Below are 71809 nucleotides of genomic sequence, written 5' to 3' on the forward strand. Positions count from 1 at the left end.
ATTTTTGCCCGTCATCTGGCAATGGAGTTAGAAAGAATGTATCGTACGCTAGGAGGTCATCCGGGTCAAGCCCCACCATGAGCAGATGATCCAATGATTGAAAACAAAAGTGGGGAGTGGAGCATGTTCACAACTATTGATAGTTATGTCTTTTGTTTGATTTGGGTTTGTGTCGAGTTTAAAACCATTTTTATAATGTTTTTCAAATGTAATGTCTGTTCCATCTTTGTAAAATAAATTAAAGTGTTGACAATTGCTTTACGAACTACACAAGGTCTGATTCATGCGGGGGCATGATACGTAGGCAATCTCTATAAGATTCGACCACAATCATAAAAGAATAAAATAAAGAGTGAGTGACAATAAAAAGAGAGGCCAAGAAAAGCTGGGATGACACAAGCAGTCGAGCAAATGCATGATAGAAAAGGGTTATTTGTCTAGGAACATTGCATCTCAAAGTGCAATTATATATGTGTTAAAACTCTCAAAACTAACAAGTTTGCTCATTTCCAGAATTCAAGCAGTTAGTTTCTCTAAGAGTATACTGGCATATTATCATTATCACACGAGATCAAAAGGACCAATACCCGAAAGTATGTCTATCCCGGATGTCGACACAGGTATTGAGATAGAGGAGATAGACGTAGGTAAAATGAAAGAAGAGATGCTTAAACTCAAGCAGCAAATGGCTGAGATGTACCGAGCTTGGTCTATAGGGAAATCACCCCCATCTTACCCAGCTAACCCTGCTCCGTCACTAGCCCAAACTCAGGATAATCCTACCACTGAACTATCCCCAAATTTCCCCATCTACCAACACTACCGAGGCACCACCTCTCAAACACCGCAGTCTCCACCTCCTAAACCAGTTCCATACCTTCCTCCACCATTAACTCCTGTTTTCGTAGCACCTCCCCCGGCTACATTCCACAAATCTCCTAGTGAGCCTATATTCCAGGCCCAGGACAACCAATACTACCCCCCGGAGCCCACCTTCAAAGCCTCCGAAATCCATTCATCTACTCCTCGTTTTGACCTCCCAACCGAAATTGACAAGCCAGTCAAAACTACTGAACAAGAAGAGATGTTCAGGAAGGTCAAAAGCGTAGAACAATCGTTCCGAGACATGCGAGGGCTAGGAGGGCAGGTCATAGTGGCCTACAAGGATTTATGCTTGTTCCCAAATGTGCAATTGCCAGTTGGTTTCAAGATGCCCAAATTTGACCTATACAACGGGCACGGCAATCCAGTAGCCCACTTGAGGGGTTTCTGCAGCAAAATGTGAGGAGCCGGGGGAAGAGACGAATTATTGATGGCTTACTTCAGTCAAAGTTTGAGCGGATCAGCTTTGGAGTGGTATACACGCCAGGACCATGGGAGATGGTACACCTGGGATGACCTGGCACAGGCATTTACTTACCACTTCCAATACAATCTGGAAATTATCCCAGATCGACTATCTTTGACAAAATTTGAGAAAAAGCACAATGAAAGTTTTAGAGAATATGGTTTCCGGTGGAGGGAACAGGCAGCAAGGGTGGATCCTCCTATGAAAGAAAGTGAAATGGTAGACTACTTCCTACAAGCCCTGGAGCCAAACTTACTATGCCTATTTGGTTTCAGCGGTAGGAAAATCATTCAACGAAGTAGTGAAGATGGGAGGTATGGTGGAGGAAGGCCTCAAAACAAATAAAATCATGAGTTATTCGGCTATTAAGGCGACTACTCAAGCTATTCAAGGCGGAGTAGGAGGGATTGGAAAAAAGAAAAGGGAGGAAGCGGCGGTGGTTGATTCAGGAACTTGGTTGGGATCTGGAGGTTCACCTCATTACTACAATCAACATTGATCCCACCAATCAACTTACCACCACAATTCACCCCAACACTACTATCACCCGTCGGAACCTCATTTTTCCGTCAATTATGCACAAGCATACAATCAACCACCTGCCCACGCTCATTGGTGTGCCCCTGTCATACCAAGTACTTACCCACGAACCTACCCCGGACCAGGTTTCAGGCCTAGTCAAGCATTCAGGGGTGAAAGGGGACAGAAAAGAAAACCTTCACTCCACTGGGTGAATCCTACACTAGTCTGTTCCACAGGTTGAGACAGCTAGACATGCTAAGGCCAATACAATCCAAGCTGCCCAATCCTCCTCCAAAGAATTTGGACTACACCGTAAGCTATGAGTATTACAAGCTATGGCTGTCATGTCTGAAGTACATTCGGGAGTTTGCGGACCCCACATGAGCGGATATGTGTTGGCAAAGAAAATTCTTCGAGCTGGTTACTATTGGCTTACCATGGAGCGAGATTGTATCAGTTTTGTGCGCAAATTTCATCAATGCCAGATACACGGGGATTTGATTCACTCTCCACCATCTGAGTTACACACAATGTCGGCACCATGGCCCTTCGTCGCTTGGGGCATGGATGTCATTGGATCGATTGAGCCAGCAGCATCCAATGGGCACAGGTTTATTCTGGTAGCCATTGATTATTTCACCAAGTGGGTTGAGGCCAAAACATTCAAATCAGTGACCAAGAAAGCTGTGGTCGATTTTGCTCACTCAAATATCATATGTCGATTCGGAATCCCAAAGGTGATCATCACAGATAACGGTGCTAATCTTAACAGTAACTTAATGAGAGAAGTATGTCAACAGTTTAAGATTATACATCGCAATTCTACCCCATATCGGCACAAGGCGAATGGAGCAGTCGAGGCAGCCAACAAAAACATAAAGAAGATACTTCGGAATATGGTAGAAGGTTCAAGACAGTGGCACAAAAAATTACCATTTGCGTTGTTGGGATATCGCACTACTGTTCGCACTTCAGTAGGAGAAAATCCTTATTTGTTAGTATATGGCACTGAAGCGGTAATTCCTGCAGAAGTTGAAATTCCTTCCCTTCGGATTATCGCCGAAGCTAAGATTGATGAGGATGAATGGGTTAAAACCCATTTGGAACAGTTAAACTTGATTGATGAAAAACGATTGGCAGCAGTATGTCATGGCCAATTGTATCAAAGAAAAATAGCAAGGGCATACAACAAAAAGGTGCATCCCCGAAAGTTTGAAGTGGGTCAACATGTGCTGAAACGTATTCTTCCACATCAGGTTGAAGCAAAGGGAAAATTTGCCCCGAATTGGCAAGGACCATTCATTTTGACCAGAGTATTGTCCAATGGTGCATTATGTTTAACAGATATTGAAGGAAAATGCATAGACATGGCTATCAATTCTGATGCGGTAAAGAGATATTATGCATGATTTTTTGGTATAGTTATTAAATGTTTGTATTCGGCATTATTTCGAAGATTGGAATGACAAAGGCAATTTATTCTGCTATCCAAACACTGTACCCTTTGCTTCCCCTTTGAGCCACATTCGTTTCTTTCTTACCCTCTCTTGGAATCAATGAAAATCAAATAAAAAAATAGAAAATCACTATTATTGAAGTGAACTACGTTTGACCTGATTCCTCAAAGAGGATATGTAGGTGCCTCACGGCTCGGTCATAGGGTGCGTAATATGCATAATGTGCATAAAAGGAAACATCAAGAGAGCCCAATCAAGAAACTGGGGCAGGAATTGTATTGGTAATAAGAAAAAAGATTCCAAGAGTTGTAATTTTAAACCCATATCAAAATTGTTTAACTTTTGATACCTTTCCATTCCAACCACATACCAAAAGACCTTTCAACCAATCTTAGAAATAATGCCGAGTCCAGCAAATGAAGATGATTCATAACACTCTGGTCCAAACAAGAAGAAGTAATGAAAATGAGAGAGTCTTATAGGTGAAAACCCTCACGGGCACCATGAGACGACGAAAGCTGAGAGAAAGTAAAATGAGAGAGTCTTATTGGTGAAAATCTTTGCAGACACCATAAGGCGAAAAGGAATTAAGAAATGAACAAATAAGGAAGGTTTGTCGGTGAAAACTCTTTTAGATGCTGCAAGTCGAACAAGGTCTGTAAATTGGCAAAAGTAAAATTGGGTTGTGACAATTTTGGGAAAGCAAAATGAAACAATTGAAAAAGAGATTGGTGAAAAAGACTGGGTTGATTAATCCAAAATGCATACCTGATCATTGGTGCCAGTAACTCCAATCAGATAAGTTCCTTATTCCTTCTCCAACAGTCATCCAAATTTGGATTTTTCTTTTCATTCTATATTGTCGAAATCGTCATGTTTCGTCACTAATAATCTTACTCTTCTAAAGCTTTTGAGGTAAGTTTTTTTCCAAATAATTAAAAAGGAATGTCAATGCATGCTACCAAGATTCAAGATTGCATAATGCAAAATACGGCCATGAAAGGCGGGAAGTAATAGGATGAAAATAAGATATGGGTGTGAGAAAGTTGAATCAGAAAAGTGGTTCAGTAATGTCAGGAGAGACATATGATTACAATTGAAAGGGTTTGAAGTAAAAACAACAGTTGGGGATCCTACGGTTAAGGACCAATTACAAGGACAAAATAGTCTTTTCAACCACTCCAAGGCAGTAAAACAGGACAAAGAGAAACCCCACCCTCAGTAAGAACGCCACAACTAACCACCCGGCTTTAAACTAACAAAATTTTCGTTGATTTGAAACAGGGGCAAAAAAAAACATTTGTTTCAGGAAACACCCGGTGAGGGAAGTATTAGCAATCAGGCGTCCGCCTGGAGAATAAGGAAGAGCAGTTGAAGTATTAGAAATCAGGCGTCCACCTAGAGAACAAGGAAGAGCAGCTGAAGTATCAAAAGTCAGGCGTCCACCTGGAGAACAAGGAAGAGCAGTTGAAGTATTAGAAGTCAGGCATCCACCTGGAGAACAAGGAAGAGCAATGGAAGTATCAGAAGTCAGGCGTCCACCTGGAGAACAAGGAAGAGCAGTTGAAGTATCAGAAGTCAGGCGTCCACCTGGAGAACAAGGAAGAGCAGTTGAAGTATTAGCAATCAGGCGTCCACCTGGAGAACAAGGAAGATCAGTTGAAATATTAAAAGTCAGGCGTCCACCTGGAGAACAAGGAAGAGCAACATGAAATATTAGCAATCAGGCGTCCACCTGGAGAACAAGGAAGAGCAGTTGAAGTATCAGAAGTCAGGCGTCCACCTGGAGAACAAGGAAGAGCAGTTGAAGTGTTAGAAATCAGGCGTCCACCTAGAGAACAAGAAAGAACAGCTGAAGTACCAGAAGTCAGGCGTCCACCTGGAGAACAAGGAAGAGCAACTGAAGTATTAGCAATCAGGCGTCCACCTAGAGAACAAGGAAGAGCAGTTGAAGTATTAAAAGTCAGGCGTCCACCTGGAGAACAAGGAAGAGCAACGTGAAATATTAGCAATCAGGTGTCCACCTGGAGAATAAGGAAGAGCAATGGAAATATTAGCAGTTAGGCGTCCACCTGGAGAACAAGGAAAAGGAATGGAAGTATCATAAGTCAGGCGTCCACCTGGAGAACAAGGAAGAGCAATGGAAGTATTAGAAGTCAGGCGTCCACCTGGAGAACAAGGAAGAGCAGTTGAAGTATCAAAAGTCAGGCGTCCACCTGGAGAACAAGGAAGAGCAGTTGAAGTATTAGCAATCAGGCGTCCACCTGGAGAACAAGGAAGAGCAGTTGAAGTATTAGAAGTCAGGCGTCCACCTGGAGAACAAGGAAGAGCAACATGAAATATTAGCAATCAGGCGTCCATCTGGAGAACAAGGAAGAGCAGTTGAAGTGTTAAAAATCAGGCATCCACCTGGAGAACAAGGAAGAACAGCTGAAGTACCAGAAGTCAGGCGTCCACCTGGAGAACAAGGAAGAGCAACTGAAGTATTAGCAATCAGGCGTCCACCTGGAGAACAAGGAAGAGTAGTTGAAGTATTAGAAGTCAGGAGTCCACCTGGAGAACAAGGACTAGCAACGTGAAATATTAGCAATCAGGCGTCCACCTGGAGAACAAGGAAGAGCAATGGAAGTATTAGCAGTCAGGCGTCCGCCTGGAGAACAAGGAAGAGGAATGGAAGTATCTGAAGTCAGGCGTCCACCTGGAGAACAAGGAAGAGCAATGGAAGTATTAGAAGTCAGGCGTCCACCTGGAGAACAAGGAAGAGCAATGTAAGTATCATAAGTCAGGTGTCCACCTGGAGAACAAGGAAGAGCAGTTGAAGTATCAGAAGTCAGGCGTCCACCTGGAGAACAAGGAAGAGCAGTTGAAGTATTAGAAGTCAGGCGTCCACCTGGAGAACAAGGAAGAACAGTTGAAGTATCAGAAGCCAAGCGTCCACCTGGAGAACAAGGAAGAGCAGTTGAAGTATTAGAAGTCAGGCGTCCACCTGGAGAACAAGGAAGAGCAATGGAAGTATTATTAGTCAGGCGTCCACCTGGAGAACAAGGAAGAGCAATGGAAGTATTAGTAGTCAGGCATCCACCTGGAGAACAAGGAAGAGCAATGGAAGTATTAGTAGTCAGTCGTCCACCTGGAGAACAAGGAAGAGCAATGAAAGTATTATAAGTCAGGCGTCCACCTGGAGAACAAGGAAGAACATTTGAAGTAATCAAGGTCAGGAGCCCCCCTGAAAAACAGAATGGCAATTTATTTTGACATTGCGGGTTGAAGTCAAAAGCCCGCCCATATAAGAAAGGAGCACACTTAGAGTCAATAAAGCAGAAGAGTCCAACCAAATCCCCAGCGGAAAACAACAAGAGTCCCAAACAGAGAAAGGAAATATGAGACACAATGAAAGGGAATACGGAACAAGTCAGAAGCAAAAGGATGCCCAAGAGTCACCAAGACATCAAAGCAACAAGAAACGCAAGGGCATGATCTAGATAAGATTTTGTAATTCATATACCATAGTCTAGTTTAGCTTTTTGTTTTTCCTTTAAAGCAGGGTGTAATAAGGAGGTCAGCAAGCAGTAAAAGCAGCACGCAACAGCAGTAACATCACAGTCCCATGGTAGTCCCAGCTACCAAAACTTCCCGAACTACATTGACCTGATTCCTTTATAGCCAAGGATATGTAGGAAACCTTTGAAGCGGAGGTTCGGTCAAATCTTTCAAAAAATTCTTCCCACGGAGTATTCAAACAGGCAAAAATCGCTCGTATCCGCTCACTTTTATCTTTGCACGAAAACTCTTCGAGTTTCCGCACAAAGAGGGGCAGCTGTGAGCACGTGATTTTTGCCTCACAAGAACTACTCCAAAAGAAATCACAAATAATTGTTTTCTTTGTGTGCAATTGTTGAATTTTCGGGGCATTTCATCTGTGCATGTTCATTTTTATTCTAATTAAGGAAAATACAAAAAAATGGTAATGCAGATGCATAAGCATTTAGGAGTTAATATCGCATTTTTTTTTAGAATTATTTAATCATGGGTTTTATAAAATAAAAAAAATACAAACAAAATTATATACATTTAGGAGTTGATTATAATATTCGGCATAAATGGGAAATCACAAAATGTGCATAGGTGTTTCTTGTCATTGTGTTGATTTTATTATTAAATAATATGTCTGTAATTTTTTATTAATTTTTACAATTCATTTAGAATTTTTGTTTAATTTTTGAAAAAATGGAAAATAAGTCATAAAGGTGAAAAATCGGACCTGGACCGAAATCCAGGCCCAAACAAAAATTGACCCCCCCCCCACAACCCAATCCAAATACCCCAGGTCCGGTCCAACTCAGGAATAAACCAAACGGCGGCGTTTGGTCATCTTTCATCAAGGGCCGTTGGATTAAATCAATCCAACAGTTGAGATTCCATACCCTTACCCATAACTCCCTACCCGACCCATTGCCCGGGCCGACCCATTCCCCAACTAAACCAAAACGACATCGTTCCTTTAAGTGGATAGATCCTGGCCATCTATTCTGCCTGATCTAACGGCCTAGATCAATCCACCCCTCCCCTATATAAGCCTCAAATTCATACCCCGACCCCCTAACTAAGAACCCCCCCCTCTCTTGTTTATCATCGTCTTCAGACGATACCCCCAAAACCCTAGCCGCCCTAACTCCCCCTCGCCTGAAACCCAGAGGCAACGACGCCGCCGGTCACCACCGTAACACCCCTGAACCCCCTGACCATCCTCTATCCAAATCTGGTAACCACTAAGCTCGAATCTTCCTGGAGTTTCTCGAATCTTCATTTGAAGATTCGAGTCAAACTCAGATCCAAACCCAACCGTCTCTGATGGTTTCCAAATCAACACCATAGCTTCCCCTAACTACCCTCATAACGGATCTGTTGTTCGTTTGTCTCGAATCATTTCAGAGCTTCTCGAATCTTCATTTGAAGATTCGAGTCAAACATGAACTCACCCAGATCCGTCTCAAATTCACACGAAATGACCCCAGGCCTCCCTCACCCCTAAGTCGTCTTTTGTTCCCTTCAAATCTGCCCAGAATTGGTCAAACCCTAAAACGGAAAAAAAATTGAAACCCTAAAATGCCAAATCATGGAATTTGTCCGATTAATTGAGGGATTGAGGTCTAAGAGACTTTAATCGAGGTATTCTCAATTGAGAATACTTCGAATAAAGTCTGTTCAACCTCAAAAGGTCCGAATCCAAGTTGAGCCTGTGTCTGTGTAAGGTTGAAGATTCAGAGGTATTTTTTCTACTTCTTTTTGTATCCTACGTGTATATTGTTGCCTATTTCAGTAGTCTGTAAAATTTTCCTATTTGTTTATTTGATTCTGTCTCATACCCGTTCATTTGATCAAATAATGGCATTTGTTTCTGTTTGTTATGTTTGTTTACAATGTGTGTAATCGACTCGATTAAGTACGTCGATTAGTGGTTTTATAAATTGTTGTTTCTGTTAATGCTGATTGAAACAACCTGTTTATCTACTTATAGACTGTTTGTTGACAATAATTATAGATAGTCAGTTGATTAGTACTCGTCAATTAAATCATGCTTGTTTGTAAATCATTAAGTTCATCAAATGGATGTTGTGTATGTTGGTTTCTGGGCAGTAAGTTTCAGGGCATTGTCAATACACTGACAATGCCCCTGCATTCATGTTGATCTCAATTTCAATTTAAATTGTTCTGTTGAGTTCTGTGTATTGTTAATATGTTTGTATGCAAGTTCAGTGTTCAATCTGAATTTAGCCTTTGTCCATTAGCTATTAGACATTGGGTTTGTTGGATCAATTAGCTATTGCATTTCCCTGTTTGGCATAATCTGTGAGGATAGAATGTTTGTTTGATTTATTTTAGGAATTGGTTATTAGCTGTTAAACAGATTAGTTTAGGTAATTGTTAAAGATTGGGCAGTTTTTGGTCTGGGGCAGTAATTCTAAGGGATTTCAGGGGTGTTTGGGGAATAAAACAGTTAATACAACATTTTATTGATAGTGCTTTATCAATGAGGTATTAGTTAATCCTAATGGGGAACAAAAGGTAGTTGGGAGTGCTGAAAATAAGGAAAAAAGTATCTTTAGTGGCTGATTGATTAGAAAAGCAATTTTAGTGCTATTTGAGTGGATTTTTATTTCTGATTTTAAAAGGAAAAGGGGTCCGGACAGTAGGCTGCTAAAAGGGGGGCAGACTTGTATAAGAAGAGGGTTTAGGGACTGATTTCAGGGAGGACCCAGATAGGAAAAATAGAGAATAAGAATAAGAGAATAGACAGAAAGAAAAACTGGGAGTGAAAGGAAAAAATCTGGAAGAAAAAAAAAGGAGAGAGAAGAAGAATAACAAAAATCTGAGAAAAAGAGAGAGAGAACAGAAAGAAAGAAAGAAAAATTAGAAACAGTAAAAAACAGAATTCCACACTAGAAGTTAGTGTTAAGGTTGATTTTTTGAGTTTGAAGTTTTCAACTTGCCTTCTCCTAAGTCTTGAAAATCAGAAATACTGTTTTTCTTGAATCTGTCCGGATTTGTTTGATCCTATTGTTTGGTTTAAAATCTGAAATTTCTTAAAGAGTCCTGCTACGGTGCGTCTGGGTTTCACGGGTTCTGTTTGTTGCTCAAATCTGTTGAAACATTGGTATATTCTGCTGGTTTTCTTGCTGCTGCTACTGCTGAAATTTACCTCTTCTACCCTCATTTCCAGGTACATATCTGTAAACTCATGTCATGAAAAGCTTCAACATGGCAAGTAAATGAAGTTTGGAATTATAAGGATGTCTTCTACTCATTTAAATTTTATTAGTTTAAGTTTCAGTTTTGTTTTAGTTGGTTAATATAGTATTATACTTGACATGATAAACTGTTAACTAATTAACCTTCTGGAGTAGTAAATTCCACGATAATCTTATATGTTTTGAGGACTAGTGATGACATTTACTGTTTGAATTGTTGAGATAGGGAACATGGCAGAAAGTTGGCCATTAATTACATTTTGTGATACTGTTGGTTAAGCGTAGGATAGTATGGAAATACCAAGAAACTACATTACTAGCATATCTCGTCCAATATTTGATTTTGTTCAAAGCTAGATGATTGTTAGTTGTATTTTGATCATATATGGCGCAATAATGGTTATGTGTATAATCAATAGTTGAAAGGTGAATTGATATAATCCGTTACGATTACAATGTTGGAATATTGCGAACAGTTCATGATGTATGTTTGCGTTATATGTGATGTCGTCTTATTAAATCAATTGGTAGATTAGTTCTCTTTCTTAATAACAAATGGCCATAGTTATTTTGGGAGTGCGATCAACTCAATTTAAAAAAAAACAAAGTATAAAAATAATGTCAATAATTTTTACAAAATATAGAGTTAGTGTTTGCAAATATTCGCATAGGCCGAGAATAAGAATTGGTTTGATTATATCTATCCCAAACTCAATCTTCGTAAGCAAAATTAACCAAATAATTATAACTTTGGACTAAAAAAACAAGTAGATGAGAAGGAAGGGGGGATTTACAAATACGAATCGCCACATCTAAGTCAAAGATATACAAAAATAGAGTTCGCTTTAAATGTAAATTCTTCGAAAAATATTAGTTTGTTTATCCAACTAAATCTTTCCGAATTTTGCATGTAATTCGATTTTAGTATATTAATACCGTATTAACTAATAAAATGGTAAATGTAGTTGCACGTTATTTTTTCATATCATTAATTCTTTGAAATTTGAATAGTCTTTGAGATATATAATCCATACGCGAAAAAATATAACTCGCGGTCAACATCTAATAAATTTTGAAATTTTTTGTTTTTAAGAAATTTAGAGGCGTCCCAAATAGTGACTTCTCATGACTTTCACATAAAAATAGATGGACATAATAAACATTTGTAGAGAATTTATAAAGAATATTTTGTGTAATTAGGGATGTGTTCGCGTTACCTGATTATTCTTCTAAAGGCAATTCGGATTATGCGTTCGCGCAACTTCGAGCAAACTTTTAATAAAAGAGGTTCTTCGGAGGATGTTAAATTAAACCCGAGATGTGCAGTTCACTATTTAATCATACAAGAATGACGATGTTCTTAATTTTATTTTTTAAGCAATAATATTATCAATCTTATTGTGTACACGTATGCGTGACACGATTCTTCACGTTTATAAAAATATATAACACGAATATATGTACGCGTGATTCGTTTCAAGAAAATCTTTAATTATAAACAATCTAAACAAGAAGCGGTAACAAAATCATGCAATAAAAAATGTATTCAGCAAATTGAGATAATTAAGCCAAGTATAATAACGGTTAAGCGACCGTGCTAGAACCACGGAATTCGGGAATGCCTAACACCTTCTCCCGAATTAACAGAATTCCTTACTCGGATTTCTGGTTCGCAAAATGACAAATAGAGTCATATTCTCCTCGATTCGGGATTAAAACCGGTGACTTGGGACGCCATAAAATTCATAGGTGGCGACTCTGAAATAAGCAAACAAATCCCATTTCGACTGTCCCTTTTAATTGGAGAAAACTCCTTCGCACCCCTCGCGGGGGCGGAAAAAGAAGGTGTGACAAGATGAACTTGCACATAAAATTGATAATTTTGGTTTGGTTGTACGTAACTTAGATGCAGATTTGAGTGCAAAGGTTGATACGTGTAACGCCCAACAATTTAATGATGAGTTGTGTGAAGCTGAAAAAAATATTCTAGATCAAATTGAAGAGCTAAAATGAGAATACCAATCATTATACCATATTTTTCTTGAGGATGTCAATGTTGGGAAGAGTGTTCTAGAGTCATATGAGGGAGTATATAATGTTACATTTGAATACTCTAGTGCATGTAAATATGAAGATATATATAGTAATACAATTTCAAAGTTAGGGCGTGTTGGTCCTCATTCTAAACATTTTTCGACATTGTGTTTGGATGATGACACGGAAATTGAGTCATCTGAGCCTTTGGAGGAGTCAATGGAAGAGGAACAAGCTGCTTACTTTCATAGATTTGTCGTGCCAGAGAGAAAAAATTACATTCCTCATATAAAGGCCGATATAATAGGAACTTCATCATCAACATTGTCATTTACCTCCTCCCCCGGCGGAAGATCTCCAAGAGGTGCGTTGTTTGCTACTATTTTGTACCTGAAGTTGTGATGCACACAAATTAGTAACACAGAAGGAAAGAAGAAAAATACACAAAACTATTTAGATAGATAGCCAAAACTGTTAGCTCCCCGGCAACGATGCCAACAAGTGATCGGTGCCAACCCTGCACTACTACAAAGTAGCGAGAGTGGTCGAAGCAGCTTTTACCCGAGATGGTCAGGATCGATTTCCACAGGGAGCTAGAAATGGGAATTGGATTCCTATCTAAACTAGAGATGCGTAATTGCACTTCTAATTTTGGTCTTTTTATTACTCCATTATGCTAATAAGATGCTAAATTAAGCTAAGAGTAAGATACTTGAAAGGTTGTCTAAATAGTTAAGAAGGCACTAGGGACGTGACTTTCTCATAGGTGGATACTTGACGGGTTCTCGAGTCTAAGGCTAGGTTGTCATGTTGGAGATTACGATATAACCAATGCACTAAACTTCTCACTCTATACCTCTCGGTAGTTTGAGTGATTTTGCCTTAATTGACTTTCTCAAGACCAATTGGGTATGATAATTTGTGCAAGCAATTTAGGTTCAAGTCGGGTATTACTATCTCTAGGTTTAACCCTTTAATTGGGGCTATCAATCTCTTGAATACACCCCAATTCCTTGTTGGACTAATTTTCCTAGACTCAAGTTCTCTTTCTCAAAAAGAACCCAAGTCAAAAAGGCACAAATTAGTGTTTGCAACCACTAATTCAACATGAAAAATACAAATTAGTCCAAATATCAAACACCCATAGACATTCAAGCCTTAAAACTCAAGACCCATCAAATACCCACACTAGGGTCGAGCCACAACCCTAGCTAATGGGTCTAGCTACTCATGATAATAGAAGAAAACAAAGAAATAGATGAAGAAAAACCCATAATAGTTAATTACAAGCTAATATTTGAAGATTCAATGATAAAACTACTCTAAAATTACTCAAAATGGTTAAGAAACCCTGTTCACGAGCACAGCTCCAAGTCAGAATACAACTGATGACCTAAAAATTGAAAAAGAAATTATTTATACTAGGCTGAATTTTCTGGAACAAAATACCCCTGCGGGGGTAGTGCGGTTCGCACAAAATTGAGTGCGGCCACAGTGAGGCTTCTTAGCTTTAAACTCTAATCTCCGAACTTGGCCACCACGGGCCGCATGAAATGCACCGCGACCGTGGTAGCTTCTATTGCGGTCGGCACAAAAAGGATCGCAGACTGCATTGGTAATGAATCTCCAAACTCTAACTCTCTGAACTCCATCATTGCGGACAACACAATATCGAGTGTGGCCGTGGTGAGTCCATTGCGGTCTGCATAAAATGCTTTGCGGCCTCAATGCTTGAGTCTCCGAAATAGCACCTCTCTGAACCTCTTCACTGCAGACCGCACTAAATGGAGTGCGGCTGCAGTGGACCTGTTGCACTGTGCCTGGACTTGTTCTTGGTACTTGTGCATGTTTCACTCTTTTTTGAGATGGTTTTAATTAATTATCACCTTTTTGACCAAACCCTACAAACAAGTACAACATGTAAGCCTTTGAGACTATTTTGTACACATTTTAAATCAAAACTCAAGTAAGAAAGAGTGTAAAATGAACCATAATCCCTAGTTATCACTAATTCTTCCAAAATAGTGATTGAGTTAATGGGGAGTGAATTAAGCCAAATTTAAGCCTCTATGGTCACTAAAAACGAAAATAATAACTGTTTGATTGTTTATGGTGTCACATTCGGCTACCTTTGAGTGACATAAATTGACAGAAAATTTTTCAAGTGTTGTTGTGGATCTTCAATGTAAGACCCAAAGAACAATCCCTTGTTATGAACTAGATGTAGCATGTTGTTTGTGATTTGAAATGACTTTGCTTGTATCTGAGGGACTGCAATTGCGGTTGCCACATTTTCAGCAGTGGGGTGTGTCCAATCATACAAGGTTGCTTATGGCACAAGAAGTGCCACACCCTGATTGTTCGATTCATTCACATTGTTTCGATTGTTTTGATTGTCCAAAACTTCACCTATGTCTCATTCAATTTGTTCTCTTGGGTGTTGTTGTCATTTGTCCTTCCTGTTTGCATGAATTAATACCTTGAACTCTTTTTCAGGATCCAGTAATGCTTCAAACAATTCATCAATTCTTGAGGATTTTCTAGACATTCACTTGTAACACACAAGACTACAAACATTAAAGTTTCAATATAATCAATTTCAAGTCACGAAAGGTGACTAAACTACGAATTCTAACAATTCTTTTAGCCATAATTAATAACACTGTTAATTCTCTGGTAACGGCGCCAAAATTTGATCACACCCAACTATGTCTCCTAAGAGGTCTACCGATCATTGCAAATATAATCTGGTTTACAAGTCCGGAGTCGAATCCCACAGGGAATTAACCTACCAATCACAACTACTAGCTTCGCAAGAATTCAAGTAATCAACCTTCAAAAGTATTGAATAATGAGTTGATTGTTTACTGACTTAAAGCAAGATAATTAAAAAGTTATAATTTTATTACTAACAAAGCAAGTGTTGTAGACAAGATTAGAAAGATCTAGGATTACGATTTTCCCTCTCATCGGAATCCTCCCTGCCACGTCTCCTATAAATTCGCCTAGATATCCTTTACCGATCGTTAGCACTTTAGGTGTCGTAATTCTCTTCCGAGCAAGTACAATAATTTACTAGTCGTATTCTTCCGAAAAACGATAGCTGGTACTGCTTTACCGCTCACTAAGATCGCACCAAGATTTTGTTATTCCTAATTCCACCTTTAAACTCTCCGTATTGATTACTCAAATACGTTAAGAGTGGTGTTATTCAACAACTACTTAAATGCGTACCCTCTTTCGAGCAATACACACTAAATACGTACAGTTAATTAAGGGCCCTTCAACCAACAATAGTAATAATATAGTTGAATAAGTAGAGAAAAGTAAAGACAAATTTATATTAGACGCAGTGAAAAAATTATCTTTTAATAGTAGGTTCCATCAAACCCTAGGTGGGAATTTAGCTACTCATAATTGTTTGCACAAATTCAAGATTAGAATTTATAACAATGGAAAATAGGAAGAAAGAGGAAAAAACATGAAGTTGAATCCTCTCCTTGCTCCAAGTGTGTTCTTGTCTCTCCAAAGTCTTCTCCCCCTTCAAAAAGTGGCTAACTCTCATATTTATATGGTTTAGGGTTGAGTTGGGCCGGATTTTTCTTCTCCTAATTTGGATTGGAAAAGTTGAATTTTTCTGCTCTGGTCCTCGTCTGGCGAAGTGACCCTCGCTTTGATGTCTGGGAATTTCCTGATTTCTTCTGCTCCGGTCCCGGTCTGGCAAAGTGAACCTAATTTCGATGTCCGTGACTTTTCTCTTCAACTCTTTTTTCACTAATTTTTCTCCTATTTGATCCTTTTCCGCGCAAGTTTGTTCCTACACATAAAAAACACGTAATGAACATATTTTCACTTCAAAAGTGATGCGAACTCCCGCAACTCACACACAAAATAATACAAACACATTCAAAACATGCACTTTTTACCCTTCGTCAGTACATCCAAAGAAGAAAGTTACATGTGATCATTACTCAATCATCTAATAATCACAACGCTACATCTAATATTTCTAAATATTTCATTCTATACAACAACAACAACAACCCAGTGTAATCCCACAAGTGGGGTCTGGGGAGGGTAATATGTACGCAGACCTTACCTCTACCCCGAGGGGCAGAGAGGCTGTTTTCAGGAGACCCTCGGCTCAAAGAGGCAACAAGAGACACTATATTAGTACTATCAATAGACTCATAATAAAACAACATAAAATACCGTAAAATCTATAACATAACATAAATTCCATAAAAAATAAAGTAACAGCAATATAAGAGATATAGGAAATACGAGAAAGATGTAAGGTATTAATACACAGAAGATAAAGCCCATCATCAGTAGTTGATCAATAGCATTCTAAGACTAATTCCTAACTGGCTAGTCTCACTCTAGTGCGCTGTAAAAAAGACATCACAATTTTCCCTAACCTACAACCTTAATGCTCGATCTCCACCATTCTCTGTTTAGGGCCATGTCCTCAGTAACCCTAAGTCACGCCATATCCTGCCTGATCACCTCTCCCCCAATACTTCTTAGGTCTCCCTCTACCTCTCCTCGTACCCACCACCGCCAGTCGTTCACACCTTCTCACCGGTGCATCAGTGTTCCTCCTCTGAATGTGCCCGAACCATCTGAGTCTTGCTTCCCGCATCTTGTCCTCCATGGGGGCCACACCCACCTTCTCTCGAATATCTTCATTTCTAATCTTATCCTTCCTTGTATGCCCGCACATCCACCTCAACATCCTCATCTCTGCAACTTTCATCCTCTGGATGTGTGAGATCTTCACCGGCCAACACTCGGTCCCATACAACATAGCAGGCCTAACCACTGCCCTATAAAATTTACCTTTCAGTAACAGTGGCACTTTCTTGTCACACAGGACTCCCGTCGCTAACCTCCATTTCATCCACCCCACCCCTATACGGTGTGTGACATCCTCGTCGATCTCCCCGGACCCCTGAATAAACGACCCCAGGTACTTGAAACTACCCCTCTTAGGGATGACTTGAGAATCAAGCCTCACTTCCACTCCCGCTTCCGTCGGCTCTGCCCCAAATTTGCACTCAAGGTATTCCGTCTTCGTCCTGCTCAACCTGAAACCTTTGGACTCAAGGGTATGTCTCCAAACCTCTAACCTCTCGCTGACGCCGCGTCGTGTCTCGTCGATTAGGACTATGTCATCAGCAAATAGCATGCACCATGGCACCTCCCCCTGAATATGATGCGTTATAGCATCCATCACCAGAGCAAATAGGAAAGGGCTGAATGCAGACCCTTGGTGCAACCCCGTAATAACCGGAAAATAATCTGAATCGCCTCCTGCTGTCCTAACCCGAGTCTTAGCTCCATCATACATGCCCTTAATCACCCTAATGTAGGCAACCGGGACCCCTTTAGCCTCTAAGCATCTCCATAAGACCTCCCTAAGAACCCTGTCGTACGCTTTCTCTAGATCGATAAACACCATGTGGAGATCCTTCTTCTTATCCCTGTATTGTTCCACCATCCTCCTAATAAGGTGGATAGCTTCTGTGGTAGATCGCCCCGGCATGAACCCGAACTAGTTGTCTGAAATAGACACCGTCCTTCGCACTCTCATTTCTACCACTCTCTCCCAGACTTTCATGGTATGACTTAGTAATTTAATACCCCTATAGTTGTTACAGATCTGGATATCGCCTTTGTTCTTATACAACGGGACCATTGTACTCCACCTCCACTCTTCGGGCATCCTATTAGTCTTGGATATAACATTAAGCAACTTAGTAAGCCATTCCAAGCCTGCTCTACCCACACACCTCCAAAGCTCAACCGGAATTTCATCTGGTCCGGTAGCTCTGCCCCTTCTCATCTTACGCATTGCCTCCATGACCTCATCGACCTCAATGTCCCGACAATCACTTAGTATATGGGGGCTTTCGGCGTTCCTCAATTCATCTAGTACAATATCCTGATCCCCTTCCTCATTTAGAAGTTTATGAAAGTAGGTCTTCCATCTCCTCTTTATCTGGTCATCCCCCAACAAAACTTTGTCGTCCTCATCTTTTATGCACCTCACTTGGTCCAAATCCCGAGCCGTCCTCTCTCTCACCTTAGCGAGTCGGAGTAACTTCTTCTCCCCGCCTTTGTTCCCGAGTTCCTCATACAAATGAGCAAAAGTTGCCGTCTTTGCCTCCGTCACTGCCATCTTTGCCTCCTTCCTAGCTACCTTATATCTCACAATGTTCGCTCTCTTCTCCTCCTCTCCAGTGCTCCCCACTAACCGCAGGTAAGCCACCTTCTTCGCTTCCACTTTACCTTGTACAATTGCATTCCACCACCAGTCTCCTTTGTGGCCATCGGTGCGGCCTGAAGATACCCCTAACACCTCTCTCGCCGCCTTCCTTATATAGTCCACCGTTGTCGACCACATAGTGTTTGTGTCCCCACTACTTCTCCAAGCTCCCATTGCCGACAACCTTCCTTCCAACTCCTGGGCTTTAACCTTAGTCAAGGCGCCCCACCTAATCCTCGGGCAGCCTTGTACTGACCTCTGTTTACTTCTTATCATAATACTAACGTCCATCACCAAGAGCCTATGTTGCGTTGCAAGGGTCTCACCTGGGATAACTTTGCAATCCTCACACAACCTTCTGTCGCATCTCCTGAGGAGGAGATAGTCAATTTGAGTCTTCGCCACCGAACTTTGGTAAGTAACCAAATGCTCCTCTCGCTTCGGAAAACTCGAGTTTGCAATCACTAGATCGAATGTCTTGGCAAAATCCAGCAGTGAGATGCCCCCTCCGTTCCGTTCCCCGAAACCAAAGCCACCATGCACCTCAGTATAACCACCTGCAGACGACCCAATATGGCCATTGAAATCCCCTCCTATGAATAACCTCTCGGAAGGTGGAATACTACGAACAATGTCATCCAACCCTTCCCAAAAACGCCTTTTAATCTCCTCATCACAACCTAGTTGCGGTGCGTACGCGCTAACGACGTTTAAAGTACACTCACCCACCACCAATTTAATAGTCATTAGTCTATCATTCACACGTCTGACCTCTACCACCGACTCCCTAAGATGGCTATCTACTAGGATACCAACTCCATTCTTACCCCTCACGACTCCAGAGTACCACAACTTATACCCATCTGCGTTTCTCGCTCTCGATCCGACCCACCTAGTCTCCTGGACACAAGCTATATTAATCTTCCTCTTCTGAAGGATCTTCGCCAACTCTATAGACTTACTCGTTAGCGATCCTATGTTCCATGACCCGATTCTCAATCTATAGGCTCCCTTGCCCCCTCTACCTCCCCTGCCTCCCGACCCACCCCTGACCCCGGGCCCACTCTTTGCCCCACACTCTGCCCCACCTGAGGACATGCCTTTAATCTATCATCCCAGACTGCCGCCACTACACCTACGACAGATCTACAAAAGACTCGCTAGTGCACAACGGACAACGAATCAAACTAGAAGGAAACAAGTGACTACTTGTACACCTATTGAATGATTTAACTATTGTGAACTAAAGTAACATCAATTTAGCTAACACCAAAAGGAAAACAGTAGAACGGGAGGTACCAATTCCCGAGAACCAAACCTGTGTTGATTTGCAGCCCTCGATATACTTGCAAGCTCTCGCACCGCTTCCCACCGCCCTTTGTTGACGCTCGTCCAGGTTGCTCTCCTTTGCTAGTGCTCGTGCGCCCAACTTGTCTCCAACCACTTTGAGAATTTCCCTGAAAACACAGAAAATACCACGACCCAAAGACCAAAAAGGGCTATCACCGCTACCACTGGTGTAGCACTGAAAGTAACTAGCAGCCGAAATTAACTGAAGAAAAATCATACAAAGTACAGAAACAAAAAAGAGCTTCAAATGAAAAACAAAATGGCTATTTGCTGTAAGAGACAGTACAAGGCAACATTTCAGTAAATATATCAAGTCGGAATACAAGTACAACCATGTAAACAAAAGGAATGGGGATCTAAACTTAACTAAGCCCTTACAAGGATTAAAACCGCTATGCAATGACAGGAAATGAGAAAATTCTCACCTTAATTTCAAATTAAACAAATTGTCAACCTTCTAAACCTCCCAGCAATTTCAAGGGAAATCCGGTGACCGGAATTCAATACTAATAATTTTTAAAATGAAATTCTTGTAATCTAAACAAACAATTCAACTATAATTAACAGCAGAATTCACCAGTTAAATTCTTTAACAAAGAGAAGTCAGAAAAACAATGAAAGAACTTAGTAATTTTTTAAAAGAAATCCAAAACTAAAATTGATTTTCGTTTAAACCCTAGTTAAAACCACGAACTTGGAGAAAAGTAATTATAGTAAGTGTTTAGTTAATTCACGAAAAAGAATGAAGGAGAAAATAATAAATGAAAGAAAAGGAAAACGACTAAAACCAAAATAAGAAAGATTAAGAGAAGACGCAAACCAATTTCAGACGGAAATTCAGTTCATTTTAATAGTAGTATTTTTATTGTTAACTATTGATTACTTTCATCTGCAGTTGACGTGGCATAGTTCTCAACCAACCGCCTGAGTACTGGAAATCATTACGGTGAATTTGACTACTCATAGCTACTTTAGCTAGGTCAACTTTGAAATTTGTACTACCACATTTCTTTGGCACGTCTAGTGATATTTTTCTCTGTTGATAACGATTTCAATTGGCACATGAATCTCAATGTGGAAAAAGTCTTGATGATCGGTTAGAAGATCCAATCAGTGGGTAAAGCTAAAATAAATGAAGATTATTGAGGAAGGATGCAAAAGGTATCTCAAAAGCTATGAGATTTTTAATTCCCCTTCATTTTTTTTTCCAAACAGTACTTTCTCCGTTTCGTATTATATGAGTTGGTTTGGCTCGGAGTTAAAAAAAAAAAGACTTTTGAAATTTATGATCTTAAAAGCTTAAGGGGTAAAAAGTTTGTGGGGCCATGACATTTGTGTGAGTATAAAAATTTCTCATTAAGAGTAAATGAATAAAATAAAAGAGTTTAAAGTTGAATTATTTTCAAATTTAGAAATGTGTCATTTATTTTGGAACAGACTAAAAAAGAAAGTATTTCATTTAATATGAAACGGAGGGAATAGTTGATAATCATAGAGAATTGCACTTGTAAGAATTATTGGTTGAATATGACAACTGCACAAGTAGAGGCAGATCCAGTATTTAGATTTTATCAGTTTAGTTTTTAAGATTTTTAGCATTGAACCCATTGTATTTTTAAAGTTATGGGTTCAGACATAATATTTGTTGTAATTTTAATAAATTTTTACATAAATTTATGCTACGCGTTAAAAGTATTGGGTTCAGATGAACCAGACGGTCAGAGCAGCCCCTTTGCACAAGTGCAAGGACAAAAATTGAACTTAAGCTAGCAAATGAGATCTGGCCTACAACAATTTAAAATAAATTTTCTTGTAAAGACCAAGTCTTGGTGCAATATTGAACCCTACCAAAATTCAAATATTTGTTCAACAAGTTCTTTTCTCAATTTATTATACACCTACAGATGGGAGTACTCTTATTCATATTCTTTGACCTGCTCCAAGAAGACAACTGAGATATATAGTAATTAGTATTCTCCAAGTGAATTTCAATTCCAGAATTGACATATTACCTGTCAGGAGAAGAATATGCCTGCATAAAGCCTGATCTTTTACAAGTACAAAGTTCAAGACTTTAATCCAATTCTAACTCTCTAGAGCCAGAGAAAAAAAATTAAAATGAGTCTTAAATTTTTATTTCTGTTATTGCTTCTCCCTTTGCTTATGGTTTTAGATCAATCCATAGCAGCTTCATCTCTTGCAAAGCGTGGCTGTGAAGAGAGTTGTGGCAAACTTACCATTCCTTTTCCATTTGGATTAAGTGCCAGTTGTTCCCTTAATTCTTGGTACTTAATCAAGTGTGATCGAAGTTATAATCCTCCTAAACCTTTCTTGAATTCATTTCTGCAAGTTGAACTCCAAAGTGAAGTGATATCTGTGTCACTGGAAAACCAAACTATTACTACCTTAATTTCAATAATAAATTTTTGCAACGGTTCGAGTCAAGGCAGTAGAATCATCACAACGGGGACAGATTTGTCTGGAAGTCCTTTTTATTATTCGAAAGACAGGAACAAGTTGATGCTTGTTGGTTGTGGTAATGGTCTTGTGACACAGAAACAAAATGTGCTTTCGGGATGTACATCTATCTGTAGCGAAGGTGCAACGTTGACAGGATGCTATGGCATCAACTGTTGCCAATCTCTTGTACCTTTTGATCTTAGCTTGTACACCGCAAACTTCACTAACTCGGGGATTCAAGAAGGACCTTACCCGAAATGTTCTGCTGCTTTCTTGGTAGACCAAACTTGGGTTCCTGATGAAGTTGCACAGCCTTTTACTTTTCTTGGTTATGCTCCTGTTGTTTGGCTCTGGACTGTCCAAGCCAAAGAGCTAGAAGCCGGGTTGCTTTGCAACAAATCTGGTGTTTCTGTTAAGTTGGAAAATGGTACTTCTGTGGCAAATTTGCAGTGTCACTGTGGACCTCGAACACAAGGGAATCCATACTTCTCTAGTGGATGCCAAGGTATGATTGGCTTAACACAATCATTTGATATTTTTGTGGAGTTATGAGGTCTCTGTTGCATTGAACAATATCCTGCATATGCACATCAGATGAACCAGATTTCTAGGAAAAAAGACTGACTATACGATTAGGAGACTCGAGTGAACACAAGTTCAGAGCAAACAACAGAAGGCATTTTAACATAGCTTGAGTTGTTCTTATTTCAAATTTATGTCTGGCCACTGGCAAGACACTGTAGGGTCAAGTTGAGGTAAACTATATTGATATGTTCTAAGCAGTAGCATGTGAATTTCAATGTGATTTGATAAAGTTAGTACAAAAATTAGGTTGACAGTAGGAGTTTTTTGTTATGGAGTTTGAAAACTAAGAATTGAAATTGGAAAAAGCTCATTCACATAACCTCTTCAAAATAGAGGAGAGTAAAAAATCAATAGGCCAGGGCACTAATATTTGGTGTATTTCCCTGATACATACCATTCTAATATTGTTTTGTATGCCAATCAGCCATTCAAGGATGCACCAACTGCACAGAGGTGGTATACTACTCAAAGAAGCCAGCTTCCACTATCATTCTCCTCAGTAAGTCACTTTCTGTTGTACTTCCTAGCCATTTGAAAACTCAACACTGTCCAAACTACATCCAGAAAATGGTAGACATCCTAATTTCGATACTTTACTGGTTGCAAATCAAGAAGAAAGAAAGCTCAGTCTATAGGAAACACCCCGAAATTCCCTTCAAAAAAGAGTAAATTGCTTAATTCTAGCTTATTGGCTAATTCTCCTCGCTCCTATCTCCACAGGTGTATTCTTAAGTATTGGAGTGCTGCTTATACTGTTTGTGAGCTATTTATTATACAAAACATTCAAGAAGAGAAGGAACAAACGACAGAAACAAATGTTTTTTAAGCGAAATGGTGGCCTCTTACTACAACAGCAGCTATCATCCAATGAAGGAATTATTGACAAAGCAAAACTTTTCACAGCTAAAGAGCTGGAGAAGGCAACAGACCACTTCAATGAAAATCGCATACTTGGTCGTGGAGGTCAAGGCACGGTATACAAAGGCATGCTACCCGATGGGAATATTGTAGCAGTGAAAAAGTCAAAGTTGGTTGATGAAAACCAGTTGGATCAGTTTATCAACGAGGTGGTTATACTTTCACAAATCAATCACAGGAATGTGGTGAAGCTACTCGGCTGTTGTTTGGAAACAGAAGTTCCACTACTTGTATATGAGTTTATAATTAATGGCACGCTTTACAGCTTCATACACAATGAGAATAATGAGCTTCCCTTTCCCTGGAGCACGCGTTTGAGAATCGCCACAGAGGTTGCTGGAGCATTAGCTTATCTACATTCTGCAACTTCTGTTCCAATATATCATAGGGACATTAAATCTAGCAATATACTTTTAGATGAGAAATATCGCGCCAAGGTGTCAGATTTTGGAACTTCAAGGTCTATAGCAATTGATCAAACACACCTAACAACCAGAGTCCAAGGGACATTTGGTTATTTAGATCCTGAGTATTTCCAATCCAGCCAATTTACAGAAAAGAGCGATGTATATAGCTTTGGAGTTGTTCTTGCTGAACTATTAACAGGAAAGAAAGCAATTTCAACTACAACGAACGAAGGCAGAAGTTTAGCAACAAATTTCCTTTTGGCAATGAATGAAAATTGCCTCGATACAATTCTCCATACAGAAGTTACACAAGAAGGTAGAAAGGAGGATATAATGGCAGCTGCTAATATAGCATATCGTTGCTTGAACTTGAACGGTAGGAAGAGGCCAACTATGAAGGAAGTAAGCATAGCATTGGAAGCCATAAGATCACAAGTGCCTTCTGCAGCAGTAACAAATATTCAGGGTAATACAGAAGAAAGAAGTGTGATATCAGAAGTTTACACATGGACTAGCACAAATACTACCACCTTATCATCAGATGTTCATCCATTGTTGGTTGAAACTAGTTGATTATTAGAGCTTGTCACCAAGTATAGTTTTTGTAACCAGGGAGCAAAGATATTATTTTATTTTTCAGATTTTGTCTACTTTTATCATAGTGTTGCTGAAGATAGTCTGACTATACATACATGAAGGATATATGTAGGTCTAAGTGAATATTTATTTTTCACCTAATACATTTACTCATTCTTGATAAACATTGTCTAAAAGCCTAAGTTGTTAGAATTTTGACACTTCGTAACATCTTTAACATTGTCTCAACCAATTACAACTTTTTTCTAACTATCGAAGCGATTAGACTCAAACTCAGGACACTATATATGATATCATAGAATTTTTTATACAAACATACACTTAATGCTCGAATGAAGTATTGGTTACTTTTTTATAACATTTCAATAGCCGTTAATTCACGTAAGCAGATCCCGTTTCACATAATGAAAATGGAACTGCAGAAGATCACTTTTCCTTTTAACGGATGCGCACTTGTTACACAAATAGCTGACTATATTTACTGTTTACTTTTTCTAGCCGGTATACATGGATTATACATAGTTATACACATATTTTGCACGAGTTATATAATTTATATGGGAGGCTATATAGGTTAATTCTTGAGAAATTTTCATAAAGCACTATCTTTTAGTAGTAATTAGTCATTTATAGATACCATTTGCTATATTACGGATTATAGATACCTATTTGGGAAGAAATTCAAAAATAGCCAGATTTACAACTGGTCGTTCAAAAATATCTCAGTTTCAAAAGTAATCGAATTTTAGCCACTTTTCAGGTAAAGATAAATCTAAGCGAAAACATTGTTCAAAACCCAGAAAATACGTCAGCATATTATACTGGAGTTCCAGCATAAGTATGCTTGAACTCCAACATATTATACTGCAGTTCCAGGATAAGTATGCTGGAACTCCAGAATAATATGATGGAGTTCCAACATAAGTACAGTAGAACTCCAGCATAATATACTGGAGTTCCAACAAATATAATTGTCCAGTATAATATACTGGAGTTTGGAGCACCGGTGCTCCAGTCTCCAGTATATTATACTGGAGTCAGCAAAGTATACCGGTCCAGCATAATATGCTGGAGTTCATACACAGGTGCACCGAACTCCAGTATATTATGCTGGACCGGTTTCTGTTGCAGCGAAATAGTGGCTATTTTTCATTGACTTCTTAAACGCTGGCTATTTTTGAATGACCAGTCCGAAAACTGGCTATACCGTGCTATTTTTACATCTATTTGTGGTTATAAGATGTATTTGATATATTTAAGCTATTGTATTCATGAATACAGTAACAAAAATAGGCTTCGACTGTACTCATGGAGTGAAACATGGGATTACAGCTGGACAGATTATTGTATTCGACTGTATTTACGGCGTGAAATAGGGGATTACACTGTTTTTAAAACGGAAAGTGAATCAATTAACATAATAGACTCCTAATATAACTCAACAAACTCAATTATAACACACAAATTTTATATTTTCAATTATAAAAAAGATTCTCAACCGAAAAATACCCCAAAAATATAGCAATCTTCAGATAAATTATATAATACATCTGAATACATAAATTATATTAATTAAAAAAATATATAAATACATATAGCGAGACAGTGAATATAATGAAATATATATAATACAACGGGATACATTGAAATACAATGGAAAAAAAGACAGTGAATACAATGAAATATATGGAATACAACAAGATACATTGAATTACAATGGAAAAAAGGAGACAATGAATATAATGAAATACATGAAAATACATTGAAATATATTAACAGAAAATCAATTAAATACCGAGCAACGTACATTGATCTTCCTCAATTTGAATGAGTACTCAGGAAAAAGATGGGATCTTGGACTTGGTATACCGTCTTTACTTTCTGCAGAAAAAGGATAATCTTGAACTGAGGACAGGAAATCAGGAAATCTCCTCTCTTTGACATTCAATTGAAAGCTAAAATCTCTAAATTCTCTAAGAGGAGGAACCCCGAAAACATCATGAGTTTTCTGTTTCTTGAATGTAATAAACCAATTTCCCTATCAATTTCTTCGTCGATCTCTTTCTTGTTTATTTTCCATTTCACGGTCATCTTCTTTCTCTTCTTCATGCACATCGAATTGTATGTGACAATTTATACTCCCAAAACCCTTAAATCATATTAATAGCAACTTCAGAAAAGTATCATACGCACTAAACAATTCGAAATCAGCATCTCTGAAGTGGGCTTTGCACAAATCCGGTGGAAGAAAGAGGAGATCGGAAATTTTAATGGGATGAGGGAAGAGAATGAGATGTATCAAAGTAGAGAGAGAAAGAAAATAGTGTAACTGCTTAGCGTATTTAGTGGCTTAGGGATAGGAGGTAACCAAAATTAAATATTTTGCTATAAACTTTAAAAGGTATCTATAGAATATAATTTTTTTAAATGGTATTTATTTAAAATAACGAAGGTGTTAACCTTTACTATAGGAGGTAAAAATTCCTTAATTCTTCATCTCCGTTTCCCACTTCTTTTAAGGAAAAAAAGAGAGAAATTCAAAAATAGCCAGATTTACAACTGGTCGTTCAAAAATAGCCCAGTTTCAAAAGTAATCGAAATTTAGTCATTTTTCATGTAAAATCTAAGCGCTGTTCAAAACCCGGAAAATACGCCAGTATATTATACTGGATTTCCAGCATAAGTATGCTTGAACTCCAACATATTATACTGGAGTTCCGGGATAAGTATGCTGGAACTCCAGAATAATATGATGGAGTTCCAGCATAAGTACAGTAGAACTCCAGCATAATATATTGGAGTTCCAGCAAATATAATTGTCCAGTATAATATACTAGAGTTTGGAGCACCGGTGCTCCTGTCTCCAGTATATTATACTGGAGTCAGCAAAGTATACCGGTCCAGCATAATATGTTGGAGTTCATACACAGGTGCACCGAACTCCAGTATATTATGCTGGACCGGTTTCTGTTGCAGCAAAATAGTGACTATTTTTTATTGACTTCATAAATGCTGACTATTTTTGAATGACCAATCCAAAAACTGGCTATACCGTGCTATTTTTACAACAAAAAAAAAACAAGGAAGAGAAAGAAAAGAGATTATTTGGTGGACTGGGCCGAGCATTCATTGATGGGTAAGTGGCTGACAAGGGCCAAAATAAGTTGGATACGTAAAGCCCAACCAGCAGAAAAATACTAGGGCACACTACTCCCCTACCCTCTCTGATCTCTCTCACTCCGTGAAGCTAAATTCTGTTCTTCTCCGGAAATCTCAAGCTTTGGATCATCGAACTTCAGAAACAGGTATGTAAAAGTAGAACTTTTGAAAATCGGTAAAGGAACATATTCATTCACACTGCCTCTCTCTTTTACTTCCTGCTGTGATTTTTTTTAATTGTCTTTTAAGTTTAAATTCTTGAATTTTTGCCAGGATTCAAAAAATATAAGCTTCTAATTCTATAAAGTTCGAATTTTTAGTTCATTCTGTGAACCCCATTTACCAAATAGTTAAGAGAAAAAGGTGGGTATATAGTGTGTCTATGCAGTTTATGTGTTGTATTTAGCACAATAAGAATAGTCAAACCCCAGCAAGTTAATGATGATTACTCTTGAATTAGAGACAACTATGGTTTTTGAAATTGCATTACTATGTGCTGTTTTGGACTAATTGCAAATCAAGATGGATCAAAAATGAATTTTTTTTAATTAAGATTCTTGGAATTTTAGTGCTCAAGTTCTTGTTTTTAGTAATTGCTATGTTATGCAGTTGGAAGAGGAGGAAAAAAGAAGGGAAAAACTAAAAAGATGTTGGAGCATGAGGTTTCAAATCCTACACACAACAAGAAAACTGGTCTGCCCCGTAAACGTTTTTATAGAGCTCGTGCTCATAGTAATCCGTTAAGTGACTCGCATTTTCCAATTCCTATTTCCCCCGCTGAGGTTGATTATTCCCTACATTACCCTGAAATGGTTAAAGTAGATGGTTCTAAAAAGATCCAGTTTGCTGATGTTGGTTGTGGATTTGGAGGTCTTTTAATCGCCCTTGCACCCCTTTTCCCTGATACCCTTATGGTTGGGATGGAGCTGCGGGACAAGGTGACAGAGTATGTGAAGGAGCGAATTTTGGGGTTGAGGACAACCAATCCTGGTCAATACCAGAATGTTTCGGTGGTACGGACTAATTCAATGAAGTACATTCCAAATTACTTTGGGAAAGGACAGCTGAAAAAGATGTTTTTCTTGTTTCCGGATCCCCATTTCAAAGAGAAGAATCATCGTCGACGTGTTATTAGTCCATTCTTGCTTGACGAGTATGCTTATGTGCTTGCAGTAGGTGGAATTATATACACAATAACAGATGTTGAGGAGCTTGGTGAGTGGATGAAATCGTGTTTGGAAGAACATCCACTGTTTGAGGCACTAACAACTGAAGAACTTGAAACTGATCAGGTTGTAAAGCTCCTCAGTACTGCAACAGAAGAAGGACAAAAGGTAGCACGAAACGATGGGCAAACATTCCGAGCTGTTTATAGGCGGATTGCAACTCACTGAATTATCATGGTGAAGTTCTAGGAATTTTTGTAACTTTATTTACTGCTTTGAGTCTTCATACATGCTTGATGGTAAGAGATAAAATATTCTCTGTCTTCCGCTGTTGAGCCAATACAAATGTGGTCTGCGCACTACTTATAGATACTTCTTGTGACGGATTATGGAGATTAATCACCATTTGGCCTTTTCATCCTTCAATTTTGGTTGTCCCATTCTTGAGAATGCAGGTAGTTTTTATTTATTTAAGTACCTTATCATTTCTGAAGGCTGCTCTGCTCATCTACTCTTGTAAGCCTCTAGCTAATCGCTTAAAATGGACTTTTTGTTGCTGGATATGCTTAGCGGATAGCTGCAGAAGAATGTTTTGCTGTTAGTGCATTGTCATCAAGAATGTTGATAGGATAAGATAATATTTGAGTTAGCAGAGGAGGCTGTACTAATATTTGATAAAATATTAGCTGTACTAGAACAGGTACCACCTCTATTTAGATTCAAATGCTTATATTCTGCTTATATCATGCTCTTTGCTTATTCATGGTATATCCAGATTCCAGTGGGCAGTGACAAGTATCATTCTCGTTTGAACTTGACTTGCTACTTGTTCAACACATGATGAACCTTTTTATCAATCTGAGTGAGGCAAAATACATAAGTTACCCCCGAACTATGACCCAAATCCCTGTTACACATATATCATATACATATTTATTTGTTTTTTCTTTCAATATGCGTGTTGCTTTTTAATTATCACCGTTTGCTTGCTCTCAAGGTTGATGGGGCATAAAGCTTCTGGCAAGTCTTTTGCTATAAAAACTCTGTTTTGCACAACGAAGCAAGAATGATATGTTACAGCATGACCTAGTACTAATAAAGCAGAATTAGGACAATCCAAGAATGCCTCAATTCAGTTTGCACCACTCTAGAAGATATGAATACGAAGCTTTTCTCGAGTTTTCTTCTGCTCTTAAATAATTACTGACTAATAACTGATGTTTACATATAATAATCTGCTATTAACTGTAAATAATGTTTATTTATAGTGATTGTGCCACGCTCTTTAATAAGTAGGGGCAGTTTGGTCCAAAAGGTAAAAAGATACAGTGCTTTATTTTGGTAAAAAATGAACTGCACAGCCTCATTTTTCTCATTACATCAACAAGCTCTGCAGCTTTAACTTTAGTAGCAATTCACAACTCTGATACACACAGCTTCCGGCTGGTCCACCACTAGCCTAAGTGATAATTAAATTAATTTTGAGAGAGCTCTCGACTGCGCTTAGCTGCAGCTACAACTGCATTCATCAAGATACCACGAAATCCAGCCTTCTCCAACTCGTGAATTCCAGCTATGGTTGTCCCCCCAGGTGATGCAACATCATCCTTAAGTTGACCAGGATGCTTGGCCATACCCTTGACCATTGATGCTGCTCCTAGTACCTGCAGCAGAGAATCAGTGGGTCAGTCAACCAGCAGCACGTTCGAGGGCATGCGTGTAACTCTCTCTCTTGAAGAAGAAAAGGAATCCTCTAAACACATTAGATAAATGTGCAACTCATTTAAATTATAGTTCTAGTAAATCTTTCACAGAGAACAAGAGAAGTTCAATGTAGAGAAGTTGAAAAGCTGCCTTTCCCCTGTCATAATAACAAAGGAGAGAGCACTCAAAAGATGATCCCCAACTTATTCTACTTATTGTGGGTTAGAACACTGCTTAACTGTAGTTTTACTACTACTACTACTATGTCAGTTAAATAAGCTACAAAATAAACAACTGTTAACAGTTTTTGAGGCATTGAAAGGACTAATTGATGCAAGTAGAAAGATGAAAACAAATTAGTACATCTCTTAAGAAAAAGATTGTACTTGTACATCTAAAAAAGTTGCAAGGTAAGTAAGATAATATAATATACTTTAGCCTTAAAAATGCATATAACCGTAAGCAAACCACTGTCTTCGCGAACAACCACCTCACCCCTATAGAACAAATGAACCTTGACATCTAAATGGAACTCAGGCTGAATCAGGGAGAGAAAAAGCACAATTTCGCTGCTTCTCGCTATTCCAAAGAACACAACCATACTAACATATTGAACGACAGCGTATGAACAAATTGGTGAGTAACTGTTAACTTACAGTTTGAGAAGCTAGTCCAAGTGCAAGCTCCCTAGGTAAACCAGCAGCCACCCCTCCATCAGCCAACGCCTCTATTGCTAGAAAAATATAGGCTGGTCCACTACCACTGACATTTCAAGGAGAAAGAATAGACTCTGTTAACAATGGTACTGGATTCCCAACTTTGCATGAACTCTGCTTGTATAGGCAAAAGCAGTTCGGAAGAACTAAGATCCCCAAGCGGGCTCAACAAACAGCTAGTCACAAGAGCAGACATTGGCATCAAATTAAGTGATAATAAATCTGGTTTTAGAAACATTAAAGAAAGAACATGCCTTAAGCCTGTAACTGCATCAAACAGCTTCTCATCAGCTCTCCACACCTTACCAATTGCTCCAAATAACTGGGAAATAAGTTCTCCATCTTCTGTTGTTGCCTTTTCCCCCAAAGTAAAGACTATATAAAGACACTTAAATTAGAAGGATACATAGATAGCAATAACTGAGAACAACTCACACATAGTTATATTAGAATCAACCAAAAAATTAGAATTACTAGTGTCTCAGTAACCTACACTAGAGAAAATATTTCAAGGTAAAAGATCAACCAAGAGAATATATTCACGTCACAAACATGCAAAGTTCATGTGTGCTACAGACGATAGAATTACTTCAATACATATGGGACAGAATTTGACAAAAGTCTGATTATGGATATTGTAAGAAAGTATTACTTCTGAATTCTATTTCCTAACATCTCAATTTTTTATTTAATTATCAAAGGCTCCAAACAAAATTCTCAACAACAAACCATGTTACATAAATCCTTTGGTGTAGAACGGAATATGTATGATATGGGGTGTGCACTTAGTGTGGATTCTTCAAAAACTGCATGCACCTTTACAGGAAACTAATTCACCCCTATAGGGTTCTTATCCATAGCCAAATCAATGTAGCATAGACAACAAACATTTGGTAGATCCATGTCCAAAGTTAATGCTTAGATACAACTAGAGATTCAAGTATAGGGAGAGGACTTGTCTCGGGAATATTTTATTTGAAGGAACAATCAAGGATAACCGTAACATGATTCAAATATCAGTATCTATTTCTCATTTACCAGTGGCGGCTTCACCAACAGCAGAGGGAGTGTTTGGCATCACCCTAATAAATCGTCCTTGACCTGCCCATTCCTTGAGAAAAGGATTAAAATAGGAGATGCTTCAGCGAAATGGGTAAAAAAATAGAAAATTGAATCAACAAAGTGAATCATTAACTGAGAAGATATGCATGCTTTCGTGCATCTAGTTGTCATTCTACTCTTTACTCAGAGCAAATATACAGGTAGCATCTGTAGACACTAAAAGGCATGGCTAGCTTAGGCATTTGAGCTAATTGTCAGTAAATTGAGTCGTTGGTTTCACCTTCATTTCTAGAAAATATGATTAAGCAAATAAAAGTTTTCTACTGGGCCAATTTTAAATTTCCCACCATCAGAAGGTCTGTACCTTTGGAACCACAAGAAGAATGTCATTGATTTGAAGAAAGCAGGGATGTTAGGTTGTAAGGAAGCAATAAGCCCAATAGAAGAAAATCATAAGCTTAAAGAAAAGAGAAATGATCCATCTTTCAACTATGTACACTTTAGGTGATTGTTAATCATCACCTACATATATTGCAAAACAACAGAAGCTTGACACTGGGCGTCTAGTGTCAAGTTGCTCTTTACTGGTGTTGTATGTAAGCAGAATATTACTTCAGCGACAGGTAACTTGTAAAGAAAGAGGAAGTAAGTGACTAAACAGAAGGAACACCCCCATACATATATCATGCACACAATAACATAAAAGAAATCACACAGAAAAAATCCTGAATGCTCATGATACAGGACTGAGGGAACAGAATTAAATTTTCACACTAATTTTAATTATTCTCTAGTTAATCCAGAAGCCTTGTTCTATAGTTATTTTCCTGTGTTACATGACCCTTAATATGCCTTGATCTAGCCATGTCAAATGTATGTACATTGGGTATGGGCACTTGGATGCTTCAAGATATGCTAAAAATTAGCAAAAACCACATGTACCCTGTTATATTGTACCATATTGTTTATGAAAATGGAATGTGGTCTCCTTATATGATTTTCGGCAATCCTCACATCATGCACTATCTTTTAGGGTTGAGTTAGGCCCAACGTTCATATTCTTCACATGGTACCCGAGTCAGGTCATTCCTATTCTTGGTTTACACAATGTTGAATCCCCATGTTATGTTATTCACGCTCAAGTTAACCAGGCCAAGGTGGGGGCTGTTTGATTTTCCCACAGCGGTTGAGGAAGTGTGTTGTTGTTCCTTATATGGTTTTGGACAATCCTCGTCTAATGAGCTAGACCCAAGCATTTTCGTCACATACCCATATTAGATATTTACTCATCAGTATTTTAAGAACTATTATTTATTTTATTTTCAATAGTTTCTTGGTTGTGACGGATTAATAGTCCTATTAAGTTTAGTTTAGAGTTTTCCATTATTTAAACTTTCCTACTTGTTATTTGATGATGAAATTGTGTGATTCTCAGCAAAGTTTCGTGATTTTCATAATTTAAGAAAACTGTACTTGCCACTTCCATGGTGTTAGATTAAACTACCAATAAATTGTAGAACAAATTTGGTAATCAAGTCACAAAGTCCTTATAATGTCAAAGCCAGCTCCCGAAACTATAGCATCTAAAATAAAAAGCTTGTTTCAACGATTTAGCTTGTTAAGGAATTTTATGTGAAGCTCCAACACCATTTGCAGACAAACCTGCAAATCCTTTAACTTAACACCTGCAGCAACCGACACCAGAAGCTGCTTCTCTGAAAGAATTGGCCTCAACTGTGACACCACATTTTTAACTGCATTCAAAAAAGTGAGTAGAACAGCAAAATCACCACCAATTTTCAATATATCCAATAAAAGTGAAAATGCAATCAATCTGGAAACTGCAGCTTCTTTAGCACCTAAAATATTCCACAGGAGCAAGCAAAATAAAATAAAATATGTCAATCACTCAATTTAACTGTTCCTGAGTTCCTCAATATCGAAATAGTAAGGTTGGCAATATGAATCCTCTATATACTTATATTCCGGTCTTTTTTTATAAGTACTATTCTTTTTTGGTTTTTCAGAAGTGCAAAAGAGAACGAATAGTACTTATCTGAAAAAACCAAGGACTCTCTAAAACTAGAGATTCTCTAAATCTCACACTTATTCCTTAGGCATAACCTAATGTAACTGTGACAACAACTAAACTTTAACACCAACTAGTTGATATTGCCTTTGCTTCCATTGTGTTTAATTTTTTCTTAATCCGCAACGACTCCGAGATATTGTAGTTGCACCTAAGGATTGGTGCATTTTGAGTTTAAGTAGTCAAATCATCTCAAGTGATCTTTTCCTATCTTATCCTCTATGTAGAATCAAATGTTGCATTACTGATGCATAGTTGTATACCATGAATCATAACGTTGTATTAGTTATGCAGAAATTACATTAGTAACACAGAGTAGTATGCTGAAAGCGAAAAGTTGTACTTCCTCTGTTTCAATTCAGATGATGTAGTTTGACTTGGCACAAAGTTTAAGGAAAAAAAAAGACTTTTGAAACATGTGCTGTTAAAAGCTTAAGGAGCAAAATCTTAGTGGGGCCATAATATTTGTGTGACTATAAGAGCTTCTCATTAAGGGTAAAGTGGGTAGAATAAAAAGTCTAAAGTGAAATTATTTTTAAATATAGAAATGTGTCATTCCTTTTCGAACGGGCTAATAAGGAATATGTGTCATTAGGGTTGTTCATTCGGATCGGATATCCGAAATCCGAACCAATCCATTCAATTTCGGATTTTGGATTTTGGATTGGATCGGATTTCGGATTGTGTTTTTTAAAATTTCGGATTTTGCATCGAATTCGGATTGGTATATTTTATTCCGATCCGATCCGAAATCCGAAATTATTAGGGAATGTATAAATAGTACACTTTAATTTCGGATAGTCAATACTTCCTTTACTGACACCATAGCAATTACCTTTACAATTGCTAGATTTAGCAATATTGGCACCATAGTACTCTCATAATTGCATAAACATGAATTTTTCTTAATGTATTGCTTCTTTTACAAAGAAAATATACATATTAGTTTAACTTTGACGCATACTAATCCGATCCGAAATCCGATCCGATCCAAACTTTAAAATCCGATCCAATCCGATATAATTCGGATCGAATTCCGATTGCATTTTCTAGAATCCAAAATCCGAAATTCGAATCCGAAATGTGCTAAATCCGATCCGTGCACAGCCCTATGTGTCATCTAAATTGAAACAGAGGGAGTATTAGTTATGCGGAATGTTATTGCTATGATCATTTTTTTCCTTATGCATCCAACCAAATGATCCCTCTTTACAATAGGTTGTTTTACAACTTTATCTTACGGTTGCTTAGTTCTAACATTTCATTGAGGAAATATTATCTTTCACTTATTTTCCCTGTTTCCTCAAAATGGAAACTTTGCGACTATCGAAACAGGAAACAAAATTATGATGGAAAAATGGACCTCAAATTCTCCCCAATTGTTGAAAGGAAAAACATAAGATTTTTTTTTAAAGGAGACAAAGAGGGAGAAAGGAAAAGAGATGCACCATACCTACTTGAGGCTTCACAGAGAATATAATCACATCACTGTCTTCAACCACCTGCTCGGACAAAAACAAGAAACATGCAAAATAAGAATCTTCAAAGAACCATTAAAAAGTTATAAGACAGATAAAGTGAGAAAACTAGAATCAGTTACTAGATCTCAGATTTGTCCTATTTCTAGAAACAACAAAAGAAGAAACAAAAGATATTTTTTTTTAGAGAAAACCGAAAATGCAGGCTGCAAATGTTCTAAAATAAGATCTTCAGAAAAACAAAAAACAAAAACAAAAAGATCATGTAAGCGAATAGAGAAAGAAGATAGTGTACATTTTTGCTATTCCTACGATGAGATGACCTTGAGGTGATACTGACATAGCAATTGCTAAGTATTTGTGAACTCAGGTTTTAAATGATGAGTCTCTTTGCTTGAACAAGATTTTTGAGGTCAATCTGAATCCAAGAACTTTGCTTCGCACTATTGTCAGGGGCAGAGCAAGGTTGTTCCAAGCGGTGTCAAGCGACACCCCTTTGCCGGAAAATTATACTGTGTAGATAGGTCAAATTTCTTTTTTATACTGATATAATATACATTTTGACACCCCTTGACACAAGTTGGGGCTTCAGCTCAGTGGTTAAGGGCAAAAATCCCCAAAGGTCGTAGGTTCTATTCCTGTTTGCAACATGACTTAATTTTTCTACTTCATTTGTTTCTTTTGAAGAGTGTTTGTGCTCACCAGTTGCCTTTCCCAATGATTATTCCACCAATGACGATGAAATATGAGATTATACATTGCTGGAGGAAAACTATCTTTGGAAGAATGTTAAACTTGAACATATAAGTATAAAGGGAACCAATAGAATGACAAAAACACACAATTAGTCACAGAAAAGTAACACAAATATAGGTAATTTATCTGTCAAAACTTGACGACAAACAAGTTATTGACACAAAGATATGAGACCACAAAAGCAGCAACTCTTTTTTGTCCAAGACTCTTTTTAAGCTTAATAAAAATATCATCTTAACCACCCGCAAGACAAAGCACCGTCTAACTAAATTGATTAAGTGCGGAGTCAGATGAATGATGAATTTTTGATTGGTTGCGTGGTGCTTTATATAAAAGAAGATGTATTTAGTATATTCTTAATGATACTATTGTAAAATCATTTCAAGAAATGAAACCTTGTCGAGTACAATTGTGACAATGTAATCGCGTTGTGTTTTCATTAGTAAAACTGCGTTTCATTTATTTTTTCATTTCTTTACTTCTTTATATTTTGACACCCCTTAGTTAAAATCCTAGTTCCGCCACTGATTATAGTTATTATTTTATCTGGAAAAGGGTCTTCTTGCTGATGTATTCAAGGTCACTTGTCTTGCATCAATACAAGCAATAAGTAAGTCAGTCGCAGCAATAATTATATCTTTTACCTATATTCTAACTTTTCAAAATCAATAACTTTGATTGTTGCTATTAATAGCCTGTAAGGAGAGCGTGAAAACATCAAAAATTTGAAGCATTTATATTACCAATTTTGTTGTCTGAACATATGATCAAATGAATTCGGGAAGGAAAAAACAAATGATCGACAAGATTGTCCTGTTACTTTCGCATTTTTTTTTATCAGCAAAGAAATTACCTGAGTATTATTGTCAAAAACAGTAACTCCAAAAGACTCAAAAGCAGTACGACGAGTAGATCCTGTGTGGGCAGTTCGAATACGAGAAGCGGGCAATATCCCAGATTTAACCACGCCTCTAGCTATGCTTTCAGCCATTTTTCCAGCTCCTATGAACCCCACCTTGTATGAATCGCTTGGAATCGGAGGACAAATATTCTCCATCGCAAAACAATGATATTACGTATATTCTGAAAGCGATTAAAAAGAGGAAACCAAGAGTCAGAACTTCTCAGAAGCATTTCATCGAACATCTTGAATGCAAAACAGATTTCCCAAATCCACAGCAATGCAATGTAGAAACATAAGATGGTCCAAACTAAAACCCAGAATTAGAAACAAGAAAGATAAGAGAAAAAGATTCAGATATCAGGAGAAAAAGCGAAGGTAACGAACCTGAAGTCAGTGAAGAAGGCAAGGCAAGGCAAGGAGTAGCCGATATTGTGGTTTATAATGAACACTCTTTCTCCTATTTGAACTAAACTACTTTGCTATAAGTGACTGTTTAGTCCTTATACCCTGCACATATTTGCAGTTCCAAGTCTAATACTCGATTATTCACTGCTATTTTAGATACACATGTTCTCCCTCTTTTTCCATCCATGTGGTACTAGCATCCATTATTTCTTGCTTTCAGATATACATATATTTTTTGTTATATTACAGCCTTAGGTAAGCTTACATAAAATAGACGTGATTTATCAACTGACGGCCGTAAAATTTAGAATTGTAATCTTTTCCATCAGAAGTAATGGGATGAATTTTGCAATGCACTGCTGAATTTTTTGTACGCTCCATTTTGCGTTAAAAATCAATTACGCTTAAAGCGTTTCAAACTAATATTTGTCATTAAATTATTTTGGTCATACATAAAGTTGTTAACATTTAATCTTTTTACATCAGTTTTTTAATTCGTTTATATCCTCGAAAGAGTGAAGAAGTACTTTAAACCCCCCAAAAAAGGGACAATTAAGCCTTGAGGTTTCAACTTAGCATTTTACACTAGAATGTATCTATTTATGACAGAATGAGCTTTCATCATCCTTAGCATGGGCCAACAATATAGAATCTCAGGCAGCTCCTTTTAGTTTTGTGTCTGAATAGTCATGCTGACATGATATACATTTAATTCACAAAGTCTGCTAATTCCAATCTTCCCTTCAGTCTTTGAACAACAGTCCGCAAATTTTTATGAGGAGCAAGACATTATTGGACTGTAGATACAATAGATGATGCGCATAATGCCTTTGTAACAAGGTGTTGAGTTTTTAAATAAAAATAAAACAAATCTGGTTTCTGAGACATTGAATTTGTCCTTATTTTTTGCTATAAACAGCCTGTAGTCATTTGAATAAAAGGGGAAGTAGGAATAATTTTGGACACTCAGTTTTCCACAGCCATATCTGGAGTGCAGGATAAGAAAGAAGTAACAGGGAACAATCAGTATGTAGAGAGAGCAACGGAATCTTTTCTCCACCAGTATAAAAAGCTAGATACTCATCTGGTTTCTTCAAGTAATTAAGAGTTCATATAGAAAGAATACTTGCAACGCTTTGCACTCTAATTTGGAAAAGAAAAACCAACAGCACAAGACATTATGTGCAATAAAAAATTATTCACAAGGCCTAAGTGGTGGCACGGCCTTAATAAACATGACCATCACAGAGATTGAACGAAAGGTTCCCTGTCATTACAAAAGAAGATTGAATGAAAGGTACCCCGTCCATATCTGACCCTGAAAATCCTCCAACTCTCTTGGGACTCTAGTTCACTACCTTCATCCCCATTTGAGCACCTTTTCTTTGTCACAGCTTTCCAACTCAACTCTAGATTTATAGAAGTTGCAACTTCCAAACCGATAGTGCTAAGCATGCTTCCAGATATGGATCCTATCCCATCAACTAAAGATCTTCCTCCACATGTTTTGCAGGATGCCTTATCTACTGAATCAACATCCATGTTGACTCAAAGCTCACAGGGCAAGTACACAAGCGACTCTGCTTGATGAAGCTGTTGGAAAAATTGAATGATTATGAAGAATAAAAAGTTTAGCTTGGGCGTGTCAAGGACAATGTCCTTAAGGGTATTTCGCCCACACCGTGATAAATATTATTAGGCGTATCCCCAGGATTCAACAAGCTCTTCTAGTATAATTAGGAACAGAAACAATAAAGACTTATGAGAAGAAAACCCAGTACAAAAGAAAAGGAAAGAAAACAAATGGCCTATCTTTCAGATAACGTCCAAGCCATAATGGCTTTTTCAAAATGGAATGACTGCTACAAACAAATGTTTTCATTAGAAAATTAAAACGTTTTGAAACATAAATACAATTAAGACTAAATTGTCAGTTTGCTTTTGACTGAGCAACGTCCAAAATGAAAAGCCATTAAGGCTTTAATAAACAAAACGTAAAACCATTTAAGGCTACAAAATGTCTTCAAATCGCATATATACATAAATATATAGGTATTCAAAATCAAATTTATTATTTCAAAATTGTATTGTACAATCTGTTACAAACAATAAGAGTAATTTGTATAATAAAGAGCAATTAATATTATATCAAGGAGGGAACATAGACATTAATTTGAATATTTCTTTTTGAGATATTAAAAATATTATTTTTTCTATCAGAAGCTACTCTGCTTAGCATCATCAAGTTATCTGACACATCTGTGACTGCAATATTTTCATGTGTACACTATAACACAAACCCATAGCATCGCTCTACACCAGCTTTACCACTCAAAATCAAAATTACATCTCATGACAACACCATAAATGGACGATGCTACAAAAGAGCACATCAAGATCATTTCCGAAGGAAATGGCCAAACTATTTGGGGAAAAATACTAAACAAAGCTGCTTGTAGTACTAAGCACGAGCTATGCCAATCAAATCACTTTGAGCTGTTAGGATATTGCTATGAATCTTTTAGCATAATATGATCGTGATTATAAAATGAAAGAATAAATTTCTCTCTTTTGTTCTCTGAAGGATGCTCATGCTTCGAGAAGCTTCAACCAGTGTCTCAAGCTTTGGCTACTCTAAAATAGAAGCAATATTCTGAAGAGAAAATTCCATTTTTGAGGATATAAGATCCAAAATATCATAAATATCTTCATTCTGTGGATGTCTTTTGTCTCCAGCTACAAATGCAGAGACTTGATCCTTGACCTTAATCCAAGACCAGCCAGGCTCCTTCATGACGCCTTTCAATCTCATCAATTTCCTCAGTTCTGCTACTTCACCCCACTTTCCTTTTGATGCATAAATGTTTGACAGAGTAGTGTGAGTCACAGCACAATTTGGAGCAAGTTTAAGAATTTGCTCAGCCGCACGCCTTCCACATTCAACATCACCATGTAGCCTACAGCCTCTAAGCAAGGTTGACCAAACAACATCATCCTTTTCAAATGGCATATTCTTGATCATGTTCTCAGCATCAATTATTCGTCCAGCGCGACAGAGAAGATCAATCATACAACCATAATGTTCCTTTGACAAACTTATTTTGTACTCCTCTTTCATCAATTTGAAATAGTGAAAACCTAGATCAACAAGGCCAGCATGACTACAAGCGCTTAGAACACCAATGAAGGTCACAGAATCTGGTCTTAGACCAGCAAAAAGAACTTGTTCAAATAAACTTATAGCATCTCGGCTGTATCCATGTTCAGCATACCCATTAATCATGGCTGTCCAAGATACAACGTCAATATCTTGTGATGAATTTAATATCTTTGAGGCTTCTGCTATACTTCCACATTTTGAATACATGTTGATCAAAGCACTCAGTACTAAAGGTGTATGATCTAATCCAATGATAAGAACATGAGCATGAAGTTGCTTACCCTGGTCAAGGATTGCCATACTACCACATGCACTAAGTACACTAGCAAGAGCAAATTCTGTTGGCTTTGGTCCTTCCTTTCTCATCCATGATAACAGCTTGAAAGCTTCCTCACCGCAACCACCCTGAGCATATCCAGCAATAATAGTGCTCCAAGAAACAATGTCCTTTCTACTCATTTCATGAAATATAAGTGACGCCGAACCCAACTGTCCACATTTGGAATACATTGTGACAATTGAATTCGACACAGACAGAGAATCAAGAAAACCTACACGCACAACATTTGCATGCAGTTGTACGCCCCAGTCTAGTCTTGCAAGATTTGCACAAGCAGCAACAACTGCTGCAAATGTATACGCATTAGGAGTCACACTCGATTCTTTCATTCTCAAGAATGCTTGTATGCCATACTGGTCTTGACCTATTTGAACATATGTAGTGATTACTGTAGTCCACGAGACAACATCTCGCAACTTCATTCTTTCAAACAAGCACATACCGTAATTTAGTTTCCCACATTTATTGTACATTGTAGCAAGACTATTAGCCACATAAGAGCTAATATCCAGGCCTTTCTTCACTATCCTAGTATGCATTTCCATCCCGTAATTCAGACACCCAATATCAGCACACGCTTTTAACACAATAGCATAAGCATACGAATCGCACTCTACGCCGTCCCTCCACATTTCAGAAAAGTACACCAACCCTTCCTCATTGTAACCTGCACGTACAAGCCCAGTTATAACAGCAGTCCAAGAAACTACATTCCTAAGAGGCATTTCATTGAAAACTCTGCAACCCTCCAACACTTTACCAGCTTTCATGTACATGTCAACAAGTGAACTGCCCACAAAAACAGAACTAACAAAATCAGCTTTAATCGAATACCCATGTAATAACTCACCACACCTCAAATGCATACTAAGCCCGCATGCCTTCACGGTGAGGCTAAGAGCAAAAGGGTCCATTTTGAGAATAGGATCCCGCCGCATTTCTGAGAATAATGACAACGCCTGTAATGAACTAGAGTCATTGACATAGCCAGAAATCATGTTGGTCCATGAGACCTCATCCCTTTGAGTCATTTTGTCAAACATCTGGCGTGCATTTTCCAACTGACCATTCTTTACCAACTCCTTCAATTGGGAGTTGATTTCGAGCATATTTTGCAGGGGAAAATGTTGGGATTCCTGCATTAAATGATAGTTTCTTTTCGCCACATCCAAAAAGTATCCCCATTCAGCATAGGTAAATTTTGGTGTTGCATAAAGTCTTCTGTGACAAAACCTGAGCGATATCATTCCAGTTCAGTACTAGCTATGTACCTCTACATGCATCACCCAACTTTGGGACGAGGAACAAGTTTCAAGTTTAGAGGCCACTATTCCAGTTACCCTTCTACCCAACTTAAGGTCTAATGGCAGCAGCTTTGATACTGTCAACATCGCGGGATGAAATTGAGGCGGGTTTACTAAAGGTAAATTTACGAGGTCTGTGTATTACGACATTCAGCTCAGTCATTAGTTTATCTAAATTCATCTCAAGGTTGGAGTATGTACTCTATTATCCTTCAGACCGGCATAATCTAGACTAGAGTTCATCGGAATATTAGTTTTTCCGTCATTGGACAAATGAGGACCGGTTGTACCATATTTGAAGTTTGAAAAAATAGTAATTAATTACTCTAAACCCTCTTATAATGTGATTGATAGTAGATCCAGGTATGTACAAATTGAACCGGAAAACCCTCAAGTTGAAAAGCCAAATCAAACCAATTAAAAAGTCAATTGAGGTTTGGTTTGATTTGATTTGGTATTGGGTAAAAAAATTTGAACCAAACCGACATATAAATATATAATTTTTATATATAATTTTAAGACTTTATATAGAATTTTCTTTAAAAATTATCTAAAAATATGTGGGATGTAGAAATATTAGTAGTTGTGACATTCTAACTAATGCTTTGGGGAAACAACTGCACAGTGAAATGTTATGCAAGTTAGGGATGATCAATGTATTTCATCACCCAACTTGAGGGGAGTGTAGAAATATTAGTAGTTGTGACAGTTGTACTTAATGGATATAGAGTAGTACTTAGTTGCACAATTAGTTAGCTAAGGACTATATTAGAAGATAGTTAAGTTAGTTAGTTAGTGAGTTGTATAAATAGGCGTGTACATATACATTGTAATTAAGATTGAAGAAATACAATTGAGATTTTCTCTCCTTCGCTCTTTAGTCGACTCAAGCTCTCACTCTCTAACCCAACTCCATTTCTCTTTTAAGATGGTATCATAGCAAATCGATCGGTGGAATTTTGAGCTGAAAAATGAGCAATTGAGAACAATCGATGAGCAGAGAATGATTTTCGGGGCATAGCAAACCCTAATTTCTGCCATTGTTGTATTGTTCAAAGCTTCTTCTTTCTTCACAGTCTTTTTGTATTGTTTTCCCTTTTTTTGACCTAAAAGTTAGTTCAATTTCTGGAATCTTAAGCTCCTTATAGCTACAATTTCAAATCGCTTCAAACATTTCTAGTAATTTTGCACAATGTCGATTGACGATGAAGATCCAGCACATACAACTGGAGATCTGGTCGAACGATTCACCAATATTCACCCAAGGAATCCTCTGTATCTACATCCATCTGATACTCCAGGTTGTATCCTAATCCCTCAACAGTTAACTGGTACAGAAAATTACACTGCATGGAGTAATTCTATGAAAGTTGCATTGTTAACAAAAAATAAACTAGGGTTTATTAATGGTAGTTGTCGAAAGGAACATTATAAAGAAGACCTAGTACATGAATGTGATAGGTGCAATGTTTTTGTCCTGTCATGGATCACAAATTCAGTATCATGGGAACTAGGAAATGGATTGATGTATTCATCTAATGCTCATAAAGTTGGGGTGGACTTGAAAGAGCATTTTGATAAAAGAAATCTTACATGAATCTATCAGTTACATGGGAAAATCTACACAATGACATAAGGGACTTCTACTATATCTAAATACTTCTCTAAGTTGTGTAATGTTTGGGGTGAATACCTTTCATTAGTTCCACTACCTGGGAGTGTCAGGGCTTATGTAGATCATATAGAACAACAGAAACTAATGCAATTTTTGATGGGTTTAAATGAGACTTATGCACAATAACGCAGCCAAATTTTGATGATAGTTCAGAGTGCATCACTGAACCAAGCCTACAATATGCTCATGCAAGATGAAAGCCAACGAATGCAGTCAAGTATGATAACACAATATGCTCAACCATTATAAAATCTGAATTTAAATGATCCTACAGCTCTTGCTGCTATGCAGAACAATAGGTTTAAGAAACCAAATGGATTATACTGTGATTATTGCAATATCAAACACAAAAGGGAGAATTACTACAAATTGGTTGGGCATCCACATGTAACGACCCGGCCGGTCATTTTGAGAGTTAGAGCCCCGATCCCCTATTAACTGTTTTCCCCGTATCTATTTCTGCTATTGTGACTTTTGTTTTTTTGGAAGTGTTTGGGACACTTAGTCCTAAAATGGAGGTTTAAAACTTAGAATTTGGACCAAAGTCGAAACTTTGTGAAGATGAATCTAGAATGGAGTTCCGTCGATTTCATTAGCTCCGTTGGGTGATTTTGGGCTTAGGGGCGTATCTGCATCGTGTTCTTGAGGTCCGTAGCTCATTTAGGCTTGAAATGGCAAAAGTAAAATTTTTGAAATTTTGAGCTAGCAGTGGAATTTTTGATATCGGGTGTCGGAATCTGGTTCTAGAAGTTCGAGTAGGTCCGTAGGGTTGAATATGAATTGTGTATAAAATTTGAGGTTAATCAGACGTAGTTTAATATGTTTCGGCATCGGTTGTAGAATTTTAAAGTTTCAAGTTTTTTAAGTTTGAATTGGAGGGTGATTTGTGATTTTAGCATTGTTTGATGTAATTTGAGGGCTCAACTAAGTTCGATGGTATTTTAGGACTTGTTGGTATGGTTGGATGAGGTCCCCGGGGCCTCGTGTGTGTTTCGGATGCTCAAAGGGTTAAAAATTGGACTTAGGCCATTGCTGAAGATTTTCTGGTGCTAGTGTAATCACACCTGCGGAGAGGTTACCGCAGGTGCGAGCCTATAGAAGCGGGACTTGGAGCGCAGAAGCGGAATTGGGCAGCCCATGCTGGGATCGCAGGTGCGAGGTTATTTCCGCATTTGCGATGCTCGCAGATGCGAAGAAGGAACCGCAGAAGCGGCCTAGGACCGCAGAAGCGGGAGACTTTCCGCAGGTGCTCACACGCAGGTGCGGCCTCCTTATCCCAGATACGACTGTGAGGACTTAAGTGATTTTTCGCACCTGTGATGGATTTTTCACAGGTGCGGTACTGCAGGTGCGGTGAATAGACCGCAGGTGAGGTTTAACTGGCAGAAAAGGGGGCCAAATCGAGGGTTTATGTCATTCTTCACCATTTGACTTTGAGAGCTCAAATTTAGGCGATACTTTGGAAGATTTTTGGAGGAAGCTTGTAGGTAACGATTCCTTACTCATTTTGGCTATCTTTCATTAATCGATTGTTGTTTTCTTCATTTGATCAAAAATTTTGAGTGAGAAAGTTGGAAAAATGGGGGAAAAGTTCCCCAATCGAATATCTGAGTTTTGAGTGGGATTTAGACATCGGATTTGAATACTTTTGGTATGAGTGAACTCGTAAGTGAATGGGTGTTCATAATTTGTGACTTTTACCCGATTTCGAGACGTGGGCCCGAGGAGGCTTTTTGGGCATTTTTCTAATTTCTTGCCTTAGCTTTGATTTCGTTAACCAAATTAGTTTTTTGTAACTATATTTATGTTATGTAATTGGTTTTGGCTAGATTTGGGCCATCTAGAGCCGGATATTCGTGGAAAGAGCATTATTACAGATTCATTAAGCTTGGTTTGAGGTAAGCGGCTTGCCTAATTTTGTGTGGGGGAACTCCCCTCAGGATTTAGTACTGTTTGATATATGAGCGTCGTGTACGTACACAGGCTATTTGTTTTAAAACTCTATTTTTCACTAAGTCATAACCTGTTTTCTCCTTGTTTGAATACATTAGCATATGTACTATTCTGTTTAGATTAGAAAAGCATGCCTACGTATTTTTAACTGCCTATTTGAACTTTGTGCAGCATGTTTAGCGAAATTACCTGGTTTTCTTGATTTGAACTTAATCCAAACTGTATATTTTCTTGTTGTGACTATTATTTATATTGGTTGAGTTACATGTTTACTTTGGGACTACAGAACGATATTCTGGGAGATCCCCCAGCACTGCATATTTACTTTGGAACTATGGAACGGTATTCCGAAAGACTCCCTGTACATTTACGTTTGGGACTACGGGACGGTATCCTGAGAGATCCCCTATTGCTATTACTGTGTTCTGAGTTGTTGGCTTTCATTGAATTCTATTCCTGTTAGATTTTCGTATTTATTTTGTTGTAATATTTTTTTCTGTCTTATTCCATTATATTTATACCAGTAGGGTTCTGACCTGATCTCGTCACTACTCGACCGAGGTTAGGCTTGACACTTACTGGGTACTGTTATTGTGTACTCATGCCCTTCCCTGTACATGTTTTTCGTGTGCAGATCCAGGTACCGCTTATCAGCCGCATTGCTAGTGAGGCGAGCCAGCTTTAGAGGCTTCAAGGTATATCTGCCGTGTCCGCAGACCATGGAGTCCCTATCTATTCCTCCCCATGTCAAACACTTATTGTATTTTCTTCTTTTATTAAACTCTGGAGTATGGGAGTACTGTTTCTTTCTTTAGCTTGTGACTTATGACATTCCAGGTTTTGGAAGAGTTTATGTACTTTTCGAAAGTGATTATTTTATATTCCGAATGGCATCTCATTTCCTTATTTAAATTTACCTGTTAGTTGATAGCTTTTCATGTTTTCGTTCCTTTTCCACAAATGTTAGGCCTACCTAGTAGTAGAGACTAGGTGTCGTCACGAGAGTTCACGGAGGAAGAACTTGCATTGTGACAAGTTGGTATTAGAGCTCTAGGTTTATAGGAGTCGTAAGTCACAAGCCGGTTTATTAGAGTGTCGCGGATCGATATAGAGACATCTGTACTTATCTTCGGGAGGTTGTGAAACTATTGTAAGCACGTGATTTTTGCCCAATATGAGAATTACTCCCAAAAAAATTCAAAAATAAAATAATTTTCCTTGGTATGCAATTTTTGTGATATTTTTGTAACTATTTGTATGTTTGTCTGTGCATGTTTATTTGTTAAATAATTAAATTACAAAAATATGTCGCATTTTGCATGTAGGATTTAATTATACAATTGTTAGTAATTAAATTTGTTTTACAAATAAATTAAAAATTACAAAAATAGGCATCGTTTGCATTTTTAGCATTTAATGTCCAAATATACAATTTTATGTTTAATTATTACTTAATTGTGCGTTAATTGTTATTGGGAGTTAATTTGTGCTTTTATAACTTAATTTAGTTCTTAATAATAAGTTAAGTATTTTTATAATTTAGTTTTAGAGAAATAAAGAAGAAAAGAGAGCGAAAATATAAAGAAAGTCGGAATTGAGCCTCTTCTTCGATTTCAAGCCACAGGCCCAAAAAATGGCTCAATCTTCCCAAACGACCCAGTCCATTTCGAACTGGGTCGACCCAGTCCATAACCCAACATCCTATTATCTTACATTTTACAAAACAAAACAAAAAAAAGAAAAGAAAAGAAGAAAAACCCTAAAAACTAAAAACCCATCCGCCCCCCCATTCCTCATCTTCTTCTTCTCCAAAAACACCCCTAGCTCCCCTCCCATGGCAGCCATGGCTGTTGCCATTCCACCCGTCCCTCACACCTCCAACACACTCGCACACGCACAACTCCTTCAGCTTCTTTCTTCAATAAAAAACGCAGCCAACCCTCCGTCGAACCCCGTCGCGCTGCTGCATCGTCTACTTCTTCATAGTTGCTGCTGCATCGTCTGCTTCTTCTACTGTTGCTGCCCGCTGCTGCATTGTCTGATTCTTCTACTACTGCTGCCCGTCGAGCAGCTGATTCGAAACCACCTCGTCGCCGCTGGACAGAAAACCAACGAGCAACATGAGGTGGAGAAGAAGAAGCAACAGTCTTGGAGATGTTGTTGTCCGCCACTGCTGTGTTTTGCTGCTGCCCACTACTGCGTTTTGCTGCTGCCCACTGCTTCTCCGTCATGCTACTGCTTTCTTTTGCTACGACCAGCTATGGACGAGCTTCATCGAGCTCGAACTCGAGCTCCCATGGCTGTCGCTGCGTCTTCATCTCCATTCGCGCTGCTGCTACTATGTCGCGCTGCTGCCTGCTCCGACGTGTTGCTGCTGTTCCATCGTGTTGAGCTGCTGCTCCTGGAACTGCTACTGTAGCTTCTGCGTCGTCTTCAAACGACGCCAAACGACCATCTTCTTCGATCGTCGTTTCGATCCGGTTAGTGGGTTTAAGATTTGGGTTTAACATTCTTGTTTTGTTCATCGTTGAATTAATTTTTTTAGTTTGTTCATGTGTTTTGTTGGTTTAATTTTCAGATTCAAATGAAAATTTAATTAATTGTTTTTCATTTTGTTTCATGTTAATTTTATTTATTTTTGTAAAAAGGAATTGTTAGTTTAGTTTTAATATAGAAAGGTATTAGTTTAAATCGTTCAAATCCGTTGTTTGTTGTTAATATAGATTTAGTTCGTGTTCATCTTGTTTGAAGTTCGTTTTTAATTTAGTAATTTAATGTGAAGTTATGTTTTGGTTTTAATTTTTGGATCATGCATCTTTGTTATAAGTTTTGTTGGATTTAATTTAAGAAAGATTAGTTGATTATTTGAAGATTAGTGATTTGAATATGTTTATTTGTTTTGTTTAAGTTTAATTCGAAGTTTGAACAAAGTTTGTTTGTTATTGTTATTGAATATTTTCATTCATGTTCATACTTTGTTTGGTTGATCTTGAATCCGAAATTTGTATAGTTTGATTTCTTGTTTATCATTTATGATTATTTCTTGAATTTGTCTCGTAATCTTGTTTAAGTTTAATATAGGAATTGTTGGTTGTAATGTTGTTAGAGTTGATTTTAAGTTCAATATTATTGAATTTAGAAATTTGAATATACTTGTTTGTTGTTGTTGTTGTTGTTGTTGAATCTGAAAATAGGTTTGTTTGTTGCTAAAAATATTGTTCAATCAAATTTTAGTTGTTCTTTGTTGTTCAATCATGTTCATGTGATTTGTTGTTGAAATGTTGAAGAAATCATGTTCATGAGATTTGTTGTTTGAATTTATGTAGAAATTGGTCATATTGACTATATTTTGGTTGAGTTTGATTAATTGATTTGTTATAGCTGATGGGGTAATTTGGTAAATCGCAGTACGTTCGGGGGTAAAATAGTAATTGCAATAAGGTCGGAGGGGTAGTTTAGGAATTGTACATTTTGTAATTTTTTATATGAAACATGGGGGACAAAATGTAATGGGGTGGGTTGTGATATAATTGTTTAATATAAAGGGGGGACAAGACAAAATTTAGTGGGGAGGAATCTTATATTTGTTTAGTGAAGCATGGGGACAATATATAATGGGGTGGTGATGATATATTTATTTAATGTAATGGGGATGAGTGGGAAGATAATGGATTTGATAGGGGAAAGGGATTGATTTTAGTTAATTAAAGGGGTTGGGAATGTGTTATAAATAGGTAGAAGTCTTGAATCAGATTTTGGGGGGAGAAAAAAAAACGGACAGAGAATAAGAGGAAAAAAAAGAGCTGAATATTTAAGAGAGAAAAATTCCGAAAAATATTCAAACTTTCAAATAAAAAAAACTAAAAAATCTTCTGCTTTCTTTCATTGTTTGAAATTAGCATTAATTGTTGTTGTGTCATCAAAGCTTGAAGCTTTGTTTTGGGATTAATACTCCACCGGTTTGCAAACTCTGTTCCTGGGTTGTTACTGTTGCTGGATTGTTGTTGCTGTGTTGTACTGTTATTACTGCTGCTGATTCTCATCTTCATTTTCTTTTGCTTCCAATATCAGGTACACAACTGAAAAGCTGGTTATTGTAATCCGAATATGAAGCATGAATACGAAAAATGAAGAGTTGAAATTCTGAATTAGCTTTAATTATATTCTGATTTTTATTTGTATGTACAAATTATTTAGTTTGCAAAAAATCAGAATCATGTAGCTATTTAATACACATAGTGGAACATTCGACGATAGCTTAACAGTTGAACTATCTGCATATATTGCCTAAATAAATAAATGGTGTAGTAACTTCGTCGAGTCAAAAATCAAACGAATAGGCCATCTAGTAGGAACTTGGTAGAAATATTGTTTATAGTAAATATTATTGGTTAATTTCAGCATATAAATAAATTAAGATTTTTTTTATTTTATTTTGTAGAGACAGATTTAATAGAAAATAATGTAGGCATTTTAGGATTGTCTTTTAAAAAATAAATGAGATGAGCCTCACTTAATAAAATATATAGATTGCGGGGCCCTCAATAAATGTACATTTAATTGCTTAGAATTCGGGAGGAGTCGTTTAGCAAATTTCTCGGCCCTACCCAAAATAATGATACGCTAGTCGCTTTAGGCGCGTATTTAATAATATTATCTTCTTAAACTCGGGTGCGTATTTCATACGACCCAAATCCAAATCCCAAAACATTGAATAAAATGTGTTCCGGATTGTGGGTGCATTTCATGTGACGTAATCCAAAGACATGTTTTAAACAATGTTCACATTTTTGTAAAAATAAAAATAAATAATGATAAAAGCGGTAAAAAGATAAAACTTGCACATAAGTTCATATTTGTATAAAAATCAGATAATCAAGCCGAATATAACAGTTGAGCGACCGTGCTAGAACCACGGAACTCGGGAATGCCTAACACCTTCTCCCGGGTTAACAAAATTCCTTATCCGGATTTCTGGTGCGCAGACTGTTAAACAGAGTCATTCTTTTCCTCGATTCGGGATTAAAATTGGTGACTTGGGACACCCTAAATCTCCCAAGTGGCGACTCTGAAATAAATAAACAAATCCCGTTTCGATAGTCCTTTAATTGGAAAAAACTCCCTTGTACCCTCGCGGGGGCGGAAAAAGGAGGTGTGACAGCTCTGGCGACTCTGTTGGGGAGAAAATGGACCCAGAACCGCTGGTTCAGGGTTAGAATTCGAGCTTAGATAAATTGTTATATTTGGTTTTATCTGATTTTTACATATTTGAGCCTAATGTGCTAAATGCTGCTTTTACCGTTTTGATATTATTTGAATTGTACATATGAACTGTGCTGAAACCTTTCTCTTCTTACCTCTGGGGAGAAGCTCGCTGGACAAGACTCCCTATTCTGTTAGTGTCAATGCCTGAAATAAGAAAGAGGTCAGACAAGTTACAAAGCCGGACGATCTCGCGGGTCCCCGGTACGTAGCCACTCCTCAGCTCGAGTTGTCCGCTCGGGTACACAGTCTAGAACGTATACCCAGGTTATAAACCTAGTATAACAAAACCTCTGTTGGGAAATTAAACCCAGAACCACTGGTTCAGGGTTCAAGAATTCGAGCTTAGAATAATTGTTATATTTGGCTTTATTATCTGATATATATTGCATGTTCTGACATAACATACTAAATGTTGTCTTTTACCGCTTTGATATTATCTGAACTGTATATAAACTGTGCCGAAACCCTTCTCTTCTTACCTCCGGGGAGAAGCTCGCTGGTCGAGGCTCCCTATTCTGTTAGTGTCAATACCTGAAATAAGAAAGAGGACGGATAAGTTACGAATTGGGTCAATACCTGACAGAATTGGGTCAATCACGTTTATTAGAAGTCGACAATAGAGTGGTTGTACCAGCAAAAAGTTATATACGTTTTATTGTAACATCTGCTGATGTACCTCATAGTTGGGCTGTACCTTCCTTAGGTGTCAAATGTGATGCTGTACCTGGTCGTTTAAATCAGACCTCTATTTCGGTACAACGAGAAGGAGTTTACTATGGTCAGTGCAGTGAGATTTGTGGAACTAATCATGCCTTTATGCCTATCGTCGTAGAAGCTGTTCCTAGGAAAGATTATGGGTCTCGGGTATCCAATCAATTAATCCCACAAACCGGGGAAGCTTAAGCGGAAATGAAAGAGGAGGGTGAGGGAAGCCACTAAATTGAGGGCTTCGCTCGCTCGCTCTAACGCTCGTTTAGTAGACAGCGAGTGGAGTGCATAAGCCCCTTTAGAGATAGGGGTGAGTACTACACGAGCTCGTAAGTAAAGTACGGAACGAGCCTTGTCTACGAAGCAGAGCGACCTCATCTTGCTTGCTTCTGGCGAAGCTTCTAGCTCTAAATAATTGGAATTCTGGTATGGCAGGAATACTGTCGACCATTACGAGCGATAGCGAAGCCAAGCCGTATAAAGGCGAGCAGCCCTTATAGCAATAGCAAACGGCCTACTTATAGCCTATCAACAGGTCAGTCAATATCAGTAGGGGTCCTCTTGCCTAACGGAGTCAGCCCAACATGGACAATGATAGGCAGACCAAAGATTTACGCAGTCGTTGCGTGCTTGCTTTGCGCACCGGCATAGCAGAATTCGAATCCGCTGGCTCAGATGAGTGGCTCTTGGCTTCGTAAACATATCTATGTTGTTGCTTTTTCACTACCAATGAGTAGGCAGCTTTGGATGCTTATGGAGATATGGCTTTGGTAAAGATCTGCTTAGCGTGTGCTTTCTCGGGTGCTACTTAGAATAGAGATAGTCAGACTCTAACTTGAGAATGTTATAGCGCTGTGAAATAAGGACATTCTGATCGACCCGATTGGCTCTCGTTCTGGTTTGGCGGAAAGGTGAAAAGCACTAAATCTTTCTTCCTGGTTGGTGTACTAGGGCGAGGCGAATCCCAACCCCTTCGTTAGCTAGCTTAGCTTTCCCTCTTTTCAATCTATATCAGATCCTCCATTACTTCTTCGCCAATACCTTTTAGCTTTCCTTTAGCTGCTACTTTTTCCCAGTCCACGCCCAATCAGAGTAGTCAGTGTGCCTGCTCCGTCCTTCTTTGACGAAATGGATGCTGTAGGAGAGGTTGGGAAGGAGGGACTTCGCTAAAGATGGTCTGTCTGTGCGCGAGGAAGGTCTTTTTCCTTTCTCCTTCCATTGCTTGACTAGGTTCGCTTTGCAAGGAAGGGAAGGCATCCGTGCAGGTAGAAAAAGGCGGAGGTCAAGCTATGGGCACAAGGAGGTAAGGTATAGTAAGTTACTTCTTCGTCTTTTGCTTGTCATTGGATTGGAAGCCGCAGGCGATGCCTTCTTGCTTGTGTAGTTGGCCTTGCCTGCTTAGTGCGGAAGTGCGTAAAGTAGGCTCATTCTTTGGTTTATAAAGATCTTGTAGTAGCCGAAGGTAGTCCGCTTGTTAGATTGAATTGAATCTTATATAACAACCGGGGCCTTATTAATTAAGAGACTTTATCAATAGTATAAGTGGACCTCTCAAAGGTATAAGTAGACATTAGTCTTGCTGGTTCGGGCGGTAAGGCCCTGGGTAAGCTCGGGGTAGCCTGTCAGGGTGAATGCGGGTAGTGGATGTAGCTTTTCTTCTGAAGCGTCTTAGTTCGTAGCTGCCGAAGTGTAGCATTGAGGTGAGGAGCGCACTAGCTAGGTGGAGTCTCCTTTCGGAACTACTTCTTTTCCTTTCTCTCTCTGCTATCCCATCCACTGAACTGTCAGTATCGAGACAAGTTCGGAATGTTGGCTGAGCGTAGACTAGTCTGTTCAGGCAGTCACAGGCTTGCTAAAGCTAAAAACGGAACTTAGCTTCTCACTGACTACATCAGAAGCGAAATCCTCAACTTCAAATACAATGCGAGCTGGAACGGGGTTGCCTTAGCTACTGTGGTGTACATATGCCAGGAATCACACCATAGCCGGAGTCGATCGAGTGAGGATAAACCTACCTACCTTGGGGAAGGGCCAGATCTTGATGTAGAAAGGAGCTCTCAAGCTGAGGCGGAGAAGAAAGCTTACGATTCTGTTGGTGTTCAGTGAGCTCTAACAATCGAAGCGGCTAAAGGAGCCTGCTTTGGTGACCCTACGAGGAAGTGTTGCTCATTAAAGTCAGCTTCAAACTTCCGGTAACCACTTATCCCAAGATAGGTGGGAAATTCATTCCGGATGGAACTAAATATTTCACATTTATAGGCTTCGGCGGATGTAGATTCGGCAAAAGATTACTCTTCTTCAGGTGCAGATGAGGTTTATGGGGAAGAGGAGGCAAGGGCTGACGCTTAAGCATCGGCTAGTGGAACCACTCCTGTCCTTCTTTCGTATCCGAGGTGGGCTCTTTACACATATGATATGGAGGTCTAGTACGGTGAACAAGTAAGGTAGGGGCTCTTCGATTAGGCGAACCAGTCCAACTAGGCCAAAATACAACCGTCCACTCCCTTTCACGGCTTTAGCAAAGCTTAGGTCCTCGGGTCCAAAACGAGCCTATCGGTCCAATCCCTATTAACGTGACTTCATGCCGGATCCCTAGTAGGAACGCTTATTTGCATCACGTTGCATTTGACTTAGGGGACTCAACACAGGGGTTGGGTCCGTCTAGGACTAGCAACCTGAAATGAAAAGACCATTCTGATGCATCCTACTTGCTCTGTACATATATTTGTTTCGAACTTGCATGTTGACCGGTTTCTGAATCTCGGGAATGTTGGAAAATTGAAGGAAAAAAAAAGAGGAAAAAGAAAATATCAGTTAAGGAGTTAATTGATTATTTTAGAAAAAAATCAATGACCAATTACTGGCGAAACTCTGCCGAAATTTTGAAAAAAAAAGGAAAATATTTTATTTTGTTTTACTAAAAAATATAGAAAAAAAAGAGTCTTTTATTTTTGGAAAAATAGATTGTTTTATTGTTTGTTGAAAATGGAAAAAAAATTGTTATTTTGTCTTTTTTAAAAAAATAGAAAAGGAAAATAGATTGTCTTGCCAGGAAAAAATAAAAATGGAAAAGAGTCATGTTTTAAAATAGTTCGGTTAATTTACCCGAACTACGCGGGTTTGATTCTCACCGGATGTGAGATACGTAGGCAACCCTCATCGGGTCCAACCCCCTTTTTGCTAAAAAAGCCAAAAACAAACAAATAAATAATAAAAAAAAAACATGTCATCCAACCCCACCATTTGCTAAAATAGCCAAAAGCAAATAAATAAATAAATAAATAAAATATGTCAAATTTTAATTTTGTCATAAAGAAGTCGGGTGACGCTATTTTATCAAGACACAGCCGAATGTTCCCGAAAGGGACGCCGGAAGGCTGGACTTTGCATAAATAGCCACCTTTGGGTCATTTATAAAGATTTGGTCCAGTTGACCCACACAACCCTAAAAATCTTCGTCCCCGAGACGTTGGTAGGCCGTGTTTGTAGTATTGAGTTTTCTAAATTGAAAAACGTCAGGTGATGATGTTTTGTCAAAAATAGCCGAATGTTCCCGAAAGGGACGCCGGAAGGCTGACTTTTCATAAACAGCCGCCTTTTGGGTCATATTTAGGATTTTTGGTCCAGTTGACCCACACAGCCTTAAAAAATCTTCGTCCCCGAGACGCTGAAGGGTCGTGTTTGCAACACCAGGCATTTATTGTAATTTGAAAAAAAAAAACAAAAGTCAGCGGTCAGGTGAATACCGTTTGGATGTTTAGTCAAAAAAAAAAAAAAAACCGAGCCGGCCGCGTCTTAAACCGTTCTTGCTAAAATAGCCTTAGAGTATCTTTCAGTTGTCGAAAGGCTATTTTCGTAAAAGAACGGACAAGTTTGTAAAGTGTCATAAAATAATCCTCCCAGGCCTCAAAATTCATGTGAACTTTGGAAGGGGCCACATTTGAAAAAATAACCGTTTGGTTGCATTTGTCAAACAGAGAAAGGGAGTTGGCCTTTTATTTTTGAGTTTGTAAAGCTTTTGAGTAGAATATGTGGGTTGTTTGATTTTCGAGTTTGTAGGTCATCTTCAAACCTTTGAAACCCAGTTTGTTCTAATATGAAAATTGAAAAAATGTTTATTATTGTTTATCTTTTATTGGTCACGAACTACGCGAGGTCTGATTCATGCGGGGTCATGATACGTAGGCAATCTCCATAAGATTCGACCACATCGAAAACAAAAATCAAGAAAAAAAAGAAAAATGAAAAAAAAAAGAAAAAAAGAAAAGAAAAGATGTTGTTAATAATGAGGACCGACTGAGTCCATTCTAACCTATTTTGTTTTGAATCACAAAGAAAGTTAAGGTGGTTGGTTTGTGGTAAGCCGGAAATACAAGACCCAAAAGCACACTTTGTGGGGATCAGGCCTGATAACAGAAGCACTCGAATCCTATTGGGACTTGTTGACTAAAGTTGATGATATTGAAGCTGGCAATGGTCTGGACAATACTGATGCGAAGCTCAGTGGCTAAGATGCCAATTTTGATAAAGTAGGAGGACGCTCCGTTCCTTGGTTAGCAAGAGAGAAGCTTGTGGTGGCGTATTTTGTTGTCATTTCTGTTGTCTGGATTATTCTTAGGGTTGTAATCCGGATATTGTCTTGTGTCAAACCTTCTTATCTTTTCATTTCGTCATAGCGGTCTGTTTAAGTTTGGTCCAGTTTGTTTAAAATTTTATTCTGGTTTGTTTTGTTTGTCTTGTCATTCAAACCATTTCACCGGTAATCTAATGCAAAATCCGGTCCTTTTTATTTCCATTCATCTTTTTGTTTGATCCTTTTATCATTTTGTTCAGCGCCGATTCTAGTAACATGACATGCGCACACAGTTTGGGCCTAGTCTTTAAAGTTAATCATAAAACCCCGGAAAGGTGATCAGAACATTTAAAAGAAATAAGGACGGTTTGGGATTATCCGGAGCTCGAGTCATACGGAACTAGGGCAAGTAAAACATAAAGAAAACCGTTAAATACAAGATTCGGCAAATTGGTATGAGGGTCGTTCATGAGAGTGAGAGTGTCGCCCAGTAGTGCTTTAGAAATGACAAATGAAAAAGCAAGTGTTTAACACAATTGTCAAGTCCAGCACCATCGGAAGAGACTATAAATCTATGATCAATTGTGTTGTTTGCACTTGGCATGTTTTGAAGACTGGAATGACGAAGGCATTTTGTTCTGCTACCTAAACACTTTATCCTTCGTTACCCCTTTTGAGCCTTATTTATTTTCTTTCATACCCCTCGTTCGGAATCAATAGCAACGACTAGGAAATACGAGCCTCAAAGGTAAAAAAAAATCAAAAAAAAAAAAACGAAAAAAAAGAAAAAGAGAAAATGATAACAAAAAACAAAGGAAAAATGAAAAAAGAGGAATTGGGAACTACGTTTGACCTGATTCCTCAAAGAGGATACGTAGGCGCTTCACGGCTCGGTCATAAGGTGCATAATGGCCACAATGTTCATAGTGTGCATGGAGTGTAATAAAAATTAAAATAAAAATAAAAATAAATAATCCCCAAGCAAGAAACTGGGGCAAGGGTTGCGCTTGTTATAAACAAATATGGTTCCGAAGGTTGTAATTTTAAACCCCAAATTTATTTTATTTTTGAGCCTTTTATACCCTTTCTTTCTAGCCTATCCAAAACCCACATTATGGTCCAAAGAAAGACCTTCTGATCAGTCTTCAAAAGATGCCAAGTCAGACAAATGAGAGTCTTACCGGCAAATATAACATTCTGTTCCACAATAGAAAGGACTCTAATCTCCAGCAGAGAGAGTCATACCGGCAACACTCCAAATTCCCAGCTGGAAAGTGATACAAATGAGAGAGTCTTATTGGTGAAAATCTTCACGGACACCATAAGGCGACGAAAGCTGAGAGAAAAACCAAAATGAGAGAGGCTTGATAGTGAAAACCCTTCGGGCACTACAAGTCGAATAAGATTGGGAATCAGATGGAGGATAGTCAAGGGAAGATCTTGAAAGACGATTGACGACGGAGGATAGGCCACATATGCATGTCATGACCATTAGAGTCGGTGTCTGCGTTTGATAGATTTTTATTTATAGTTTCTTTTGTTAAAGAGTCATCTTTTTCCTTTGTCTTTTATTCTGTTCCGTTTTATCTTTCTCCTTTCATAGAAAATTCCCCAGTAGAGTCTGTTTGGTCAAAACCAGTGGGAAATGACTTCAAGATAGACCATCAGCTTTCCAATCATGCAAGATGAGATCTGACTAGTACATCCAAGTGGTATAGTCAGCAAGGAACAAGCGCGAGGCCAGTGTCAAAAAAAAATTTCCCCAGCAAAAGGGAGTTGACAAAAGGATTGACGAGTGTCAAAAGTGATATCCCAGCCGAAATCAAAGGTTGTTAAACCTCAAGACCAAGGCCCGTGGACAAAGCAAGGAGAGCAGTGAGCCTGATTTGGGAAATTCATACGATACTAAAAGATCGGTGAAGTGCAAGTTTCCGAGCCATGCCACGAAAGAAGAGGGATATCCCCAGCAGAAAGGGATTATCCCCAGCAAATAATATCATCCCCAACAAGTTGTGGAACACACAGCAAGGAAGGAGAAAAGGAAAAGCCATCCCAGTAGGAGTATCACAACCAACCACCATGTTTTAAACTAACAAATTTTGTTTGATTTGAAACAGGTAAAGGAAATGGCATTGATGACAGAAATGCATTCCATAAGGGAGACTGTCAAACTGGGGCAGAAAATTTTCCTTTCATTTGGAAAATTTTCTCGAAGTCAGGTACCCATTCGAGGAAGAATAAAGATAGCACCAGTCTCAAGGGAAGTGGTGTTTGAACCAGTGTTGCCCCAACATAATAAGTTTAAACGGAGGAAGTATTCCCCAGCAGCCAGAATAAAGGGATGACACTTGTGCTCAGAAAAGCAAAAAGCCATTATCATCCCAGCAGCTTCCAGAAGAATGAAACATCGATTTGAAGGGATAAAATTCCCTAGCAGCGTTATCCTCAACAACGTTATCCCGAGAAGATAACACTTTTATCCCCAGCAGTGTTGAAAAAAAAACAAAAAGAGAAAAAAAGAGGAAAAAAAATTGAATTTGAAGGAGGGAAAGAAAGGAGACTTCCCCAGTAGTATTATCCCCAACAATCAGGCGTCCACCTGGAGAACAAGGAAGAGCATTTGGAGTATTAGCAATCAGGCGTCCACCTGGAGAACAAGGAAGAGCGGTTGAAGTATCAGCAATCAGGAGCCCACCTGGAGAATAAGGGAATACAATTCAAATTTTAAGTAATCAGGAGCCCCCCTGAAAAACAGAATGGCGTTTTATTTTTGACATTATTGGTTGAAGTCAGGAGCCCCCTAAAGAACAGAATGGCGATTTGTTGGTTGAAGTTGGGAGCCCGCCCATATAACAGAGGAATACATTCAGTCTTTTCATTTCAAAAATAAAATAAAATAAATAAATAAAAGAAAAAAGAAAGAGAAAAAAAAAACGAAAAAAGAAAGAAAAAGGGGGAAGTAGTTTGCAGAGGAATGAAACATCCTACTCAAAAGGAAGTAATTTTGGAAGGAGTAAGATAACATATTTACTCAGCAGAGTTATCCACAACAGTGTTATCCCCAGTGGATCATCGAGATGTAGAAGCATCCTCGACAGAGTTTCGGGCAACCCAGAGTGGGTAAGGAAGAAAAGGAAAAGTCATCCCCAGCAAAATAATCCCCAGCAGTTTCGAGGGAAGACAACACAGGTAAGTAAATAATTCAGGAAGAAGGAAATGGTTCACGCATAGGAGACACACTTCCTAAGTGAAGATTTCATTAATAGGAGACGCACTTACAAGTTTGAAATCATTAAAGTTTCACCCATAGGAGATGCATTTCCTCCTAAGTTTGTTTAGTTTCACCCATAGAAGAGGCATTTCCTCCTAAGTTTGTTTTAGTTTCACCCATAGGAGATGTATTTCCTCCTAAGTTTACTTTTACCCATAGGAGACACATTTCCTCCTAAGTTTAGTTTCACCCATAGGAGACGCATTTCCTCCTAAGTTTAGTTTCACCCATAGGAGACGCATTTCCTCCTAACTAAGTTTAGTTTCACCCATAGGAGATGCATTTCCTCCTAAGTTTGTTTTTACCCATAGGAGAGGCATTTCCTCCTAAATTTAGTTTCACCCATAGGAGATGCATTTCCTCCTAAGTTTGTTTTTACCCATAGGGGAGGCATTTCCTCCTAAGTTTAGTTTCACCCATAGGAGAGGCATTTCCTCCTAAGTTTAGTTTCACCCATAGGAGATGCATTTCCTCCTAAGTTTACTTTTACCCCATAGGAGACGCATTTCCTCCTAAGTTTAGTCTTACCCATAGGAGAGACATTTCCTCCTAAGTTGTTGTTTAACCAATACGAGAGGCATTTCCTCCTAAGTTTAGTTTCACCCATAGGATATGCATTTGCTCCTAAGTTTGTTTTTACCCATAGGAGAGGCATTTCCTCCTAAGTTGATTGTTGAAATCAGGAGCCCGCCTGAAGAGAGGAAAGACATTTTATATTCAAAGTTGTTTGTTGAAATCAGGAGCCCACCTGAAGAGAGGAAAGGCGTTTTATTTTAAAGTTGTTTGTTGAAATCAGGAGCCCACCTGAAGAGAGGAATGATATTTTATTTTCAAGTGTTGAAATTGGGAGCCCGCCCATAGAACAGAGGCATACATTTCAGTCTTTTCATTTCAAGTGTTGAAGTTAGGAGCCCGCCCATATAACAGAGGCATACATTCAGTCTTTTCATTTCAAGTGTTGAAGTTAGGAGCCCGCCCATATAACAGAGGAATACATTTCAGTCTTTTCATTTTCAGTTGTTGAAGTTGGGAGCCCGCCCATAGAACAGAGGCATACATTTCAGTCTTTTCATTTTCAGCATTGAAGTTGGGAGCCCGCCCAGATAACAGAGGTATACATTTCAGTCTTTACATTTCAAGCATTGAATTTGGGAGCCCGCCCAGATAACAGAGGCATACATTTCAGTCTTTATATTTCAAGCGTTGAAGTTGGGAGCCCGCCCAGATAACAGAGGCATACATTTCAGTCTTTACATTTCAAGCGTTGAAGTTGGGAGCCCGCCCAGATAACAGAGGCATACATTTCAGTCTTTTCATTTCAAGCGTTGAAGTTGGGAGCCCTCCCATAGAACAGAGGCATACATTCAGTCTTTTCATTTCAAGTGTTGAAGTTGGGAGCCCGCCCATATAACAGAGGCATACATTTCAGTCTTTTCATTTCAAGTGTTGAAGTTGGGAGCCTGCCCATAGAACAGAGGCATACATTTCAAGATCAAGTCAGAGGACAATAAAACAGAGGGTTACAATAGGAATCCCCAGCAGGAAACAATAAAAATCCCCAGCACTGGGAAGCAGAAGGTTGCAACAAGAGGTCCCAGCACAAACTCAAGTGCATGTGTCAAAAAGAAGAAAAGCACCGGAAAAAATGCAAGCAGACAAGAAAGTAAGGCAACAAGAACAAATTGCAGTCTAGCCTAGCTTCTTGTTTTCTTTTTAAGCACGGTGTAACAAGGAGATCGGTAAGCAGTAGTAATAGCATGCAACAACAGTAACATTGCAGTCCCACGGTAGTCCCAGCTACCAAAAACCTTCCCGAACTACATTGACCTGATTCCTGTTTAGCCCAGGATATGTAGGAAACCTTGAAGCAAAGGTTCGGTCAAATCTTTTTCAAAAAATGCTTCACACGGAGTACTCGGATGGGCAAAAATAGCTCGCTTTATCTTTGCACGAAAACCCTTTGTGTCTTCGGGCAAAGAGGGGCAGCTGTAAGCACGTGATTTTTGCCCAATATGAGAATTACTCCCAAAAAATTCAAAAATAAAATAATTTTCCTTGGTATGCAATTTTTGTGATATTTTTGTAACTATTTGTATGTTTGTCTGTGCATGTTTATTTGTTAAATTATTAAAAATACAAAAATATGTCGCATTTTGCATGTAGGATTTAATTATACAATTGTTAGTAATTAAATTTGTTTTACAAAAAAATTAAAAATTACAAAAATAGGCATCGTTTGCATTTTTAGCATTTAATGTCCAAATATACAATTTTATGCTTAATTATTACTTAATTGTGCGTTAATTGTTATTGGGAGTTAATTTGTGCTTTTATAACTTAATTTAGTTCTTAATAATAAGTTAAGTATTTTTATAATTTAGTTTTAGAGAAATAAAAGAAGAAAAGAGAGCGAAAATATAAAGAAAGTCGGAATTGAGCCTCTTCTTCGATTTCAAGCCACAGGCCCAAAAAATGGCTCAATCTTCCCAAACGACCCAGTCCATTTCGAACTGGGTCGACCCAGTCCATAACCCAACATCCTATTATCTTACATTTTACAAAACAAAACAAAAAAAAGAAAAGAAAAGAAGAAAAACCCTAAAAACTAAAAACCCATCCGCCCCCCCATTCCTCATCTTCTTCTTCTCCAAAAACACCCCTAGCTCCCCTCCCATGGCAGCCATGGCTGTTGCCATTCCACCCGTCCCTCACACCTCCAACACACTCACACACGCACAACTCCTTCATCTTCTTTCTTCAATAAAAAATGCAGCCAACCCTCCGTCGAACCCCGTCGCGCTGCTGCATCGTCTACTTCTTCATAGTTGCTGCTGCATTGTCTGCTTCTTCTACTGTTGCTGCCCGCTGCTGCATCGTCTGATTCTTCTACTACTGCTGCCCGTCGAGCAGCTGATTCGAAACCACCTCGTCGCCGCTGGACAGAAAACCAACGAGCAACATGAGGTGGAGAAGAAGAAGCAACAGTCTTGGAGATGTTGCTGTCCGCCACTGCTGCGTTTTACTGCTGCCCACTACTGCATTTTTCTGCTGCCCGCTGCTGCTCCGTCATGCTGCTGCTTTCTTTTGCTACGACCAGCTATGGACGAGCTTCATCGAGCTCGAACTCGAGCTCCCATGGCTGTCGCTGCGTCTTCATCTCCATTCGCGCTGCTGCTACTATGTCGCGCTGCTGCCTGCTCCGACGTGTTGCTGCTACTGTTCCATCGTGTTGAGCTGCTGCTCCTGGAACTGCTACTGTAGTTTCTGCGTCGTCTTCAAACGACGCCAAACGACCATCTTCTTCGATCGTCGTTTCGACCCGGTTAGTGGGATTAAGATTTGGGTTTAACATTCTTGTTTTGTTCATCGTTGAATTAATTTTTTTAGTTTGTTCATGTGTTTTGTTGGTTTAATTTTCAGATTCAAATGAAAATTTAATTAATTGTTTTTCAGTTTGTTTCATGTTAATTTTATTTATTTTTGTAAAAAGGAATTGTTAGTTTAGTTTTAATATAGAAAGGTATTAGTTTAAATCGTTCAAATCCGTTGTTTGTTGTTAATATAGATTTAGTTAGTGTTCATCTTGTTTGAAGTTCGTTTTTAATTTAGTAATTTAATGTGAAGTTATGTTTTGGTTTTAATTTTTGGATCATGCATCTTTGTTATAAGTTTTGTTGGATTTAATTTAAGAAAGATTAGTTGATTATTTGAAGATTAGTGATTTGAATATGTTTATTTGTTTTGTTTAAGTTTAATTCGAAGTTTGAACAAAGTTTGTTTGTTATTGTTATTGAATATTTTCATTCATGTTCATACTTTGTTTGGTTGATCTTGAATCCGAAATTTGTATAGTTTGATTTCTTGTTTATCATTTATGATTATTTCTTGAATTTGTCTCGTAATCTTGTTTAAGTTTAATATAGGAATTGTTGGTTGTAATGTTGTTAGAGTTGATTTTAAGTTCAATATTATTGAATTTAGAAATTTGAATATACTTGTTTGTTGTTGTTGTTGTTGAATCTGAAAATAGGTTTGTTTGTTGCTAAAAATATTGTTCAATCAAATTTTAGTTGTTCTTTGTTGTTCAATCATGTTCATGTGATTTGTTGTTGAAATGTTGAAGAAATCATGTTCATGAGATTTGTTGTTTGAATTTATGTAGAAATTGGTCATATTGACTATATTTTGGTTGAGTTTGATTAATTGATTTGTTATAGCTGATGGGGTAATTTGGTAAATCGCAGTACGTTTGGGGGTAAAATAGTAATTGCAATAAGGTCGGAGGGGTAGTTTAGGAATTGTACATTTTGTAATTTTTTATATGAAACATGGAGGACAAAATGTAATGGGGTAGGTTGTGATATAGTTGTTTAATATAAAGGGGGGACAAGACAAAATTTAGTGGGGAGGAATCTTATATTTGTTTAGTGAAGCATGGGGACAATATATAATGGGGTGGTGATGATATATTTATTTAATGTAATGGGGATGAGTGAGAAGATAATGGGTTTGGTAGGGGAAAGGGATTGATTTTAGTTAATTAAAGGGGTTGGGAATGTGTTATAAATAGGTAGAAGTCTTGAATCAGATTTTGGGGGGAGAAAAAAAAACGGACAGAGAATAAGAGAAAAAAAGAGCTGAATATTTAAGAGAGAAAAATTCCGAAAAATATTCAAACTTTCAAATAAAAAAAAACTAAAAAATCTTCTGCTTTCTTTCATTGTTTGAAATTAGCATTAATTGTTGTTGTGTCATCAAAGCTTGAAGCTTTGTTTTGGGATTAATACTCCACCGGTTTGCAAACTCTGTTCTTGGGTTGTTACTGTTGCTGGATTGTTGCTGCTGTATTGTACTGTTATTACTGCTGCTGATTCTCATCTTCATTTTCTTTTGCTTCCAGTATCAGGTACACAACTGAAAAGCTGGTTATTGTAATCCGAATATGAAGCATGAATACATATAATGAAGAGTTGAAATTCTGAATTAGCTTTAATTTTATTCTGATTTTTATTTGTATGTACAAATTATTTAATTTGCAAGAAATCAGAATCATGTAGCTATTTAATACACATAGTGGAACATTCGACGATAGCTTTAACAGTTGAACTATCTACATATATTGCCTAAATAAATAAATGGTGTAGTAACTTCGTCGAGTCAAAAATCAAACGCATAGGCCATCTAGTAGGAACTTGGTAGAAATATTGTTTAGAGTAAATATTATTGGTTAATTTCAGCATGTAAATAAATTAAGATTTTTTTATTTTATTTTGTAGAGACAGATTTAATAGAAAATAATGTAGGCATTTTAGGATTGTCTTTTAAAAAATAAATGAGATGAGCCTCGCTTAATAAAATGTATAGATTGCGGGACCCTCAATAAATGTACATTTAATTGCTTAGAATTCGGGAGGAGTCGTTTAGCAAATTTCTCGGCCCTACCCAAAATAATGATACGCTAGTCGCTTTAGGCGCGTATTTAATAATATTATCTTCTTAAACTCGGGTGCGTATTTCATACGACCCAAATCCAAATCCCAAAACATTGAATAAAATGTGTTCCGGATTGCGGGTGCATTTCATGTGACGTAATCCAAAGACATGTTTTAAACAATGTTCACATTTTTGTAAAAATAAAAATAAATAATGATAAAAGCGGTAAAAAGATAAAACTTGCACATAAGTTCATATTTGTATAAAAATCAGATAATCAAGCCGAATATAACAGTTGAGCGACCGTGCTAGAACCACGGAACTCGGGAATGCCTAACACCTTCTCCCGGGTTAACAAAATTCCTTATCCGAATTTCTGGCGGGCAGACTATTAAACAGAGTCATTCTTTTCCTCGATTCGGGATTAAAATTGGTGACTTGGGACACCTTAAATCTCCCAAGTGGCGACTCTGAAATAAATGAACAAATCCCGTTTCGATTGTCCTTTAATTGGAAAAAACTCCCTTGTACCCTCGCGGGGGCGGAAAAAGGAGGTGTGACAGCTATTAGGAAAATTCCACTTCATTTGATTCCTTGTTGTGCGAGATTATTGACTTCGAAATTCTAAACTTATGTCTTCTATTCTCTCACAGATTGTGAGGACACGTGCTACCAGAGATGACCAGACACCCGCGCCCCCTACTAGAGCCGCCAGAATCGGGGCGGGGGTAGAGGCCGAGGAAGCACATGTGGTGCAACCAGTGCACCCGCACGAGCTACTATAGAGGAGCCACCAATAGCTCTAGTCGAAGCACAGACATCTGATACACCTACTACTACTACTACTACTACTCCAACTCTCCAGGAGACCCTTGCATAGTTCATGAGCATGTACAACACTCTAGCTCAGGAAGGGTTGATTCCCCTTAATACAACCACATCTCAGGCCGGGGGAGGAGCATAGACTCCCGCCGCCCACACCCTAGAGCATCAGGTTCAGGTTGATCAGATTCTAGAGGTCATATCGGTACCACCTGTAGCCCCAATTTAGCCCGATGGTAGGACAACAGTTTCGGAGAAGGAGCAGGGTAGGCTAGAGAGGCATAAGAAGTACGACCCTCCTATATGCAGTGGTCTAGCATTAGAGGATGCTCAGGGATTTCTAGAGGAGTGGCACCGTATCCTCTGCACTATGGGCATAGCAGAGTCGAGTGGGGTTTCTTTTACTCCCTTTCAGCTTCGAGGAGCAGCCTATCAGTGGTGGCATACTTATGAAATGGATAGTCCAGCTGAGGCAGCTTCCCTTACATGGACTCAGTTCTCGAACATGTTTTTGATAGAGTATGTCCCTCATATCCTCAAGGATGCATGGCATGCGGATTTTGAGCAGTTGCGCCAGGATACTATGACTGTTTCAGAGTATGTCGTCCGTTTCAGTGACTTGGCTAGACATGCCACCACAAGAAATTGGATAATTAGGGGCGAAATTTAGCAACAACACTATAAGTTTCTACAAAATGTATATTATCAGCAGCGACTTTAAAAGTTACCACAATTTGTAAATATTTAGTAGCGACTATGTATAGGTCGCCTCTAAAGTGGCTGAAATTTTCACTCCCGCTAAAATTAAAATTTTGGCTCCATATTTATTGTGACGACTTTTGTGAAGTCGCGCTAAATATGTATTGCAGCGACTGTGTCGCTCATATTCCCTTTTAAAATAACAGAAGAAAATAATCAGTAAATGAGACACAAAATCGGTTAGAGACAAAATAGTGAAACTCTCATCTCGAACACATCGAGTCGATGTGAAAACAAAGAAGCGCCCAAAATCGGTCCTCTATAGCTAGAAATCCCAAAGCGAAACCCAAAAGCGGTCCTCTAGAAATCTATCCAGATAATAGAAATACCAAATTGAAATCCCTCAAAAATCTCACCTAAATCGAAATCCCTCAAATCAGAATGTGAATTCGATTGGGTGTTTATGATACTTGCTGGAAACTTCATTTTGAAGCTAAATCTTAAGATTAGAAGCTGGTTTGATGAGTTTTGATTTGAATTTGTGAATCGTGTTGTGGGAAGAAGAAGACCACTAGGGTCTTTCGATTCAGGCCATTGTTTGTACAAATTGACTCAAAGCTTTTTCAACTTCATATATTCAAGAACTTGTACACAACTGTGGAAGTCGGCAAAGGGCAAGAAAATATAAAAGTGAAATTTTAACAACTCAGGTATGTTAAAATCCCTAATCTTTTTGTTTTTCTTTGGGGAAAGAAATTGCTTTGTTGTAATCAAGTATTTTAGTATTTTAATTTGTTGTTGTTGTTGTAATTAGAGACAGAGGTGGAATTTTAACAAGTTATGTTCAGTGTATAAGGGATTGTTCTGTTCAGTGTATGAGGGATTGTTCATGTTCCGAGTCGCAACTTCAATTACTCATTCGTCAGCTTCTGTTAACTTGTTCTTGAGCCATTCAATATGAATTAGCTACACTACTTATAATTTTACTTAGCTATGCATTTCTCAGGTTTAGGATCCAAAAACTCTTTGGCGGAAACATGTTTTAGTACTCACATAAAACAAACTACATTGTTTTGTACATGAATTTGGTCATTCTGTTGCATAAAACAAACTAAAACTTTACATTATTAACAAAATTTTATCCATGTTAGTTACAAACAACTTAGTTCTCATTGACAAAATGAGACAGAACATTCATTCCAGAAATCTGATTGTTTTTTGATATTTACTGATTATTGTTGGTCCAACCAATTTGACTAGGCATTTAGAACTGTACAACTCCTTGCTAAGCTTTAGTCGGGTCATATTTTAAACTAGTTCAGTTTGTATCCCATAGCAAAGCTTGGTTCTTCCTTGTTATGTTCGAGATTTAAAGGAATAGTATGAATTTGATTGAATATTGTTAATTCTTTAAAGACTTGACAATGATGAAGTTTATGTGGCCAGCTTGTCTGATTTCATGGCATATTGTTCTGCTGATTTTGTCGTATCAAAATGAGGGCTCAATAATCGCATTGAAGAGTTTAAGTTGGGTTCAAGTTTTCTATGAAATGGATCGGCCTTTGTTTATTTGCTGTTCTCCTAAGCCACTCAAGATTATTATCATTGAAAACACAATTTTGGTTCTGGCAGGTCTCTTCTTGGTATGGGATTAGTTTCACTCTTAGCAATTAGATTGACTGATTCACTCAGTTAGATAATCCCAGGAATTTTCTTGTCTTCATAGTTTGATCGTCGAATAACTTTTGCCTGTTTTAAAATCTTCGAATAGTTTGTCTTCATAGTTTCATTCCAGAACATTTCCTCTGCAATATTCCTCTTTGCAGAGAAAAGAAGCAGAAGATCACTAGAAATGCTTCTTCCTCGTAATTTCTCTGCCCGTTTAACTATCTTCTGATCTCGTCCATCGAAAGAAATTTTGTTATATGATTTCTGAATACTATTTGTTGAAGTTGTCAATCTTGCATATTACCTGGCAGAAACTTAATCAACACATTACTAAAGTCATGTATTTTTGTAGTTTCATAGAGTGGTACATACCCTGGTTTGAACTTGTTCTTCATTGCACACAATTCATATAAGTAATTCTGGAATAGACTGCTTCCTTCTTGTTTGAATAATGTGTTTTTGTGACTTCTTGTCTGAATACCCCTGATATATGTTAGTTATTATATATATTTTGATTATTATAATCCTTCCCCTTTTAATTAGTAAATTTATTTATTTATTTTTAATATAGATATGATGGATAAAAGCTGGTTGAATATTAGGAATAAAGTCGACCAAAGATATAGAGATGGAGTAGACAATTTTCTTAATTGGGCATTTAGTCAACCAACAGTGAACACTATGATTCGGTGTCCTTGTAAAGTATATGTGAATACCGTGTTCAAGCTAAGGGTTGGTGTAAGAGGAGATTTATTGAAGAAGGGTTTCTGGGATTCTTATAAAGTGTGGGACTTGCCTGGAGAAGTGTTAGTTAAAGTTGGAACTTCTAATACTGCAGTTAGTGATGAAGCGGAAGATGATAGCACTGAAGAGGGTAATATTACTGAAATGATTCACGATTCTTGTGGATATACGAATGTGGAGGATAATAACAATAATTCAGAGGACAATGGAGAGCCAAATGTACATGCAACAAAGTTCTACAAATTGTTAGAAGATGCTGAGATAGAACTTTATCCCGGTTAGAAAAAAGTCTCGAAGTTGTCTTTTGTTGTTAAACTACTTCACTTGAAGTGTCTTAACCATTGAAGCAACAAATTGATGGATGAATTATTGAGCTTATTTAAAGAAGTTCTTCCCGAGGGGTCATTTGTGCCTAATTCTTTCTATAAAGCAAAGAAAGTTTTTTGTGACCTTGGCTTGGGGTACACCAAAATAGATGCATGTCGAAATGATTGTATTTTATATTGGCATAATTATGCCGATGACCAAGCATGTTCTAAGTGTGGTAAGTCTAGATGGAAGTCCGAAGAACACATAGGCAAGAAAGTAGCTCATAAAATCTTGCGGCATTTTGCAATCAAACCAAGGCTTCAAAGATTGTACATGGCAAGAGAAACAACTAAAAAGATGAGGTGGCACAAGGAGGGGAATATTGATGATGATATCTTGCGACATCCATCTAACTCAATAACATAGAAATCCTTTGATGCATGACATCCTACCTTTTCAGCTGAGTTAAGAAATGTTCGATTAGGTTTGGCGAGTGACGGGTTCCAACCTTATGGGAACATGAGTTCTAATCATAGCATTTGGCCAATCATACTAGCTACGTATAACTTGCCACCATGGGATTGCATGAAAAATCCATATTTCATGATGACGCTTCTTATTCCAGGCCCCAAGTGTCCAGGCAATGATATCGATGTATATTTACAACCAATGATTGAAGAGTTGAAAGAATTATGGGACGGGGTGGAGACTTGTGATGCATACTTAAAATCTAATTTTCTGATGCATGTGGCTATCACGTGGACGATCAATGACTTTCCTGCATATGAAAATCTTTCAGGATGGTCAACCAAAGGCAAGATTGCATGCCCTTGTTGCCATAAAGATACACAATCGACTTCCTTGCATAGTAAGTTGTGTTATATGGGTCATCGTCTCTTCCTTCCCATGGATCATCCATAGCGGAGAAGTTTGACGTTACTTGATGGAAAAGTTGAAATGGGAGTTGCACCTAACCCTTTAACATGTAATGAAGCACTTGTGCAATTACAAGCTTTGGGTAATGTGAGTTTTGGTAAAGAACAAAAGAGAAAGCATGATGTTCATAGCAATGCTTACAATTGGAAGAAGAAAAGTATCTTTTTCCAATTGCCTTATTGGAAGAGTCTTATGTTATGACATAACCTTAATGTGATGCACATCGAAAGAAATATTTCCGATAATATTATATCAACTGTCATGAATATAGTTGGAAAGACAAAAGACACATTGAAAAGTTAATATGACTTGATGGATCTTGGAATCAGACAAAGTTTGCATCCTATTGAGGATGGGAATAATATTTTGTTACCAGCAGCATGCTATGCATTGTCCGCGGAAGAGAAGCTGAAAGTATGCAGTTTCTTAGCTAATCTGAAGATTCTTGATGCATTTTCCTCAAACATTTCAAGGTGTGTCAACGTACAGGAGAAAAAGATACATGGATTGAAATGTCACGATCATCATATATTGTTGCAAGACATTTTTCCAGTAGTTATACGTGGTTTGCTACCCATGAAAGTGTGTGATCTAATTATAGCCTTAGGAATTTTTTTCAAGAATAGATACTCTTAAGTTCTTGACAATTGAAGATCTTGATATCCTAGAGGCAGAAATTCCTGTTATTTTGACCAAACTTCAACTTGTTTTCCCTCCAGCTTTCTTTGATGTCATGGTTCATTTGCCAATTCACTTGCCAAGTGAGGCAAAGCTTGGTGGACCAGCTCAATATCAGAATATGTATCCTATTG

General features: G+C 38.1%; 5 protein-coding genes across 7 annotated transcripts; 3 read left to right on the forward strand and 2 right to left on the reverse strand.

Annotated features, from left to right (window-relative positions):
- The first annotated feature begins 20915 nt into the window (after positions 1–20915).
- LOC104223918 (wall-associated receptor kinase-like 1) lies at positions 20916–24862 on the forward strand. Its single transcript, XM_009775449.2, has 3 exons — positions 20916–22696; positions 23201–23275; positions 23497–24862. Exons 1-3 carry the CDS (start codon positions 21850–21852, stop codon positions 24672–24674), a joined length of 2100 nt encoding a protein of 699 aa, XP_009773751.1. The 5' UTR covers positions 20916–21849; the 3' UTR covers positions 24675–24862.
- Positions 24863–27903: 3041 nt separating this feature from the next.
- LOC104223919 (tRNA (guanine-N(7)-)-methyltransferase) lies at positions 27904–29449 on the forward strand. 2 transcript variants are annotated; one of them, XM_009775451.2, is made up of 2 exons: positions 27904–28003; positions 28467–29449. In XM_009775451.2, the coding sequence occupies exon 2, from the start codon at positions 28505–28507 to the stop codon at positions 29249–29251; it is 747 nt and encodes a 248-aa protein (XP_009773753.1). In that variant the 5' UTR covers positions 27904–28003; positions 28467–28504; the 3' UTR covers positions 29252–29449. The 2 variants fall into 2 exon arrangements, with proteins under 2 accessions (XP_009773753.1, XP_009773754.1); XM_009775452.2 differs by having other exon boundaries at positions 27905–28003; positions 28448–29449.
- Positions 29450–30259: 810 nt separating this feature from the next.
- On the reverse strand, positions 30260–38487 carry LOC104223920 (pyrroline-5-carboxylate reductase). Its single transcript, XM_009775453.2, has 8 exons — positions 38117–38487; positions 37682–37911; positions 36048–36096; positions 34168–34259; positions 32482–32554; positions 31698–31818; positions 31384–31489; positions 30260–30687 (listed from the first exon to the last, which is right to left on the reverse strand). Exons 2-8 carry the CDS (start codon positions 37883–37885, stop codon positions 30499–30501), a joined length of 834 nt encoding a protein of 277 aa, XP_009773755.1. The 5' UTR covers positions 37886–37911; positions 38117–38487; the 3' UTR covers positions 30260–30498.
- Positions 38488–40305: 1818 nt separating this feature from the next.
- On the reverse strand, positions 40306–43299 carry LOC104223921 (putative pentatricopeptide repeat-containing protein At3g47840). Of its 2 annotated transcripts, XM_070167419.1 has the most exons (2): positions 42488–43299; positions 40306–42304 (listed from the first exon to the last, which is right to left on the reverse strand). In XM_070167419.1, exons 1-2 carry the CDS (start codon positions 42882–42884, stop codon positions 40767–40769), a joined length of 1935 nt encoding a protein of 644 aa, XP_070023520.1. In that variant the 5' UTR covers positions 42885–43299; the 3' UTR covers positions 40306–40766. The 2 variants fall into 2 exon arrangements, with proteins under 2 accessions (XP_070023520.1, XP_009773756.1); XM_009775454.2 differs by having other exon boundaries at positions 40306–43299.
- Positions 43300–44133: 834 nt separating this feature from the next.
- LOC138885010 (uncharacterized) lies at positions 44134–44538 on the forward strand. Its single transcript, XM_070165893.1, has one exon. The coding sequence runs from the start codon at positions 44134–44136 to the stop codon at positions 44536–44538; it is 405 nt and encodes a 134-aa protein (XP_070021994.1).
- Positions 44539–71809: the final 27271 nt, after the last annotated feature.

This window comes from Nicotiana sylvestris, chromosome 2, assembly GCF_000393655.2.
Source record: "Nicotiana sylvestris chromosome 2, ASM39365v2, whole genome shotgun sequence".
Lineage (NCBI taxonomy): Eukaryota > Viridiplantae > Streptophyta > Magnoliopsida > Solanales > Solanaceae > Nicotiana > Nicotiana sylvestris.

What these genes read in the sequence shown, in the direction of transcription:
- LOC104223918 (XM_009775449.2), top strand. Translation starts at nt 21,850, where the DNA reads ATGAGTCTTAAATTTTTATTTCTGTTATTGCTTCTCCCTTTGCTTATG. An exon ending in CTTCTCTAGTGGATGCCAAG is followed by an intron (nt 22,697 to 23,200) that starts GTATGATTGGCT and finishes TATGCCAATCAG; the next exon opens with CCATTCAAGGATGCACCAAC. An exon ending in TTCCACTATCATTCTCCTCA is followed by an intron (nt 23,276 to 23,496) that starts GTAAGTCACTTT and finishes CTATCTCCACAG; the next exon opens with GTGTATTCTTAAGTATTGGA.
- LOC104223919 (XM_009775451.2), top strand. Translation starts at nt 28,505, where the DNA reads ATGTTGGAGCATGAGGTTTCAAATCCTACACACAACAAGAAAACTGGT.
- LOC104223920 (XM_009775453.2), bottom strand. Translation starts at nt 37,885, where the DNA reads ATGGAGAATATTTGTCCTCCGATTCCAAGCGATTCATACAAGGTGGGG. An exon ending in TTTTTGACAATAATACTCAG is followed by an intron (nt 36,097 to 37,681) that starts GTAATTTCTTTG and finishes TTGTCCGAGCAG; the next exon opens with GTGGTTGAAGACAGTGATGT. An exon ending in CTCTGTGAAGCCTCAAGTAG is followed by an intron (nt 34,260 to 36,047) that starts GTATGGTGCATC and finishes TTTTGAATGCAG; the next exon opens with TTAAAAATGTGGTGTCACAG.
- LOC104223921 (XM_009775454.2), bottom strand. Translation starts at nt 42,884, where the DNA reads ATGATATCGCTCAGGTTTTGTCACAGAAGACTTTATGCAACACCAAAA.
- LOC138885010 (XM_070165893.1), top strand. Translation starts at nt 44,134, where the DNA reads ATGTCGATTGACGATGAAGATCCAGCACATACAACTGGAGATCTGGTC.